At 34.3% G+C, this 72,089-nt stretch overlaps 2 protein-coding genes and 1 non-coding gene across 4 annotated transcripts; 2 read left to right on the forward strand and 1 right to left on the reverse strand.

Moving 5' to 3' along the window:
- The first annotated feature begins 20,403 nt into the window (after positions 1-20,403).
- LOC128281279 (small nucleolar RNA R71) lies at positions 20,404-20,510 on the forward strand. The gene has a single exon (XR_008271492.1). It is a non-coding gene; the product is annotated as a small nucleolar RNA R71 (small nucleolar RNA).
- Positions 20,511-45,055: 24,545 nt separating this feature from the next.
- Positions 45,056-48,049, forward strand: LOC108454389 (GRAS family protein RAM1-like). The gene is made up of 2 exons (XM_017752836.2): positions 45,056-46,123; positions 46,685-48,049. Exons 1-2 carry the CDS (start codon positions 45,287-45,289, stop codon positions 47,807-47,809), a joined length of 1,962 nt encoding a protein of 653 aa, XP_017608325.1. The 5' UTR covers positions 45,056-45,286; the 3' UTR covers positions 47,810-48,049.
- A 130-nt stretch (positions 48,050-48,179) lies between these two features.
- On the reverse strand, positions 48,180-50,750 carry LOC108454447 (membrane-anchored ubiquitin-fold protein 4-like). 2 transcript variants are annotated; one of them, XM_017752909.2, is made up of 3 exons: positions 49,982-50,750; positions 48,668-48,838; positions 48,180-48,505 (listed from the first exon to the last, which is right to left on the reverse strand). In XM_017752909.2, exons 1-3 carry the CDS (start codon positions 50,109-50,111, stop codon positions 48,450-48,452), a joined length of 357 nt encoding a protein of 118 aa, XP_017608398.1. In that variant the 5' UTR covers positions 50,112-50,750; the 3' UTR covers positions 48,180-48,449. The 2 variants fall into 2 exon arrangements, with proteins under 2 accessions (XP_017608398.1, XP_017608396.1); XM_017752907.2 differs by having other exon boundaries at positions 48,180-48,508; positions 49,982-50,749.
- Between the last annotated feature and the right edge of the window lie 21,339 nt (positions 50,751-72,089).

Consider the following 72,089-nt stretch of genomic DNA (forward strand, 5'->3'; position numbering starts at 1 on the left):
AATTATGTCGGTCGAAATGATGCAAATTTTATGGAATACGAAGATATTACCAGGGCATATGAGAATATTATTGATTCAAAAAATGCGCATGGTCTAGAAAGTGATGTTGATGATGACGACGATGATGATGGTGAATGAAACAATTCAAGTGGTTGTGAAATGGGATTAACAAGAGATGTTATAGCTTCTAGTTTAATGAATTCACTTTAAATTGTAAATGCTATTGTAAAATTTTTAGTATTTATATTTGGTATATAAATATTATCCTTTTTGAAACTTTAATCTAAATATATGTAATATTTTAATTTGTTAGGTTTATGTTTTCTATGTTATGTTAATATCTAATATGAGTTATATATTCAAATTACATTTTAAAATAAAATAATACAAATGTGTTAAAATTATTAATTAAAAATAAAAAATCATTTTAAAATAATACAATTGTGTCAATATCTAATTACAAATAATTAATGATTATATTTAAATATTTAAATATAATTTATATATTCTAATTAAATTTAATAAATAATTAATATTAATTACTTAGAATTATTTAAAATTAATATTATAGATTAAAATATTAACAATAAGTTATAATAAATTATTTTTATATTATTACTAAAATATCATAATATTAACTAATTTGAACATTATTTAAATACATATTTGTTACTTTATAATATCATATCTAAAATGAACATTTTATTTCTCAAAAGCACTTTTTAACAGCAATACTAAACACACAAATTTTAAACTAAACTTTCTAAAAGAATTTTTCCATAGTATTTGTAACACCCCTCGCCCGTATCCCTCGCCGGAACAGGGTTCGAGGTGTTGCCCGACTTAAACTCAGTCAATCAAACAAAAGTAGTGCCGAAAAATTTCAATCAATTTAAAACTTTTCTTTTCACATGCAATCTGTCCCATATATGGGCTTACGAGGCCCAAAACATCACTAGCCAACACCTTTGGCTAAATTATAATATCACATACTCAACATTAAAACCCTATACATGCTATAGACTCGAAATACTAGGATTTACTTACACCAATAGCGTGAGCTCGACAGTGTGATAATATCTCCGGCGAACTCCAACCCGAGCAGGTAACCGAAGTCAACAATCTATAAAACAGAGGAATGCAACAACGGAGTAAGCTTTCATAAGCTTAGTAAGTCTTAAGCAATGCAAACAAATAAACGCAATTATACTTCGATTATTCAATTTCTTAAGTGGTCATATTCTAGGTATATTGTCATCTGGCCGAATACACATAAACACATAATGCACGTTCAGCATTCTTATCACACTTAATCTGAATTCGTATAACATAATTAAATCGAATACTTTCACATACTTTCACACCCTGACCCGGTGTATCATGATCATAGATATAGTTATAACATTTATTCACGTATGTATCACATTACACACTTATGATTCACTTCAAATCAAACTCACATATGAGTACATAATGTGTACCTGGCCCACTTAACATATTGAATGTATTCATTTGTCAATCTAATACGAGGTACCTTAGTCTTAGATTTTTCTCAAATCACCGGCATTTCGCCTGCTAGGCTCGAGGCCTGATATCAGTTCACCGGCATTTCGCCTGCTAGGCTCGAGGCCTGATATCAGTTCACCGGCATTTCGCCTGCTAGGCTCGAGGCCCGATATCAGTTCACCGGCATTATAGCCTGCTAGGCTCAAAGGCTCGAATAATCAAATCAACAAGTTCCATATAACATATTCATATCAATTAAGTACTAACATCATTCGAACGTATATAATTATACATCTCAAACACTTTTCTTTCATCTCATTTTCACATTTAGCATTTGATAGCTTATGCATAACATTTCACTCACATTCATTTCAAACTAATCATTCGATTATAAAAGCACATTGCATATTTACCAACATGATTATACTTGCCATTAGGCCATATAAGCATGATACAATACACTATCATTTCATCTTTAACATTCGGCTAAACCCTTATCTTACAAGGAACACTGAATTTACATAACATATCATTTCACCGGCATTACGCCTGCTAGGCACGAAGGCCCGAATACACATCACCGGTACGAAGCCTGCTAGGCACGAAGGCCCGAATACACATCACCAGCACTAAGCCTGCTAGGCACGAAGGCTCGAATATAATACCAGCACTAGGCCTACGGATTTATCCCGGATATAATACCAGCACGAAGCCTGCGGGATTTAACCTGAATACACATCAAATATCATGCATGTTTAATCATATATTAATACATCTCATTCAACATATCACATTCGTAGTCATTTGCAACATTCGGGTATAAGCTCCATATGAACACCATTGTTTACATTTCGGTTCAAAAGTCATTCATAAATATCACATATCCATTTCACCATTCAAACTTAACCCATAGTGACCATTCGACTATAAGTCATATACATAAATTATTTATCGCACAACTTAATTCAAGTAGAACCAAAAGGTCACGATTCATCTAATATATACATATTGCTCATCGATTCACACACAACCTTTCAAATTAGCAATTATAAGATGGTTCCACATAGCCCATCCTTATCGATAATTTACGATGGTTTTACCCTTACTCACATATATGTCATAGGCATTTTTACCTATGCTTCGCAACTCACATTCATGATTCAATTCCAGTCGATTTAACATGCATAAGTACATATCACATACCTTAATAATTTACTTTACGGAACGAATCCACATATCGTATTAGCCCATAGTCTTATAGCACCACACTTTTAATAGTTTACCTCATCGAAGTTCACATTTAATCACTTTAGTGCCAAGCCATATTCGGCTACCACAAAGGACTAATAATAATAATTTTATACACATCATGGTTTCCTTTAGGTATTTAATAATCAAAAATCATGATATCTCCACCAGCACATATACGGCACAGTTTATTCATTGTAACACTCATTTAGTGCATCAAATTTCCAAGTCCAATTCAACTTAAGCATAATAGCCATAATCGGCTTATAGCCTTAAATCATTACATATTCGGCACATTAGCTAAATAAAATTTACATTCCCTTTTCCATATTAATTTAACTCTTGGGCATATAAAAAGGAATCAAGCTTAAACACTTAAGAACTTACCTTGAATGTTGCCGAACGATTACAACGGCTGTTCGATTACTTTCTCTTTTCCCTTATCCGAATTTTGCCCCTCTATGCTCTTGAGCTTAAATTCAAAGATTTTAAACTAGTCATTATTCGACTATTCGAGCATCACTTTTAAAATATAATATATACATATATATATATTCGACTTTCACACCTACTGATCATAGTAAGCTTATAAGAAATCAATAAGCAACTCATTAACAAATTTTGGTCAATGTTTACCACATAATCATAATTTCACTGCAAGCTGTCTTCCTGAGGAACAGTCATTAAATCATTTATAACTGGAGCTACGAAACTCCAAATCAAGTTCCGTTAATTTTCCCTGAAGATAGACTCATATATCTTTCATCCATAAAATTTTCAGAATTTTTGGTTTGGCCAATAAATACCAGATTTTTCTTAAAGTTTCCCCTGTTTCACTGTTTGACTAATCTGACCACTTCTCACTACGAATCAAATTTCTCATTGTACAGAATTCAAAATATGTTCTTGTTTATTTCATTTGAAACTAGACTCATTAAGGAGTCTAAGCATATAAATTTCATCTTATGAAAATTGTTTTACAATTTATAATGATTTTATAAAGACAGAACAGAGGATCTAGAAGTCATTCTGACCCTGTCCCACATCACTTCAAATATCTCATTATCGGAAATTCTTTTGCTTACACGGTTTGTTTTATAAGAAACTAGACTCATTAAGATTTAATTACTTAATTTATTCAGCTTCTAACTCATCTCCCACAATTTATGGTGATTTTCCAAAATTACGTTACTGCTGCTGTCTCAAACAGATTTATTACCAAATCACTCTTTCACACATACCTTGCATTCATATTATTTAAACATATATATCACCAATCAATCATCACATATCTATAATTTTACTTAAGCATAATCTTCATTTCATCATTTTAAAGCACAACATGTTAGCCGATTTTTCCCTTAGCATCTAAGGCACATGCATGCTCATTTGCTTGGCTCAACTTCACCTATCTTCCATTTTTCATCAAAAGGACATGAAACAACAACCATTTCCTTCATTTTAATTCATGACCGAATGCTCACAACACAACCAAAAATCAAAATATGCTTCATGAGTTAGGGTAGAATCAAGAAGAACTCATGAACATCAAGATAGAAGCAAACTACCATGAACTTACCTTGGATTTTTCTTCCCCAAGTGGCCGAACATTCAAGAGCTCTTTTCCTCTCCTTTCTCTTCTATTTTCAGCTTTTATGAACAAGAATGAACAAAAACCTTCCTTTTCTTCCTTTTTGTTATTCTATTACTAAACATTTTATGACACAAAATAACATATATTATTTGTGTCATACTTATGCCATAACATCAATAAAAAAATTTGCACATGTTGTCTACCATTAACACCATGGCCGGCCACTACACATAAAATGGAGAGTTTGACATGCAAATCCTCCTATTTTGCACTACTATTTATTAGGCCACTACATGTTAGCCTATAGCATTTTCAAAAATTTTCACATAAGTCCTATTTCATAATTTCACTCACAAATGACAGAATCAAAGCATGGGATTTTTACACATGCACTTTCACATGAAATAAACACATAATATAACATTTGATTATTTTTGGGACTCGGTTTTATGATCCCGAAACCACTTTCCAACTAGGGCAAAATTAAGATTGTTACAATATTTTTTCATAATACTTTTAAAAAATAATTTTAAAAAGTATTACTAAACTAACCCTAAATAGGCATCCAAAGGAAAATGGTAACTGTGTTCTCGTGCTAAGAACAAATGCCTTGAAGTTGAAATCTAATTTGAAGTTGGAATCTAATTCAACTTCTGGGCCTGCTAAGGAAATATTTGAATAATAATCTAGTTTTGATCCAAATCCCAAAAATTAACTTCAACAGGAATTCAACCCAATCCAATTTTAACATATAAAAGTTGGAAGGATAAAAGACATTGTTGGTCACCGTATATTTTCATTTTAATCATCTAGCTTTACAAGGCTATAATTACATCACCAACTATTTAAGATTGTTTAGTCGGTTGTTCTTTAATTGACATAATAATAAATTTAACCCTCCACCTTTATAAATTATGTCAAATTTGTCCTAATTCTAGAAATTTAAAAATACATAACATTTTTCTGAAAATAGTTCAAAAATAATAATAATAATAACAAATAAATTTATAAAATTAGTATGGTTATCAATCCATGCTTTGCAAATCGTGATTGTTTAATTTTTTGACTAAATTATAGAGTAAAAATTTGAAGGTAAATATATTCTCAAAGTTTCTATACTCTTTGTACAATTGGAATTTATTCCCCATATTTTTAATTTTAGAAATTTAATCCTATTATTTTTTATTTAAAATTCAGGTATAATTGTTAATATTGTTAAAATTCTCCTATTAAATTCGTTGGAGTGAAATATTGAAATTAAAAGAAAAGTAAAATGAAAAAAAACAAATTATACAATGGATAAAAGTTGAGGGTTAGATTTTTAAGAATTAAGACTAAATTAACAATATATATAGATATTGAGGGTTAAAGTTGCTATTATACCAATTCTAAAAGCAGCCAAGGTTAGCCAACCAGTGATTAAAGAAGACAAAATTGAATAACTAGGTGACCAATATATAGCTTTTCATAATTGGGTAACCAAAAAAGAAATTTACTAATAGTTAAGTAATTATTTTTTACTTTTCATAATTAAATGACAAAAAAAAATTATGTGGACTAATATAATTTACCCTTATTATTATTGGGATTGAGTTAGTTATACTTCTAATTGGTCAACGTCATATTGGATAACCATGCCCGTAAATACTCAGTTTTAAGAGAGAACAAATCAGTATGAAGATGAACTTCCAAACTCATGAACATGTTAGTGAAACAGATCAATATGACGGATATTAGTTTACCATTCTAACATCTTTTACCAACTTCATACAAATAAATAAATTATAACATTTTTCACATTTATCTATCTCAACTTTAAATTTATTACCATTTTTAGTACAGCTATTATTTTCGGTTAAAACAGATCTTTAAACCCATCAAATTGTTCCACATCACATTTTAATTTATTTTTAAATTTTAACTTTTTCTTTTTATTTATTTCTTTTTATTTCATTGAAGTTTGTCTTTTTAGTTTCTGGGTTTTGAAGACCCGTTTCTTGCTTCATCAAATAAACCCTGATAAAGCAATTATAAACTTGTTTGCCTTATATGAAGATAAGATCAGCATTGCTGCCACAGAAAGATCAATGAATTCTTCAGTTTGAAATTGAAGTTGTTGTAACAAAATTGGTATAATCCCAGATTTTACGATCCGAAATTTGTTTTTGAGAAAAAAGAAAATTAAAGAAGTGAGAAATTCCTTTGGATTCTACAAGACACAAACCTTTTACGGCCAAATGCAAGGCCAAGAAGGGCAAACAAAGAAGCTTCAACCGCTTCAAAATCTTATGATTGAACTTTGAAGCATTGAACTCTATGGTTTTCCACCACCAAATCCACCACTGACAAAAGAGAAGAAAAAATTTAGAAATTTAACTGATTATTCCGTGGTGTTCTTTGATTTTGCTCTTTGATGATATGGCGTTTTGCGTTGGCAATTTCTGTTTTGTCCTTTGATTTTGATCTTAGCTGATATATTGTTTAACTGAATATTAATTTTGTACTTGTACAAGTGCCTAAACTTGGTGTCTTCGGAAGCTTTTATTCTAATTAATTATCATTTTTTAAAGGAAAAGATTAAATAAATAAACTTATGTTAATCAAACGAATCATGTTTTACTTGAAGTATCGCAATAACTGATTAAAAGGATAAGTTATATCTGTAAGAAAAATGGTATAAACAAAAAAATTATACTCACAATCTACTTGGTTTTAGTTCGAAAACTAACTTAAGTTGTGGAATCAAGCTCGAGTAGCTTGAGGCATGAGATTAATGCTTCATTTGAGTTGTTCCTGAGTTTAATGAAGTATATTCATTTTTAATATATATTTAATGTTAATTGCTAATTCAGCTCACACTACTTAATAATCTAGAGCTCAAAGTTAGAAGTGCGTGCATCGTATATATGCCTGCAAAATCCAACCGTGTTGACTTTTTAAAGTGAATAATACATGTAACATATTGACTTCACATTGGCCCACCACCCTTTGGGGGCTGTTTCGAGGAATGCTCTTAATGGAGAAATTTAGAATGATGAGATTAATGGTTTTGGCGTGGGTCAGTACCCTCTCATGGCAAGGCAAGGCAAGGCGTAACAACTGGGCTCAAACGAAAAGAAAGGAAGACCTTTACCACCAAACAAATAAACTAGTTTAAATTGGATTACGTGATTAGCCTGGAAATCACAAACCTATACCAAAGCTTACAGAATTATAAGCTCCAAGATGGTCTCACTTGTTTGTTTCTCTACCCTTGTTCTTTCTTATGTTTATCTCATTCGCAAGAGTTAAAGCTTGATTCAAATCTTCTACAAGGGCCAATTCCTTGTACAATTGGATATCCAAAGAATTTATTTGAATTGAATCTAAGTAAAAATAAGCACAATGATTTGATCCCTTCATCACTATCTAATTTATTTGCATTCAACTATTTGTACCTTGAGTCAAATAATTTCCTCGTGAAATTGGAAACATAAAGTTTTTTATTGTGTTGGATCTGCATCCCATTCCAATTTCCTAGACTAATACTTTTTCACTCGACTCATTTTGGGGCAATAAGCATTTATGTGGAATTGTCCCTGGCTTCTCTCCTTGCCCTCCCATTGCAAATACAAAAACAGGCAGTGAAGTGATACACAAGGAGAAACCCACAAAAATCGTCCTTCCAATTGTCTGCTTTTAGCCTTTTTGACTTCAGGATTTTTACTCTGCCTTTGATGAAGATCAAAAAATAACATTCTTAATCCACAGTCTGGATCTGAAACAATCATTGAAGCGATAAAAGGCTTTGATATCCAATATTGCACTGGCATCAGCGGTTATGATAATGTTTATAGAGCACAATTATCAAGCGGAAAGATTGTTGCTTAAAGAAGCTTCACGGTAAAGAAGCAGAGGTCCCAGCTTTTGACCGGAGTTTCAAGAATGAGGAAAAAATGTTTTCAGAAGCACTGCACAATAACATTGTGAAGCTTCATGGATTTTGTCTCCGTAATCGTTGAATGTTTTAGATTTACCAATACACGGCTCAAGGGAGCTGAACGTTGTGCTGCTTGCGCAAAAAACAATGAAAATTTTTAACAATTTGAAGGTTTTTAAAGTGTCGAGTTATATAATATAGAAAATTTTCTAATGAAATACGAAAATCCGAAGATCAAAGCCAAGATTGTGAATTGGTAAATGTATTGGTCAAATTAATAGAGAATTAAGCAATTACTAATCTAATTGATTCAAGAATTATTAGTGCAACAAAATAAAAGGGATATTTGAGATAATTCTAAATTAATAAATTAAACAAACTAATCTAATTTTCTTCTTCTTGTTTTGAAAGATGCAAATGATAAGACGATGGTCAATTGATTAGTCAATTGCTAACTAAGCTAATAACCTATCTCAATTAAATCGCTCGTTACCCCTAACTAGAAATTCCTTTTGGTCTCATCCTAATTCGAATTACTAGCTAAGCTCTCCTTTCGGTCTCTCTTAGACAAATAGTTCTCCTCCTGGTCTCACTACCAGGTACAATTATATGAAACTATGCAGTAATAAACTCTCCTCTTAGTCTCGTTTACTAAAATTTTCCACTAGATGCATCAATTCTAGTGTATTAATTATTTCAATATAAAATAAGAAATAATTAGTCAAAGATATTCATTAACCCATTCTAACAACCTATTAATTAATTGACCAACAGACAATATTAGCATACATGATCAAACTCAATAATCAAACGAACATATCAAACACATGGCGTGCACAAATATAAAAGGAAAAATTTAAGAAGTGTTCATTACAATATGTCGACCACATGAAGTCCACAAGCTTGATCATCCCCATCTTCAAAGTTCTCGACGAAGGAGAAAAAAATTACAACAAAACTCTATTCTAAAGAAAATAAAAGAAAAAATCTACAACAAAAATCTATTCTAACGAAAATAAAAGAAAAAAAAAACCTAATCTAAAGAAAAAATGACAAGTGAAAAAAATGTTCTACCCGAAAATTCTACTCTCCCCAAAAGACACATGAAATTATATTTATAGTCTTTTCTATTTTAAGATATTAAAGACAAAAATGTTCTCACTTAAATTTTGACTTAAAAACTTGTTGGATTAAAGAATGCCATTTATAAAATTTTCCTTGTTAGAGTCAGTGTCACGACACCCGCATACTGGTGTCACAACATCAGCAACAGTCTACTCCAAGGGCCCCTTTTTGGTCTTCAGTGTCCCGACACCATTCCATTGTGTTGAATCTGGTACCCTAAGTGTAGTATATTCGTTTGTATACTTGTAATTTTTTTGAACATATTGGTTTAATAAAATTATTCATGAATTACATTAATACCCTTTGTATATTTCCCTCAATGATTTTTGCATGCAAAGCAAAATGAAAGAAAATATTAGCTCACTAGTTATCTAATGTTTAACTACTAAGCGGTGTTACATGGTCGGATTGTAATATAGAAAGATAACTTAAATTAGTAAATGAACCTAAACATGTCTTTAGTCTAATCGAAAATGAGAAAACCGATAGATAGACTAATAAGTCATCTATCATGTCCAATTGGGGAGATACTTTGTCTTGGGCATCGGAGCAGATGACTCCTAAAAGATAGAGACATAGATGTGACTGACTAGACTAATAAGACGCAATTAGAATAAATCGTAAATTTGTTTATAGATTTATTTACTTGTAACATTCATAGTGTGACATACCTTAATCCTGAGTGTATGATGGACTATGTATGTGACCACTTCCAAACGTGTGAACATTTTGAGTAACAATCGTGCAAATAAAATATCTATAATGAAATGCGGTATCTACAAGCAAACAGGGCAAATAGTAATATAGTTTGGTGTCATAACGGAACATCAGTAAGTATTCTGAAGATTGTACCCAAATGATTGCATATAGGAGATATTTTTTATTAAATTAATTACAAAAAAATAATTACTAATCTAACTGAGTCACGAATTAGTAATGTGAATCCAAATTAAAATATTTATTAAACTAATTAAACTATTTAACCTAATTTAACCTAATGGAATTTCCTATTCCTAATGTTAATGATGCGAGCTCTCGACCTATGATTGATTAACAGATAAAAGATCAACTTTTTCAGACCCTAGTTTGGCAAGCCAGTTCTATTCGAAAGGCTACGCCGATGAAGGCCGCCTAGGTTGCGAGACTTAGATTGATTAGGTTGGTCACTCCGTGGCGAAGTACTTCGTAGAACTTAGCCAATGTTGGGAGTACCATTTCGCAAAATGGTGAGTTCTTGATTGTGATGAGAACCTTATTAGGCGAACATTCTCGCCAATAAGACCGCCATCCATATTTTTGTGTCGCTACTAATGAAAGCTTAGTAGTTAGTAGGACACATTTTAGTCATCCAATGTCCTAGATGAGGTAACATGTCAGTCATTAGAACATTTGGAGTACCTCATAGGATGTGATTAATTAGGGGACGCATGTGAGAACAAGTAATGATTGAAGTGAATCCTAAGTGGGATTTAGATGTGAGTTATCTATAAATAGGATTGTAACACCCATAACCCGTTTTCATCACTAGATTAGGGTTGTGGAGTATTACCGTATAAAACGAAACATTTTATAGCCAATAGAAATTAATTTAATAAATACATAAAAAATTCAAAATGGAATAAATCACACATTTATGGGCCTTAAATCGAGCCTACATGACCTTAAAAATAGCTTTCGAGCAATCAGGGACTAAACCAAAATAAATCAAAATATTTTTGGAAAAACTAAAAATATTTCACCTACGGGGATCACATGCCCTTGTGTGACACACAACCTTGTGACAGCCCTTGGCCCAGACCGTGTGTGTCCAAAAATGACCAAAATCATGCTATTTCCTCACCCAATTGCATAGGTACCTAAACCAATTCATAATACATGTTCACAAGTCTATAAACACACATTTAAACAACCAAAACATGTCATTTTCAATCACCTAACACCATACCAAGTGTCATATACTAAAACACATTATAATGCTCATGTTACTCATTATCAAAACAATCATCTATAAGCCATAACATGCTCCAAATAACCCATTTCAAACACACCACACCAATTTAATATGACACTTACCATTTCATAGCCTCATACTCAAATTTAGTTAAGGTTTAACAACCATACTACAAAGAATATCATTCTATCATCAAGTACCAAACACCAAACATAGCTATGAAATATAGAATAATAACCATTTGCCCTATTACATGCCATATAAGCCAAATGTTTACAAAATCTACCAAATGAGTACTCGGGATAGTGTGATTCTATGAGTAGATTCGATCTCTTAACCACAAAATGTAATCTACAAAACAAGGACAAAGCACGAGTAAGCTTACTTGAAGCTTAGTAAGTTTGTTAAATAAAACGATAAATTTTACCAAATTTAACATAACAAATCGAATCATAAAATTAAATAACAATTCACAGCTCACTACAAATGAGTATTGTACAATACATTAATTCAAATCATATTTCAAAGTCATTATTTAGTAAGATCTCATTTCAGGTAGTTTCAGGGTATCACTCATTCACATTAATTTAAGAACTTTGACCAGCTCACAATGCTGCTCACACAAGCTGTAGAGAATCTGCAACAGATGTACGATCTCAAGCCATCGTTACAGTCTGTATCACCAGTATATGATACCTACTAAATAATCATCGGGTCACGATGCTGCTCACACAAGTTGTAGAGAATCTGCAACAGATGCAGGATCTTAGCCATTTTTATGGTTTATATCACGGGTATATAGTACCTACAAATAATCATCAGGTCACGATGCTGCTCACACAAGCTGTAGAGAATCTGCAACAGATGCAGGATCTCAGCCATTGCTACGGTCTGTATCATTGGCTCAGAGCCTGGTAGACAACACCAACACAAGGCCTGCTAGGCACAATGCCCGATAAACACACTAGCAAAAAGCTTGCTAGGCACAAAGCCCGATAAATACACTGATCACGTGATTTCGTGATAGGTTTTAAATATTTATAATTACTCGTTCTTGAACTAACTATTATCGCGATGTAAGCAAGTGTACCTATCGAACAGTAGTATAGTTTTAGCAAGACCGGATTGTCGAACCCAAAGGAACTAAAAGTACTAGTAATGATTGTCTTTTTATTATCTAGCCTAAGAATAAATAGGTTTTGTTTTAATTGACTAATTATCTAAACTAAGAACGCACAGAGAAAAGAATTGGGGAATTGCTTTTGGGAAAATCGATTGACTTGAGACAATACCTAAGGAAAAATCCACCTAGACTTTACTTGTTATTCTGGCTCTAAATCGGACGATTTATTCATTCAACTTGTTCCGTAGAGATCCCTAAGTTATGTTATTATCCCTATTCAAGACTAATAACGTCTAATCCCTAGATTGGATAATCGAGACTTTTCTTTAATTAACACTCTAGGGTTGCATTAACTCGATCTATGGATCCCCTTATTAGGTTTCGCCCTAATCCGGTAAAATCTTGTCACCCTATTTCTAGGCGCGCAATCAACTCTGCTTAATTATGACAAATGTACTCTTAGACAGGGTCTATTCCTCCTCTAAATAAGAGCATGTCTTGAATCAGTATTCTGGGATATTAAAACAAGAATTAAGAACACATAATTAAGAACAAGTTAAATATTTATCATACAATTCAGAAAATAATAACAAGATTCGTCTTAGGTTTCATCCCCCTTAGGTATTTAGGGGTTTAGTTCATAACTAAATAAGAAAACATCTTAGAAGAATAAAGAATACAAAATGTAAAGAAAACCCAAAACTCCTGAAGGGAAATTGAGGAGAGATCTTCAATCTTGATGATGAATCTGGCTTTTGAGATGGATCAATCGGCTTCCTTGGAGTAATTCCTTACCCTTCTTCTCTGTCTCCCTTTTTCTCCTCTTCTAGGGTGTATTTATAGGCTTCGGAATGCCTTGAAGCCCTCAAAAGTGGCCTTTTTCGAATTGGACTTAACTTGGGCTTGGCAGGGACACGCCCCCGTGTGACACGCCCGTGTGCGATTACTTCAGGCCGTGTTCAAGCTTGTTAGAATGACACGATCGTGTGATATGCCCATGTGAGTCGTGCTCCAATTCTGCCAGATTGACACGACCGTGTGGTCTGCCCATGTGAGGAGGTCCAGGCCGTTGATTTCGTATTTTGGCCCATTTTCATCGTTTTTGGCCCGTTTCTCGTTCCTTTCGCTCTCCTATGCTCTCCTAAGTGTAAAACATGAAATTAAAGCATTAGCAGCATCGAATTCACCAATTCTAATGGAAAATCATCCATAATATGCGTTAAATATGGAGGAAAAATATGTATAAATTACGGTTTATCAAATACCCCCAAACTTAAGCATTTGCTTGTCCTCAAGCAAACTTCTCAACTCATAATCAAAATAAATTCTTCTCAAATTATAATTTCTATCAATAATATCTCAAATTAATCCATAGGTAATCATACATTGAGATTTCAACTAAAAGAACATAAAAGTTTCAAACATTCCAAGTTGAGTATTTAATCATGCAAACATAGGTGTCTCTCCGTATCTAAGTAATTACCTTTGATTCAGAATATCACAAAGTTTTACATCCTCACTAAAGATTCACTCAAATCACTCGAGGTGTTTAAGTACAATAAATGAAGTACTCAATGTCAATAATGGAAAGTCATTACCATAGGCTTGCATGAAAATTAAATCTCCACCACTATAATTTAAGATGATACATCAATCAAAAGGTCTTTAGAGGGTTGTAATGAGGCTTGGTTAAGGGGTGTGGTCACAAACTGAAAGAAAGGGTTAAAATCGAGATTGAATTGAAAAATTTCCTAACTAGAAAAAGAGTTAATTTTCACTTGCGTAAAACAGATCTTCTTTTCAGAATATGGAATTACTAATAAATATACATAGTTTTTTTTTTAAGAACAAGTTAAATAACATAGACTAACTATTAAGAACAAAACATATCTAAGCAATCCATTCAATTCAAATCTCGACAAAAATAGGGATTAATTTAGGGGATTTCAACAAAAATGGGTTAAGGGTTAATATTAAGGGTAATACAAGAAATGGCTTGTTAGGCTCAAGGGGGTTTACTAGGGGTTAATCGTAGAGGTAGGCTTTTCATAACATGAGTAGGTTAATCCTAAGTGCCTTAATCATTTTGACATATCAAATCAAATGGTGTGGTCTCGACATGCATAATCAAGCAAGTTCTAGAATAACAGTTCAATACTGACGCGCTCAAAGCAATAATAAAAGTGAGCATGAAAGGATGAATAGATGCTCAAAAGGCTCAAAAATCTCACAAAAATTATGGTTGTTTGATGTTTAGACTCGTGAATTCCAATTCAAAGTAATACCTAGACTTAGGGAAACAACCTATAATTTTAAATTCTTAAAAATCAACTTATCATGCTTGATTCTCTAATGTCTTAAAGTTTAAACAATCAATGCATAAATCCTTATGTTTTAATTCAAGATATATCAATCAAAATCATAAACCAATCAAAAAAATTTATCCTAAATATGATATGAGATCTTTTCAAGAGAACAAGGCAATCATTAATAAATACCCCCCACACTTAAGATGTACATTACCCTCAATGTACAAAGATAGATATTAGAGTATAAAAATAAGATAGGGGGAGGAGTGAAACTTCCTGTATTAAGAACGGATGATATCCCTGGATTTGCGAGATCGAGTATTGGAGATAACTTTAGATGGCAAGCTTGACTCTGAAGGTAAGCCTCTTTTTTTTTTGAAAAGGAAAACAAATGAATCTTAAAAACGATTGAGTCTTAAAAACTTAATAAAAGAAAAATAAAATAAGATAATTATTCTTATTTTTTAAGTAGCACGGCCAGGACAAACGCCCGTGTGCATCGTGGCTCGGTCGTGTTTGTCGCGAGTTAAGATGTCGCCACACGGTCTTATCGCACGCCCGTGTGTCTAGGCCGTGTCGCTACGTGATCGTATCGCACGGCCGTGTTTGGCGTGATTCGCTTCTTCCACGATTGTGTAGGTTTTCGCACGCCCGTGTTATTTCGATAGCATTGTCCACGGGCGCTAGACACGGGCGTGTCTTACACCCGTGTTTATTCGGTAGATTCAACCACGGCCATGTCGCACGGTCGTGGCATTTTATCACAGCCCGTGTTTGGGGAAATCTTTTACCCTGTTATCGCACGGTCGTATCGCAAGGCCGTGTTTTCCTCCGCGTTGGTCACACGGCCTTAAGCATGGACATGTGATCGGCCATGTGGAGTTGGGAACCTGTGCTTTAAAAACCCTGTGAGTGACTGAAATGTTTAAAACTTGAATTTAAAATAAGTTAAAATCGTTAGTATTCGGGTTGCCTCCCGAGAAGCGCTTGTTTATAGTCTAAGCTCGACTATTACCTTGTTGGTATATTTAGGGCGGTTTGTGGAGTTGTAGCTCCTCTCCATCGACTTTAAAATTCTCACCATTATAAAGTTTGAGACGGTGTCCATTTACCTTGAAAGTACCATATGATGGGTGCCTTACCTCTATTGTGCCATATGGATGAACAAGTTGAATTACGAAGGGTCCTGACCATCGTGATTTTAGTTTCCCGGGAAGCAATTTGAGTCTTGAGTTGTATAATAAGACGAGATATCCAACTTCAAATTGTTTTCGTTGCTTTAAATGAACGTCATGGCGCCTCTTTGTTGCTTTCTTGTATAGGCGTGAATTTTTGTATGCATTGGCTCGCCATTCATCTAGCTCGTTCAGCTGCATCAACCTATTTTTTCCTGCAAGTTCGGGATCAAGGTTTAGAAATTTGATAGCCCAGAAAGCTTTATGCTCTAGTTCGAATGGTAGATGACAACTTTTTCCATAAACAAGTCTGTAAGGTGATGTCCCTATAAGAGTTTTAAAAGCAGTTCTGTAAGCCCATAAGGCATCGTCTACTTTTGTTGCCTAATCTTTTCTGTTTGATTCTACTATTTTTTCAAGGACCCGTTTAAGTTCTCGGTTTGCTACTTCAACTTGTCCATTAGTTTGAGGATGGTATGGGGTGGCTGTTCTATGATGAACTCCGTATTTCTTAAGGGTTTTTTCAAATTGGGTATTACAAAAATGAGTGCCCCTGTCACTGATAATTACTCTAGGTGTTCTGAATCTCGAGAAGAGTTTTTTAAGGAAACGTACTACCACTCTAGCGTCATTAGTAGCTAGAGCTTGGGCTTCTACCCATTTGGACATGTAGTCAACTGCTACTAAGATGTATTTATTTCCGAATGAACTGGGGAATGGGCCCATGAAATCGATACCCCAAACGTCAAATATTTCACAAGAAATCATATATTTTTGAGGCATTTCATTACGTTTAGATATGTTACATGTCCGTTGGCATTTATCACATAAAGTAACATACCTGATAGCGTCTTTGAATAATGAAGGCCAATAAAAACCTGATTCAAGTATTTTTTGTGCAGTCTTAGTGCCACTATAGTGTCCTCCGGTTGGCCTTGAGTGGCAATGTTCCAATATTTTTGATATTTCTGATCCTGTAATGCATCTTCTGATGACTTGGTCTGCAAATTTGCGAAACAAAAATGGATCGTCCCAAAAGTAGTTTTTCACATCATTAAAGAATGACTTCTTTTGCTGGTGTGTTAACCCTTTTGGGATAATGTTAACAACTAAAAAATTCGTGATGTCTGCAAACCAAGGTACCTCGGAGTTAGATATAGCGAAAAATTGTTCTTTAGGGAACGAATCATTTATTTCCACGTCATCTAGTTCTTTGGTATTGGATTTCTCGAGCCTGGACAGATGATCAGCCACGAGATTTTTAGCTCCTTTCTTATCCTGAATTTCCAAGTCGAATTCCTGCAATAGGAGAATCCATCGAATAAGTCGAGGTTTTGCTTCGGTTTTAGTTAAAAGGTACCGAAGGGCGGAATGGTCAGTGTAAACAACAATTTTAGACAATATGAGATATGATCGAAATTTATCAAATGCAAAAACCACAGCTAACAACTCGTTTTCCGTGGTAGTATAGTTTTCTTGTGCAGCCGTTAAGGTTTTGCTGGCGTAATAGATAGGTTGAAAATGCTTCTCTCTTCGTTTTCCCAATACTACACCTACTGTAAAATCACTCGCATCACACTTTAGTTCAAATGGCAAGTTCCAATCAGGTGCAATTATGATTGGAGCATTAATTAATTTATCCTTTAAAGTATTAAATACTTCTAAACATCCCTGATCGAAGTTAAAAGATATATCTTTTTCTAGCAATTTAGTCAAAGGCTTAGCTATTTTTGAAAAATCCTTAATAAATCTTTTATAAAAACTAGCATGTCCTAAAATGCTTCTAATAGCCTTAACTGAACTAGGGGGTAGTAATTTTTCGATTGTTTTCAATCCCTTTACTAGAAATTTTATGCCCTAATACAATACCTTTTTCAACCATGAAGTGACATTTCTCCCAGTTAAGCACAAGGTTTGTTTCCTCACATCTTATTAAAACTCATTTTAAATTTTTAAGGCAGAGATGGAAAGAGTTTCCGAATACCGAAAAATCATCCATGAAGACTTCCATGATATCTTCCATGAGTTCGTTGAATATGGCTATCATACAGCGCTGAAAAGTGTCAGGAGCATTACATAATCCAAAAGGCATTCTACGATAAGCGAACATACCATATGGGCATGTGAATGTTGTCTTTTCTTGATCTTCAAGAGCTATTGGGATTTGGAAGTAACCAGAGAGTCCGTCTAGAAAGCAGTAATACATGTGTCCGGATAATCTTTCTAACATTTGGTCAATGAATGGTAAGGGGAAGTGATCTTTTCTTGTGGCGTCATTCAGTTTCCTGTAGTCTATGCAAACTCTCCACCCTGTAACTATTCTTGTTGGGATTAATTCATTCTTCTCGTTGGTCACAACCGTCATGCCTCCTTTCTTGGGGACAACCTGCACTGGACTTACCCAAGAACTGTCAGAAATAGAATAAATAATTTCAGCATCTAGAAGTTTAATTACCTTGGCTTTTACAACTTCCTTCATGTTGGGGTTCAGACGTCTTTGAGCTTGCACACACGGTTTGTATTCATCTTCCATCAAAATTTTGTGGGTGCAAAAAGAAGGGCTGATTCGTTTAATGTCAGAAATTTTCCACGCAATGGCCTTTTTATGTTCTTTTAATACTTGGATTAATTCCTCTTTCACCTTGGGTTGCAAATTAGAAGCAATAATAACTGGTAATGTAGAATTATTTCCAAGGAATGCGTATTCTAAATGGTTTGGTAATTGTTTAAGTTCCAGTTTGGGAGGCTCCTCAATAGAGGGTTTTCACTTAAGTTCATCGTTTATCTTAATACCCTCATATTCTACTTGTCTTGACGAATGGTCATTAGGTTTCTCACCTGTCTCCTCGTCTTGAGCTGGATACGGTTCCGTCGTCTCCTCTTGTACAATTTCCTGAAAAGAGTCTTGAGTAATATAATCAATAGAGTCAATGAAATAACATGAATCATCTTGTTCCCTAGAGAATCTCATAGCATCGTAAATTTTAAAGGTCATCTCCTCGTCACCTACTCTAAGTACCAATTTACCGTCACCCACGTCAATCGCAGCTCTAGCAATGGCTAGGAATGGACGCCCTAAAATTAAGGTAACTTCTACATCTTCATCTATGTCAAGCACAACAAAATCAATAGGGAATATAAATTTATCTACTTTTACGAGTACGTCTTCTATAATACCCCTAGGATATTTAACAGATCTATCGGCTAATTGAATACTCATCCTAGTAGGTTTAGGTTCCTCAAGACCAAGTTGTTTGAACATTTTATATGGCATCAAATTAATTCTAGCGCCAAAATCAGCTAGTGCTTTTTCAACATTCAGATTACCAATTAAGTAAGGGATAGTAAAATTTTTTGGATCTTTTAGTTTGGTTGGCAGCTTGTTTTGGAGTATGGCGAAGCACTCCTCGTTGAGTTCTACTGTAGATAAGTCCTCGAACTTCCTTTTATTTGTTAGAAGCTCCTTCAAAAATTTTACGTAGGTAGGCATCTGCGAGATGGCTTCAAGAAAAGGTAAGTTGATATGTAATTACTTAAAAAGTTCAAGAAACTTACCAAATTGTGCATCAATGCGATCTTTTTTTAATTTTGCCGGATATGGAACTAGTGGTGTATATTCCTCTAGCACTGGTTTGTCACTATTTTCGGGTTTTTCTTCCCTCCTTTCGCTTTCCATGGCTTCTTGTGCTAACTTCTTTTCAGATTTCGCTAACACTTTCCTACTCCTTAGTGTAACTGCTTTGACATTCTCTCTTGATTTGGTATTACTAAGTGGTCTTTCCAAGATTAGTTTGGAAAGCTGGCTTACCTGAGTTTCGAGTCCTTGGATCAATACTTGTTGATTCTTAAGTGCTATCTCGGTGTTCTGAAAATGGGTTTCTAACACTGATAAGAACTTTGTGAGCATCTCTTCAAGATTTTGCTTCTTTTCCTGTTGGTAGGGTAGTTGTTGGTAGCCCGGAGCATGTTGTGGCTTTTGACTCCCTTGACCACCCCAGGAGAAATTTGGGTGGTTCCTCCAACCTGCATTATAAGTATTACTGTATGGGTTATTTTGAGATCTAAAGTTGTTGTTACCCATATAGTTGACTTGTTTCTCTTCGGTTGTAGGATTGAAGGATTAATATTCTATATGCACACCTCCTCCACTTGAGTCACACCTCATTACTGGATGTACCTACGTAGAACTAAGAAAACCATCAATCTTTTTATTGAGAATTTCTACCTGATTTGACAGCATAGTAACTGAGTCGACATTATAAACGCTGGCTGTTTTCGTTGGCTTTTTCCTCATAACTTTCCACTGATAGTTATTCAGTGGCATCTCCTCTATAAAATCATAGGCATCTTCCGGTGTTTTATTATTGATGGTTCCGCCAACAGTTGGTTAACCATTTACCGAGTCGAGGGATTCAGACCATTGTGGAATGTTTGTACTTGAAGCTAAAGCGGTAACCCATGGTGAGGGCACCTTCTCAGTAAGTCATTGTATCTCTCCCATGCATTGTAAAGTTTTTCTAAATCCATCTACACAAAAGAAGAGATATCATTACGTAATTTAGCCGTTTTAGCTGGCAAAAAATATTTTAGTAAAAATTTCTCGGACATTTGTTCCCAAGTAGTAATTGACCCTCGTGGTAACGAGTTCAACCACTATTTAGCTTTGTTCCTCAATGAAAAAGGAAATAACCGAAGATGAATGGCATCATCAGAAACACTATTGATTTTAAATGTATCGCAAAATTCCAGAAAGTTTGCTAAGTGAGCGTTGGGATCTTCATCCTGCAAACCATCAAACTGAACAAACTGTTGTATCATCTGAATAGTGTTAGGTTTTAATTCAAAAGTTTTTGCAGCTACAGCAGGTCTAAATATGCTAGATTCAGTTCCTGATAAAGAAGGTTTAGCATAATCATACATAGTGCATGGAACAGGATTTTGATTAGCCGCAATTGCAAGAGGTAGCTGATTGCCTTAGTTTTCAGCCATCTCTTCGGTTGGGGGTTGAGTATCGTCTTCTTGCTTGTTCTCCGTGTATCGTAAGCTACGCCTTATCTCTCTTTGATTTCTACGAACTATACGATTGATTTCTTCATCAAAAAGTAATAGTCCCGACAAGTTTCTTCTAGTCATAAACTAGGAAAACCTGCCAAGAGAAAGAAAAAGTAAATTAATTAGTAACAATTAAATTGCAAAAAAAAAAGGCTAAAGTAATAAAAATTGAGTGTTCCTAATATTTTAGTTCCCCGGCAACGGTGCCAAAAACTTGATCGCGTGATCTCATGATAGGTTTTAAATATTTATAATTACTCGTTCTTGAACTAACTATTATCGCGATGTAGGCAAGTGTACCTATCGAATAGTAGTATAGTTTTAGCAAGACCGGATTGTCGAACCCAAAGGAACTAAAAGTAATAGTAATAACCGTCTTTTTATTATCTAGCCTAAGAATAAAGAGGTTTTGTTTTAATTGACTAATTATCTAAACTAAAAACGCACAGAGAAAAGAATTGGGGAACTGCTTTTGAGAAAATCGATTGACTTGAGACAATACCTAATGAAAAATCCACCTAGACTTTACTTGTTATTCTGGCTCTGAATTGGACGATTTATTCATTCAACTTATTCCGTAGAGATCCCTAAGTTATGTTATTATCCCTATTCAAGACTAATAACGTCTAATCCCTAGATTGAATAAGCGAGACTTTTCTCTAATTAACATTCTAGGGTTGCATTAACTCGACCTATGGATCCCCTTATTTGGTTTCACCCTAATCCGACAAAATCTTGTCACCCTATTTCTAGGCACGCAATCAACTCCGCTTAATTATGACAAATGTACTCTTAGACAGGGTCTATTCCTCCTCTGAATAAGAGCGTGTCTTGAATCAGTATTCTGGGATATTAAAACAAGAATTAAGAACACATAATTAAGAACAAGTTAAATATTTATCATACGATTCAGAAAATAATAACAAGATTCATCTTAGGTTTCATCCTCTTTAGGTATTTAGGGGTTTAGTTCATAACTAAATAAGAAAACATCTCAGAAGAATAAAGAATACAAAACATAAAGAAAACCCAAAACTCCTGAAGGGAAATTGAGGAGAGATCTTAAGTCTTGATGATGAATCCGGCTCCTGAGATGGATCAATCAGCTTCTTTGCAGTAATTCCTGACCCCTCTTCTCTATCTCCCTTTTTCTCCTCTTCTAGGGTGCATTTATAAGCTTTGGAATGCCTAGAAGCCCTCAAAAGTGGCCTTTTCCGAATTGGACTTAACTCAGGCTCAGCAGGGACACGCCCGTGTGACACGCCCATGTGTGATTACTTCAGGCCGTGTTTGAGCTTGTTAGAATGACATGGCCGTGTGATATGCCCGTGTAAATCGTGCTCCAATTCTGCCAGATTGACACGACCGTGTGGTCTGCCCATGTGAGGAGGTCTAGGTCGTGTTGATTTCATACTTTGGCCCATTTTCTCCGTTTTTGGCCTATTTCTCGTTCCTATCACTCTCTTATGCTCTCCTAAGTGTAAAACATGAAATTAAAGCATTAGGAACATCGAATTCACCAATTCTAATGGAAAATCATCCATAATATGCGTTAAACATGGGGGAAAAATATGTATAAATTACGGTTTATCATACACCGACATAAAACCTGATATTCAAGTACATCACGTACTCACAATATTCACTTATTATTATTATCAAATTATTCAATAGTTAAGTATAACATTGGATCTAATTATAATAAAAATGTAATACGTAAGAATCCTTATAAGCATAAAATTATAGTACGAACTTACATGACTGATTTACAGTAACGGTTCAGAGTATCTCAATCAACTATCGACATTGTATCAATTCAATATTTCCATTTTCATTTACAATATCAATATAATCCAACATTATGTAATTAGATTCATATAATATATTTATAAATGCACTAAAATTAAACCGAACGAACTTACCTGACTAATTGCAACAATGACAAAGGTACAGGGACTATTCGATAGGTTTCTTTTTTCCTCAATTTTCCACTCGTTCTTGATTTCAAATAATAAATTTATTCAATTCACTAATTCCAACAGAAAAATTAATTCATTTTATGAAAACATTTTTATGAAATTACCCCAACATTTCACTTTTATTCAATTTAGCCCCTAAGTCAAAATCATGCGATTTAACCATTTTCTATTAAATCCAAGCTTAACAAATCTATTAACCCCTTCACTAAAGCCCATACTTGCTGTTATTTTACATCAAGTCCTTGTACTTTTACTATTTTCACATTTTAGTCATTGAACATTAAAATCAACAAAAACTACTTTACAAAATAGTCTTATTTAGCAACCGCGCTTAATGTTCTATCATAAAACTTCAAGAATATGATAAAATCATCAATGGCACAATCCAAAACATTTAACAGTATTACAAATTAGTTACTGAGTTAGCTAGATTAAGCTAATACGAGCTCAAAAACATAAAAATTTCTAAAAATGGGCAATGTTTACTCACCCAATTGAAGAATCCAATCTTGGCCGAAGCTTTCAATACCAAGCTATGGAGTTTCGGCTTGATTAACAAGAATAGGAAAAAAAAGTGATAATATTAACATTAACTTATTAATTTAATTTACCATTTACTTATTTACCAAATTAAAATTTATTTTAACGTATAAAATCATTAAAACATGCCTAAAAATGCCCATAATTTAAATATATGGTGCAATTACCAACCCAGAAAGGTTTAATTGTACAATTGGTCCTTCAATTATTTTAAATTTTAAGCAAACAAGCTTATTTTCAATTTAACACTAAACTAATTAAGACTCAATGATCAAATAGTCCAAAAGTTAGTGGATTTAATCATATCCACCATTACTTGGACTTTTTAACCATGGTTTAATTACTATTTTGGTCCCTTTACTATTTTAAATGAAAAGTAATTAACTTTTACCTTTTTACAGTTTAATCCTTTTATCGTAATTAAGCAATAAATCATCAAAATTACCACACCAAACTTCAATTCACATATAATACGAGTCCGTAAATACTTAATAAAAATAATTACGGCTTTAAATTATAGAAATGAGGTCCTTCTAATACCTCGTTTTCAATAACCATTTGACTTTTGAACCGAACCACTTATACTAACTTTTAATTCAATTGGTTAAAAATCCTCAAATCAAAATTCATTATAAAATTACTATTGACTTGTATAATTTAAATATTAATTCTGTGAGCTGACTCATCGAATTTGTGGTCCCGAAACCACTATTTTCGACACCACTGAAAAACGGGCTGTTACAACTCTCCCCCCAAGAGAATTTCCTCCTCGAAATTTTTACCTGATAATAGAATTGAGTATTGAGATCTTTTCCATCCCTCAGTTTCCCCATGTAGCTTACCAAATAATGAATATAAAAGATAATGATCCGTTGACGATATTGAATTACAAAATTTACTTTCAGTTTCAGTAATCAAATCTATCCCAAAGCCACATAAAGTTTTCCCCAAAATCTCAAGGTGAATCTCAGACCTTGATCAGAAATAATAAACAATGATATTATGATTAATCTAACGACCTCTAATACACATACTCAGCTAACTTTTCAAGTAAATACTCTATTTTGACCAAAATACAATGAGCTGACTTGATCAATTTATCAAGATTAACCCTGACTGAATCTTTCTTTCTCTGTGTCGCAAGTAACCCATATACAAATTTCTTTATAGCTTTAACCCATCTTCAAATCTAATACACATTTCCTCCTCATTTGATACGGTGTTACGAGCATACTTACTTAATTGCACATATTCATGTCCATACTCAGCCACAACCCGGTTTCCTTATTTTAACTCGAGAAACTCTTTGTTTTCCCGGTCAATGAACAACCGACTAACATACTTCTTCTTGAATTCATTCTGAAAGAAGTCCTAACTAACACGATCATCTGATGTCATAATGCTCAAAGTATCCCACCATAAATATGCCTTATCGTTTAGTAAATATACTGCACACCTCAAGCAATCTTCAGGGGTGCATAACAACCCGCAAAAACTCTCTTTGTGTTCAATAGTCAATACTTGGCTTTTGAAGGATCATCATCTACCGTACCTCTAAATTCTTTCACTTTACATTTTCAAATATTGCCTACAGATACTCGGATAACTGTGACAGTATAGGGTTTGGAGTATTTAGGGGTGTCGAAGGAGGCACAATAGGGGATGAAGGTGGCAGATTTGTAAGATTTACTTGCTTGAACTCGTTGAACCATTGGTTCATCATTCCAAGAAATACATTTTTCATCTCATCACCAACGGATTGTTAAATAAATGCACTATTAGTTGCTTCCGTATTTGAAGCTTAAACATTACTTTCAGCTTCATTAACTATAGCTTGGTTCGATTCTGATGACATCTTGAACCTATAAGAAAATACAATGTTAGAACGGATCAAAGGCATCACACTATCATAGGGTATATATGACATGTATATATTAAACTTTACTTTATTAAATTAGTCCTAGAATCTACTAAATCGTAGCTCTGATACCACTAAATGTACTACCCCTAACCCGTATCTGTCGTCGAAATAGGTTACAGAATATTACTGTATAATCGTAACATAAAAATATACATTTCATACATTAATATAAACATAGTATAAATCATTCATTTACATGATATTATCCCTAAATCGAGCCCTTGAGGCTCTAAAAATACGATAGAAATAATTCAGGACCAAATTGGAAACATTTGGAAAGTTTAAGGAAACGTTAGAAAATTTGAACTGCAAGGGCCACACGGCTGAAACACACACCCCTGTCTTAGGGCGTGTAACTTTCAAAATAGGGATGCACAGCCGTGTCCCAGCCCGTATCCATGCCTGTGTAACTCTCTGAGTTGGGTCATACGGCCAAGCCACACGTCCGTATGCTAGGCTATGTAACTCTTGAAATAGCTACACACGCCCGTGTACCAGGCCGTGTAACAGCCTAACTTGCATGCCTTAAAACCTACAAGGGGCACATAGTTGTGTCGCTTAGCCATGTATCACACACGGTTGAGTCACATGCCCATGTCTCAAGCTGTGTAGACATGAAATTAGCCAAAATCAAGCCATTTCCATCACCAAATCAAACATGTACTTAAAAAGCATTTGTACACATGATCAAGGCCTCATAACGTGACCAAAAATCAACATGAAATGACCAATTCACTAGTCTAAAACCATTCAACCAATGCCATATATGGCACCTAAAAAGACATACACTCTTACCTATATATATGCATTACCACATTTAAAACATTCACGTCTAATTCAATCTCATCTTAAATCATACCATAATTGAGACCATAAGTGACTTTAACATAAACATACCATTTTAATGTTCTAAAAACAATCAACCATTGTGCCCTTCATAGACACCGCAGTTAAATCCAACATCAACAATTAAAACATGTCAACACTGATCCATTCCTAGCATAGCAACTTAATTCAATCATAAACCAAAACAAACCACAAGTTTTCACTTTAATACCATTCTAATTATACATGTAACACCTCTAAGCCATATCCGTTGTTGAAACAGGGTTACGAAGCATTACCGAACAAACAAAACAGTAAACCATTCAATTTATACATCAATGCAATACATATTCTAATTTCATTCAAATCAATTCATAACGTCCCTTAATCAAGCCCTCGGGGCCTTAAAAATACAATAAAAATAGTCCGAGACTAAATTAGAAACATTTAGAAAGTTTAGGAAAAAGTTAGAAAAATTTATACTGTAGGGGCACACAACTAAGAAACACACCTGTGTCTCAGACTGTGTGGGCATTCAAAGTAGGGACACACCGTCGTGTCCCAACTTGTGTTTGTGCCCGTGTAACTTTCTGACTTGGTTCACACGGCCAAGCCATACGCCCGTGTGCTAGACCGTGTAACTTTTGAAATGCAATCTTTAAAAAAAAACCTACAGGGGACACAAGATCGTGTTGCGTGGCCATGTGTTACACACGACTGAGACACACGCCCGTGTCTTAGGCTATGTGGATGAAAAATAGGTCATTTTCAAGCCATTTTTCTCACCCAAATCTTATTCACTTACAAGCCAAATGTACCTATTTTCATTCAACCAAATTGCATCTAACACAAGCATATCCAAGCTAGATCAACATAATAAATAACCATACAACCAATATGCCTAAAAGGCACCTCATTTACAACAAACAAATTTGGTTAAACATTTTCTAGGTTTATCCATAAATCAATCAACCAATTGAACAAATTATATACTACATTTGCCATAATGTTCACATACCATGTTTATACTCACAAACCCCAATATGACCATTCACACCAATCGTCAATACTTAACAAGTTGACCATATTCCTACCACACCCAAACTACCAAACTAGCCATTTAACAACTCAATGCACTATCTAATTCCCTACAAATCAACAATTCATAGCATACATTATATTAATCATTTTAACTACCATCATTTAAGTACTTAGATGCCAAAATAACAACCATTTAAATACCATACATACATGATAAAAAAACAACTATTTCATTATCCAAAATACCACATTTATAATCTAAACATAATGGCTAATATCATCAAACAATGACACCTATACATGCCATTATGACCATTACCAAAGCATCAAAATGTACCGATAAAATCTCTGGATAGTGTGATAAATCTCCGACTAGCTTTCAAACTGATCGAGTTTCCAATAATCTGTAAAATAAGATAAAGAAAATCACATAAGCATTGAATGCTTAGTAAGCTTGTATAAACTTTAAAATGCAATAATCCATTTTAGTAAGAACTTTATAAGTTGTCAAAAACCATATACCAATACCTCAAGATTTATCAACTAGATAACTATCAATTCCCAAATGAATAGGTTCATTAACATTCTAAATACTTTTCGTTTATAGCATAATGTGGTCTCATAAGTTGAATTACATAATCATCAGTCTTTTGTTAAAATGATGAACCATTTCCTTTACTTACTTACAAATCCATTTACTTAGCATAAATTTAATTATTTTATTAACTCATGTATTAGTGTTTTTATTCATGACATAAGTAATTCACATATATCATGAGTAAATTTCCTTTTTTACGAATAGGTCCTTTAACTTGACAATTCTTTTATTTCATCACATTACATCTCAACTATGAACTTATCATTTCATTTTCTATTCTCACCCATTTCATTTGCATACATATAAGACATAAACAGAACATTAACTATAGCCACAAGTTAGTGCATTTAAACATAACCCTTTTAGAATCAACTTCATGATAAACCATTTCATAAATTACATACTTTGATTCTTACCACTTTTTCATGAGCATAAGCATCTTTCCATTTGGCCATTTACTATTTTAATGCATAACTTTAAAACTAACATAATGTAATTCAACTACTAGCTTGGCACAAACCTAAGCATCATTAACAACACAAGTTAGTGATTAAACAGACAACTTACCAATATCATCACAGGGCAAGATAAGGTACATGAACATAGCATCACATAAATCATACTTTTCATAATCATGAATATTCATACTTTGATCATTAACAATTCATACCTTTGCATAGGTTCTTAACTTAGCTTTCGATACACTTACCGTTCTTTCCCTTTTTATGCCCTTTCAATTAGTAACTTGACTCAGATAATTGGGTAACTACACCATACTAAGGGCATCATAGATGCATAATATGAGCACCAAAGTGCAATCAAGAACACGAATGTGTGATCAGGGGAACCAAAGTGCAAACAGGGGTACAGACGTGCATTCAGGGGTACCGGAGTACAACCAGGGGCACATAAGTGCAATCAGGGGTACCGAAGTACAAGCAGAGACATGTAAGTGCAATAATTCAATAATTAACTATGAACATTTGATTAAAGAACTATATTATAAAAATATAAGTAGAAATTTATTTATGTATTGAAACACTATGAGCTTACCTGGCTAAATTGTAGAAATGTCAAAGTATAAGGGCATTTTGGTAATTTTCTATTCTTCTTGATTTTTCACCCGATCTTGATCTAAACTAATAATTTCATTCAATATATTAATTTAGACAGCAAAACAATGTATTTTATGCAATTTTGTCATTTTTATAAAATTACCCCTACAGTTATACTTTTATTCAATTTAGTCCCTGAGACTTAAACATGCAAATTAACCATTTTTACCCAAAATTTTGCCTAGCAGAATACTTGTGGCATCCAATACAGCCCATTTATGCAATAATTTCAAAACAAGTCCTTGTATTTTTATTATTTAACAATTTAGTCCCTAATCGATAAATTAATCAAAAATAACTTAACAAAATACTTTTAAATACCAACTAATATTTCAAATTCATCATTTAACATTAAAAATCAAAAGACTCATCAATGGCAACATTCACAATCTTTAACAGTTTCAAAATCGAAGGTACGGGTTAGCTGGACCTAGTTGCAATGATCTCAAAAACATAAAAATGATTAGAAATAGATGAGAAATGGCTTATCATGCATCATTCAAAGATGAACCTAAGCTTGAAGCTTTTCCTATGGTGGTTTGGTGAAGAACAAATCAAATTGGGGAAGAAAACTATCATGTTTTCTTTATGTTATTAACCTTTTATTTATTTTATTAATAAAATAACATATAAAACATTATAATTAAAAGAAATTAAAGCATCCAACCGTCCCATTATCTTTAGGATGGCTAATTTACACAATAAGACAATCTAATTATAATTCTTTAATCAATTAACACATTTAAATTAAAAGCAATTGACTTTTTCAACTTTTATGATTTAGTCCTTTTTAATCAATTAACTATCAAAATGTTAAAAATTTTCAACGAAACTTTAATACCACCTTAGTGACACTACATAAATATTTATAAAAATATTTATGGCTCAGTTTATAGAAATGAGGTCCCAATACCTCATTTTCTAAAACCACTTGACCTCAGGGTCTTACCACTTGAACTTAATAAATCGCTTAAATAACATAAATTATCAAATTAAAAACTTTTTTAAAATCATATTTAACTCATAAATATTAAATAATAATATTTATGAATTTACTGGTCGGATTTGATGGCCAGAAAACCACGGTTTCTAACACTACTAAAAAACGGGTTGTTACAACTTTCCCCCTTACGAAAATTTCGTCCTTGAAATTACTCACCTAATAAAAGTCATCACATCAAATCTTTTTATCATCTTCTTAATGGTAATCCACAGATAAAATCATTTATAACTCATCTTGATTCAGAACTCGCATCAGAACTCATATTAAAACTTGATACTATATCGGAACTTAAGTGAATAGCTATAATGTTCTCCTATCATAACTTTATCATTAGTAGTTATAACTATTGAGAAATTCCCAGTGATCATCTGACGAAACATAACCAAGAAACTCGTATTATCAAACTCTGATTGATGCTTCTAACATGTTTGCATTTGTAACTTTCAACTGATATTTGTTACCCTTACATGGAAAGCGTCAAGCAATATCATTTAACACAAGCACGACAGCTTCAACTATTGAGACAACTTTAACCCATAATGACATTTCTCGATTATAACTGATCTGATAGATATATTTCTGTATCATGTCTTCTAGAATATGAATTCTTCATTCAGACAGTCTGTCTATTTACCAGTGAATCCGTAAATTTTTTTTCCAAATTGAGAAATAAGCTCGAATATAATCAACTTACCTAACTTTTCAAATGAATAACTCGTTTCTGAATAACCCAATCGAGTCGATCTATCAATAGAATAATAACATTTCAAAATAACCCTTTCTTCTTGTTATCGAGATAATCCAAATATACTGTCTATAATAATTCCCTTAGAATACCAATCAAAGATCTCTACAAACTGTATTAACTCAAATAAAACATAACATTCCATTTTAACTTGTTGACATAAATCAAGATTACTTGAGGGATGAGAACCAATATACATGTTTAAGTTCGATCTTCCAGCATCTACACTTTTGTCGATGTCTACCCCTCACGAAAGCTAGAAAGGGGATATATAATAAAGCTATCTCAATATTAACATCGAAGCTTTGAACCATACCGGAGCCACAACCATCAAATGAATTAAAACCTTAGTGCTTTAATAAGATCGATGTTACAACTATATAGATAGAACAATACCTTAACATCAGTAGTGTACTCTGAAATAAAAGAGAAAAACCAAATATAGTTCTAGTAACAACTAGTACAAGAACACAACCTCTAAAAACTTGAGATCTGTGTAACTGTGCTTCCATGATCGAACCAAGAATCATAGCCTTAATAGATATATTTATCTCAAGTCAATATATATCTTTTATAGATGAAACAAATCTGATAGAATAGACCATAAGAATGATAAGAAAGCCTAAATAATAAAATCCAAGATGTGGAGCTATATTGAATTTCAGAGAATACAACCCGTATTGAATGATAAAGAAATTTATGATACCTCAGAGAAAATCCAGAAGAATATCGCTCGTATGCACTAGAATCAATTGTGACAGAGACAACATCAATTGTATATATATAATTCAGAGCAACAACCAGTAGAAGTAGAAAGTAACATCATACGAGTCTTATCATCAAGTCTTCTATCAAACATAATGGATTAGAAAACCAAAGAAAGATAGAGCAATGTTGATCATAAATCAATTAGACTAAAAAAATTTGAATACGACTCATATATTACTCGATTCAAAGTTACCAAAGTGTAAACAGGGGCACATATGTGCAATTCAGGGGCACCGAAGTACAAACAGGGGCACGTATGTGCTATTCAGGGGTATCGAAGCACAAACAGGGCACGTATGTGCAATTCGTAGAATAATTAACTATAAGCATTTAATTACATAGCTATAATGTGGAAATACAAGTATAAATTCAATTACATATTAAAATACTATGAACTTACCTTAACGATTAAATCGTAGAAATATGATCAAGCTAATCCGTAATTTTTGCCTTTCCTCAATTTAGATCCGATTGAGATTTATTTTAATCTAAATAAATAATTATATTAAATTAAGTGTTTCAATCAATCTCAAACATTCAATTCAATCCATAATTCACATTTATGCATATTTACCCTTTGGCCCTAAACATTTTAACTTTTCACAATTTAGTCCTTAAGCTTATAAATTGAATTTTTATCATTTTAATCCTCATCCCATGCTAGCTGGATTCAATAGGGATGTAAATTCATAAAAAATGTCATTTCACAATTTCATCATGAACTTTTATCATTTTTTTCAAATAAGTCCCTAAATATTATTTTTATCAAAAATTACTTTATAAAACTTATTTATTTATTAACAATGACTCATAATATACCATCAAACATCAATAATAATGCAAGAGCATTCATGTAAAAACCTAAAACTTTAACAATTTTACAAATTGATCCCCGGACTAGCTAGGTTAAGCTACAACGATCCCCAAAACATAAAAATCATTACAAGCCAGCTTAAAAATCATATCATGAAAGCAATAATGTAACACCCCGAACCCGAGACCGTCGCCGGACTCGAACACGAGGTGTTAACAGACTTTAAACCACTTATTGAGAATTTTCCAGACAAGCTGCCAATCTGTGTACTAGTCACTTCAAAAATCATAACTTGAGTTTCACAACTCGAAAATCAGTTTCTTAATTTTTCCCTGAAACTAGACTCATATGTCCATCTACAGATTTTTTTCTAGAATTTTTTGCCAAGCCAATTAGTACAGTTTATTAGTTAAATTCTCCCATGTTACAGGGGTCGACTACACTGACCTTCGTGCGTTACAACCTGAGTAACTCCCTGTGCAGGGCTTCAATACTGATGCCGTTTGTTTCTATAGAAACTAGATTAAAATAGGAATTTATACATATATGGTATGACTCCTAATTATCTCAGGTTAATTTATAATGAATTTTCAAAGTCGGAACAGGGAATCCAGAAACTGTTCTGGCCCTGTTTCACAAAAACCCAAATATCTCTTAACATACAACTCATATGACTGTCTCGTTTCTTCCATATGAAAATAGATTCATCAAGGTTCATTTACATAATTTATTCACTATTTAATTCCATTCCTACTATTTTTAGTGATTTTTCACATCCACGTCACTGTTGCTGCCAGCATCTATTTCTAGGGTAGACTTTCTCTAACACATAGTTTCTATGATTCAACCACCCCTTTTTCATATATTGTCCAAAATATAATCATGATGACCCATTCTAATGGCTGGTCATTGCCAAACGTTTCCGTGCCTCTTAATGAGCATATACATGCCAAATGATTATAACATTATGCTCAAAACATTTATAAGCCATTTTCGCATGGCTATTCAAAATTTTACATACCAAGTTCAACCAAAACATAATAGCCTATACATGCCGAAATGTACTCCTAGACCAACTACGAAGAAAATACCAAAAGTTGTTGGCCGGTGTGATGACTTCGATGACGGTCCCGAATATGCAAAAGTTGAGTCCAAGAAACCTAAAATAGGTGACAAACAAACACCGAATGAGTATATAACTCAGTAAGTCATAAGCAATGCACTAACAACCATTAATAACATTATCGCAAGAGGAAACAAAATGGAACGAGGCTAATTACTCCATTCAAACCGAACTATACCATAGTTCCTTAGACCTTTCGATTCAATCACATACCAAGTTACACATTCACATTCCATATACTAATCAATAGGATATTTGAAGCATTTCTACACACCATTTTGTTTTCGTCACAATCATACATCTACATGACCTTTCACTCATTCCACGATAATTCTTATGCACGTGACTTCAATTTACATTGTCACATAGGTTCAAACTTACCAAGCTCAACCCCAAATATAAACATAGCGCCTATTAGCCATGAACTCAAGGCACTTACCCGATCCGCTGTCCGTGATCAACTCAATAGTGTCGCACACTCAGTGTTAATAGTGATTCAAAAGCATATAGTGAGTCCGCACACTTAGTGCTATATAATCAACTCGCACACTTAGTGCTATATGATCAAACTCGCACACTTAGTGCTGTACAAGTTTTAAACCCGCACACTTAGTGCCATTCTCATGATCACAAATGTTTATACCCGCACACTTAGTGCCAAATCAACAACTCAATACATCTCACCTCTTTTCCTTTCATTCAATACTTTCATCACCACATACATACATGTATATAAATTCATCATTCCTTTCGGCATAATTACATAGACATTATGTCTATTCAAATCAATACAAAATATATGCTTAGTGACTTACCTTGTGTTGGGTAAAATAGTCCAAGTCGGCTACTCGATGACCTTCGTCTTTCCCTTGCTTGATTCTCCTTCTTTAACTCCTTGAGCTTAATCAATAAATCAACTAGTTTAACCATCTTGCTAAACATTCATAATTCAATTACACATGCATATGTATGTTCGTATATTCGGCAACCATCCTCACTAATTACCCATTTAGTCAATCTCTAAGCCAAGATAAGGCATCAATATGGTTGCCTTTAACCGAATACATGCACACCAATCTACTTCATTTGGCCGAATATGCATGTCTATGTTGAGGCCAATTTTACACTTAATACCACACAAAAAAAAACAGTATACATTTTACTAACTAATGCATTACATATTGTAGCTCAATACACATCTCTCATTTACTTCATAACCGAAACATCATCACAAGCAAATATACACCTTGAAATAGTATATATGTCATACCAATGCATCATGTGCAAACCTATATTCATGTAGGTGCAAGGGCCGAATCTCAAGTTGTTTATATCCAAATATAAACACATATCCAAAGCTCATATCTTACCTACCATGCAACATGCATGAATCATACTTATGGATATACCATGGCCGAATACACTACAACACCATACCGTTTCAATTTGGTCATGGTTAAACAAAGAACTTAGTGTCTCACTCAAAATGCTAAAAGAAAATATTCAATAATCATCAATCCACCATCACATGCACCATTACAAAGCTTCACTTTTAGCATGCAAATGATATCAACACAACCTCACCTTAGCCGAATATCATCTCCATGACATAGTAAGGATTTGAACCATGGCTAGTTAGAACTCAAGCTAACTACTAAAATATACATGAATCTCATGGCAAAACATCAAACTTACCTTAATCTAGGTACAAGTATGGCCAAACCTCCTCCTAAACCTCTTCCAAACCAACATGAAACAAGAATTCCTTCCTTCTTCCTTAGAATTTTCAGCCCAAAGGAAATGAAAATGATGAACAAAATTCTTCTTTCTTTCTCCACACTCACGGCAATGGGCATGCATGAGACCATTTTTTTCTCTTTTTTTTGTTCCTTTCATTATTAAATTCCCATGCTCACTATTTTATTTTTTCTTACATACACCATTGTCCCAACATGTTTTATGACATGTTTTTACCCATAATCTCTTGTCATGGCCGGCCACTAGCTATTAGGGGGGGGAATTTGACATGCAAGTCCTCCCTTTGACTACATGCACTATTAGGTCCTTATAGATTAGCCTATCACTTTTCAAAAGTGTCACACAAGTCCTACTAACTGAATTCACATGCTATCGGCTAAATCGAAGCCTGAAATTTTCACACATTCATAATTACATATTCTAGACAATAAATATTACGTTCAAACATTTCGGTGACTCGGTTTAGCGGTCCCGAAACCACTTCCCGACTAGGGTCAATTTTGGGCTGTCACAAATAAGATGTAGCCGAATGCTCCAAAATCTAAAATGGTTTCTTTCCTCTTCAATTTCGGTGGTAGTGACGTTTGAAGAAGATGAATGCTTTTTGTTTTAATTAATTTTAACCCTTAATTACTTATTTACCTTTTTAACCTTTAAAAACATTCAAATTTTCAATTAAACCTTGCCATGAATATCCACTAATCACTCTAATGGTCTAATTACCATCTAATTCCACTCATATTTAAATTTCATAGCTATTTGACACCTTTAACTAATAGAACTCTATTTTTGCACATTTTACGATTCAGTCCTTTTTTACATAATTAAGCATGCAAACATCAAAATTTCTTAACAAAATTTAAGACGACCTTACTAATTTCCCTTAGACATTATAAAAATAATAAAATAATAATTTACTCGTCGAATTTGTGGTCCTAAAACCACTGTTCTAATTTTACTAAAAACAGGTTATTACATTTTCGGTACTGATTTGATCTGAGAAACTGAAGTAAAGGTTATAATTGAAAATGGTAAATTACATGGTTAGGAAATGGTGATGAACTAGTATATAAATGATTACATGATTTGGATAAGGTATGGCCCATTTGAACCTTGTGAGTGCTTAGGATATAAATTACATGTCATTAGGAGTTAGTATAGTCTCGGCTGCTGGTTTTGGATGTTCTACCGATGGCTGAGGTCCTAAATTTATTATGGATTCTCCACAGCTTGTGTGACTAGGCCCATTTCATAGCTCATGTGAGCATTTACAAATACAACTTGTGTGGGCATTTTCCCACATATCCAATGTTATATCATTGTGGCTCATCATGTATTAAATGATATATGAATGAGTTATATGAAATGGCTATATATAAATTGACTTATGAAAGGGACATTTATGAAATTGCTATATGGCATTAAGCATTGAATGGAATGTTTCATTTAATATAAACATAAGATGGATGATTGAATTACAATTGTTATTTATGAAAATTATATGATATTATATTGTTTAAGTTCTTATATATGTGACCTCACTAACTTGTGAGATTTGTGATGTGTATAGGGATTGAATGAACTCATGAGCTTATTAATGTAATTATGCATGAATTGTATAAATTGATCCTATTTGGTAAGTTTACGTTTATGTTTTATACGAGCTTACTAAATACTAGTTGCTTATGTTTGTTATTTTCTTTCTCTATAGATCATTAGAAATCTTGATCGGTTGGAAGTCCAAGTTAGAGTACACACACTATCCATTCTTCATTTCCGTAGAAGTTTTGGTCATTTTGGTGTTGGGTTGTAAACTGCATGTACTAGGAGTTTTAAAGTTCTTTTGGTTGTGACAATGTTGTTTAGCTTTATTTAAAGCATATTTATGGATATGTATATCTTTTTTTTAGCTTGTATATGTCCATATATATCTATCTTTGTTATTTGGTTTGTGCTTCTTAGAAGTGGTTGAAATATGGTAAAATTGTATGTGAATGAAATGGATGAATTGAGATATTTGGCTTGTAGATAAGGTAAAGGCTTGTGAACTTTGAATGTGAAATTAGTTTGGTGTATAAAATGTGGTGCCAATGAGGGCATATTGGTTAGGCACTTAGGTTGAATGTTTTGGTATTTTAAGCATGTTTGAATGTGTTTTGAAGGTGTGATAATGGTTGCTATTAGTTTGGCTTAGTACCTAAGAAATAAGTGATGATTTTCCTTGTTTTGAAAGCCATTTTAGACACATATGGCCTGGGACATGAGCTGCCAGGCCGTGTGCCACACACAGTCACTCTACACGGCCATGTGGCCTATTTAATTTTGGTACAGGTTTTTCCCACAAGGTCACAAGTTGTTACACGGCCTAGTGACACGGTTGTGTGACCCTATTTTTGAATTGTACATGATTTGCCACACAGCGATGTCCCTAAGCTACATGGCCTAGGCTCTATCACACAGCCATGTGACCCCTATTCTCAGTTTTTCTACATGTTTCTATTTTGTTTCAAATTAGTCCCTAATTGTTTCCAAATTTGATTTTTAGGTTCTGTATACTCTGTTTAAAGCTCATTTTATGTGAATGTCATGAATGATAATTGGTTATGAATAAATGGTATTTAAATTAGTATTTGATTGATTTTATGATGTGTTGAGATTCGTTATGTGCCGTAATACTCTAAAACCATAATCTAGTGATGGAGACGGGCTAGAGGTGTTACAATGTTAGTTGTTAACCATGGCAAAGAGCCCTGAACTCATGGGAACACGCATGTGTTCGAAATAACAATGATTGTGATATATGTTCTGATATGTGAATATGGGATCCGAGGTTTGCACAAGGAAGGTTAATAAAAAGGTAAGAAAATATGAATTTAGGATTTTTTTGCATGTTATGTATATTTGCAATTGAGAAAGAAACGCTGATTAGGAGCGCTCGATAATTTTGTATGTTAAGTGATAAATCTGCATCTAGTGGTTGTGTTGAGTATGTAACATATCCACTAAGTTGTTGTGTTTAGCATGTAGAATCCACCCTAGTAAATTAAGTTCGATTGGCGTGTAAGTACCAACCAACCAATATGTCTGAGATGTGAAGGGTAAGTGTAGTAAAGATTGTGTTTTGAAGGGAAAGTATATGTTCTGATAAGACAAGTCTTCCCTGCGAAAGTAGAGAAGAAAGGTATTTGCTCGGTATTAGAGTCCACCTAAGGATCCTATCCGTCAATGAGATGTATCCGTCACTGATCTATGTGAGGGTATACGCCCATATATATTTGCCACTGATCTGTGTGAAAGTGATAACTTAGTAAATTGTGTTTATGTATACATTTATATTATATTATCCCTGTATCTGTGTTTTTACAGGAAAGGATTAATTATGTCTAATTATGGAGCTCACTAAGTTCTTTCGGACTTACTCCGTTTCTTTCCCTTTTCTAGGTGGTGCTTTGGCTTAGGGCTTGTTTAAAGGACTCAGCCAGAAAGAGCGACCTCTACTATAAGCTTCGCCTATGTTTGTTTTGTAACATACATATATATATATATATTTTTGGGATAGCGTGTATTATTGTTTTGTAATTAAGTTCTGTAATACATTACTTCTTTATAAATCAATATTTTAAAAGCATGATACCCTTGGGGAAAATGGTTAAGATTTTATGAGGTTATCTTTTTACCATATGAGCCAGACTAATTTACACAATGTTTATTGCCAATATTATCTTTGAGATTTTTTGAAAGCAACCAACTTACCTTGTATTTATGACAATCTGTTAATTTTATTTTAAGGCTTCCGCCTAAAGTTCGTTATTAAAAGTGTTCATATCATATTGCTTATACTTGTTTTGTGGTTTTATCATCTAAATATTTTGGTTTAATGCCCCATCTTATTTAAAGTACATTAAAAGAAAAAATAAGAGTTCAACTGAATGCATGTCTACTTTCTGTGTAACACCTTAACCCAATGTTGGGAGATGGGGTATTACATGTGTCGGGTTAATATGGTTTATAGAACATGAACTGGTTATATGATAATTGAAATAAAATGTGAATGAATTTGCTATACTTTTTATATATATGGAATGTGGAAAATAACAACATATGAAAGATAATGTGAATCGATATATAAAAGACCTAAGGGCCAATATGGAGACAACGAATTAATAGATTCCAATAAAAATTGAGATAACAAAATGAGTAAGTGGCATATAACAAAATGATTGAATGGTATGTTATGAAATGTATTTGAATAAGAGAAGTTTATATTGAATGTCAAATGAGATAGTATATGCATTTGGTATATAAGACTAGGGGTGGATTTAGGGGGGCTGCTAGGGGCCCCGACCCCCCTAAAATGTAAAATTTTTATTTAGCCCTTAAATTTTTTTTAAAATTTTAAATTAGTAAAGGTAAAATTGCACTTTGCCCCCCTAAAATTATAAAAATTCGATTTAATCTTTTAAAAATTATATAGACTATAAAAAATTAAAATTTCATTCGCCCCCCTAAAAATTTGTTCTGGCTTCGTCCCTGTATAAGACCTAAGAAAGTGTGATGAAATAGTTTTGACTAGATCATATATTGAATTATATTACTTTGTATTAATGCTAATGTTATTGACTTGAATCATGGAAGTACTATTGAACTTTATCGCTTAACATTTATTAGACACATAATCGAGATAAATGCAACTTGATTGAAAATGTAACTTAAGATATTTTAATCCCTTTTATCTGAATTTCATTTGTTTTGTTGCATGAAACTATTCACTCAAGAACACAGAAGGATGAAATGGTGAAAGTTAAATACTCATAGACACGACTGTCTTTTGCATTTTGATTGAATCTGGAAACCAAGTGCAATGGTGTTTCTGGTCAGAGTAATACGCCCAACAATAGTTTCAAAGCAGTGCTTTTGACCAGGCCATGTGTTTCAGCTCACAGATAGTCCATGGAATAAACTTTGCCCTTTTGGCTTTAGCTTCCACTGTTTCATGTGGAACTTTGTTTGCTACATAATCCAATGGCTTTGTTTGAGCATGTCAAAACGAGCGATAAAACAAAGTTTTATTTGTCATTTCTTTGCAGACAAGGCTCATTTACACCTTCATCTCTCCCTACTCTTTTTTCCCATTGCTGTAATATCAACAAAATTAACATTTCATTCCATTAATGAATTAAAGACTAGGTCATCAAACAATAATAATCAATGCTTATTGACAAAATGAAAAAATCTTTTATCATTTGGCCCATCATTGGGATCGAAGCTAAGTTTAACTCAAGTTTTTTTTAGCATCCCATAGGGTTAAATTAATGCTTGTTTTAGGCATATACTTGCATGGTAGCTAAATGATAAACAGTATCTTTTAGTTGCTTAAGAGCCCCTCCTCTTTTTTAAATATGAATTCTTGTACTATAGAGATCTCCAACATATCGATCTAGGACATTGTTAATATACTATTTAGACAATAATTAAACGATGGTTTTAAAGATTTAAGGTAAAGAAATAAATGAAAAGGTACACAAGTATCATTCCCAGATGACAAAAGGAAAAAAAAAAAGTTTTAGATGATTCTGATTGGACAGACATACCCAATATTAATTTATCTTCCTAAATGCAAAAAATGTTTCCATGTCAGAGGCAAGATTTAGGATAATTACAATTAAATACGTTGGTTTAGATCCTGTAAAAAGTTGACATGTAAAGAGTGGTATATAATATAGTATTTGTTTGATATGAAAATGATATGAGAGAGAGAGAGAGATGCCGCCTAAGATAGAAAAGGGTTTCGGACAAACGCTTCATTCCTTTGGCAACTCCAAGGAGTAGGCGGCGCCTACGACGCCATACCCGACGACCTTGCCTATGTCTCCTTTCTTGTCATTTTCTCCATCAAAGTCAGCATAACTTTTTCCGTGAATTATAGATTGTAATAAAAGATTTCTCTTTTTAATATTACTTAGGTAAGTGTATTTACCACGTCCTTATATTATTTAAACTAATTGAAAAAATTATTGTTAATTACATTATTAAATTAATATTAGAATAATAATTTATTAATATTATTACATGATAATAATAAAAATAATATTAATTAAATATTGTATTATAATAATATAAAATTAGTTACTTTGGTTTTATCTTTTAAAAGTTCTACTAAAAATAATATAATATGTTATTAATGTGTAAATTTATAAAATCATTGAATATAATTAGATAATTTAAAGATAATAAAATAAAATTTTTAATTAAATAAATATAATTATTATATGTAAATATAATTTTATTTTAAATATGATAATAATTAATAATATTAAAATTAATTTTTATAATTAATAAAATTTAAATGTGTGAGATTAATAATATATATAAAGATAATATCAATATACTAGTAATTTAATATATAATGTATATATTTATTTATTTATTGTTAATTTATATGGAAAAAACTCAAACGAAAATTTATAATTTAATTAAATATTAATTGCATCTAATCAAATTGATTAGATTCAAGACAAATCCTTACTCAAGAAATAGTACGAGTCATATCAATTTAAAAGTTAAGATAAAAACGATCAATTAAGAATTAGTATTTTTCATTGTCTACATTTTCAAATTTAAATATATAATATAATATAGTTATAGTTATAATTATAATTATAATTATTTTATTAATAATGTTTTTATCGTTGATGTAATAGTTATTGTCACTTAATTAGATTTTAGATTCATATTAAATTACTATTATTTTAGATTAATTATCACTTAATTAGAGTTATAATCATATACCAATTAAAACTAATATTTAGCACTTTAAATATATGCATTAGCAGGACATTTTCATTCAAAATAATATGTAAAGAATTGTTGGAAAAATCATATTCTAGCATTACTTAATAGGTTTGGATTCCATCACCAAAATGTATAATTATCGTTATTATTTGAGATGTTTTGTTATTATTATTTGATACTCAATAGTTTTACTATTATTTTATTTTAATAATATTTACATAATTGGGAATGTTATTTACCATTGTGTTGTGAAATATTATGTCAAAAACAATAAAGTATTAAAATAATGGTTCTTTTTAAAGTAAAATTTTGACTCATATAAGAATGACAAGTTATTTTATCTAGTTACTTAATATTTTGCTATTGATTGTTTCCCATTTTTTAATTTTTATTACTTTTAAAATGTTATTTTATTCTCTCAATTATTTTTCAAAATTACTAAAATTTTATGATATATTAAAGAATTCTCATTTAATTAGTAAATATATTTTTAAAAATTTTGAAAAATATATTATTTAATAAATTTTAAAATAAACACATAAAATCATATGCAACACACATGACATGAGAACTAATATATATAAAATCATGAGTTTGAATTTTTTTTTGAATTGATTAGAATATATTTTATTGTTAATTATATTACTAAGTTTACATTAAAATAATAATTTATTAGCACTACTACGTGATAATAATAAAAATAATATTAATTAAATACTAATTAATAGAATATAAAATTAATTAATTTGGTCTTACCTTTTAAAAGTTCTACTTAAAATTATAATATAATATGTTATTAATTAATAAAATTTTAAATTTTAAAAAGCATTCAATATAATCCGATATATTAAAATAATAAAATCCACGTTTTTTCAATTAAATAGATATATACAATTTCTTTATAGAAATATGATTTTATTTTAAATATGATAACAATTAATAATGTTAAAATTAAATTTTATAATTAGTAAATATTAAATGTACGATATTAACCTTGTTTATTTAATATTGATAATCTAATCTATAATTTATAAATTTATTTATTTATTCTTAATTTATAAGTCATATGTCAAAACTCAAAAAATATATATATATTTATAATTAAATTAAGTATTATTATTTTTATAAATACTAATTGTAAATAATTAAATTGGTCTGATTTAACACAAATCTTTAACTCAAGAAATAATATTACTCATATCTATATGTGAAATTAGTATAAAAAAGCGACCAATTAAGAATTAGTATATTGTATTATCTATGTTTCTTATATTTTTAAATATACAATACAATACAATAATTATAATTATTTTATTAATAATGTTTTTATTATCAATGTAATAGATATTATCACTTAATTAGACTCCATATTAAATTACACTTATGATTTTGATTGATTATCACTTAATTATTGTTATAGTTATATACAATTAAAACTAATAATTGGCACTATAAAGATATACATTAGCAAGACATTTTCAATTCAAAATAATATCTAAAGATTTACTAAAAGATTATATTTTAACATAATTTTATAAGTTTTGTTTCCATCACAAAAAAAAAATGTATGATTATTGTTATTATTATTATTTAATATTCGATAGTTTTACTATTATTTTATTTTCATAATATTTACAGAATTGTGAATGTTACTTACCATTGTATTGTGAAATATTATGTTAAAGATAATCAAATATTACAATAATGGTTTTTGTAAGTGAAATTTTAAAATTTTATTTTATTTTATTAATTATTTTTAAAATTAATTGATTTTGATTATAAATTATACCAATTTTATTTAATTAGTAAATATATATTTTTAAAATTATAAAAATATATTATTTAAAAAAGTAAAAATAAATATTACATCTTAGAACATACTAAATTTATATTTTTTTAAAATGAAGAAAACGCAAAAGATTTTTTTTTTTGTAACAATTGAAAAGAAATGGTAACTTTATAAGATGGAAATGACATTTTTAAATGATGTAGTGTGTTTATTAGATCCATTGTAGTTGAATGTGAATCATTGCATTTGGTGAAATCAAATCAGATTAAATGCAACAATGGAGATTGAATTAAAATGGATGTGGTGAACATGCATATCATTTAAAAACATCATGTAATCATTTCATTAAGTCCACCTCATAAAATTATTGTTTTTTCTTTTTACAATTGTTACAAAAATAATTATTCACTGGTTTTTGAATGTATAGAATGTTTTTTACTTAGTTTACAAACAAAAACCTTATAAATACAAAAATGAAGAAGAATTTTACCATATTACCTACAATGTCACTAAATACTTTTGTTTTATGCTAAATCCTTTTTCGTTTCATAAACTATTTAATTACGCTTATTATCCTAATTCTAATTCAATTAGATTATTATCAAATATCTCATAATTTTACAAAATATAAATATACTGAATGATAGATACATAAAATCTATATAAAACGATATGATTAATGTCATATTATCATCTTTACTTTTTTTCTTATTTACTTTGGATGAATATGAGATTGTAACTTTCTGTTTGACATAAAAAAAAAAAAATCAATACTATTACAATAGATGAAAACAGCTAAGGCAACCCTCGATAGTGTTAAAGTAACATTTTTTGCTCATAATAAAGCTCTGATAGAGGAGCAATAATAGTGGTGCATCAACGTTAGTGTAAAAGTTAAAAAGAATTCTATGCATCCCTTTGTCGCTATGCAAATGTTGCAGTCCCTTTCACAAGATTGTGCATTGTTTCAAGTCTTTTTCAGAGGAAAAAAAAATTTAAACGTTGTCATGGTTCAAGGGTTGTTACCAATTCCATTTTTATGCATCAACAAAGGGTCTAATTTTTCTTTAATAGGTTCAATGAGATGGGCCGGCCCAAGAAAAAATGGGTCCCATAAATGCCAACTCAGAGTTGTCTTGTAGTATTTAAGTAATCCCAAATGACAAAAAATTAAGCTCGGTAGGGTAGATTACTAATAAATAAAAAACCTCCAATCACATTAATTCAGCTTAGCAATCTGTCTTTACTCCAATGAGACAAATTCCCTTTATGAAATAAGAAGATAGGAAGCTGTGTTTCTAAGCTCTTTCTCATAACATTGACATCACTCTAACAAAGCTATAGTTTTAGTTAAACCATGTATTGAGAGAGCAATTTTGCAAACAAAAAAGAGCTTGATTCTTAAAAGAAACATACACACATACACCCTTTGTTTTTTTTGGGTACTTTTTGTATTGGTGATCCAAGTGAAAAATGAGCATGATTAATTCTCTTTGTGGTAGCATGGGCTCCATTAAGAGTGAAAACTCATGTGAGTCACTTGTTGAGCCTAAGAAAATTGCTCCTCCATCTTGTGATATGGAGCAAAACAGCTTAACCCCTCCAAGCCTCAACTTCCCACCAGTGAAATTTGAGTTGGATGGTGATGTTGAGGTTCAATCCCCAGACAGTTCTATTTGGGAAACTTTCTTCTCTGATCATTTTGATGCTGATTTCATGGTCTCATCTCCAGTGAGGAACTTACCATCTCCACAAATATCAAGCTATAACTTCAACAATGTTATGTCAATGCAAGGGCAGAGTATCTTAGGGTGTTCTCCACCTCGGTTTTCGCCTCAGCTCGGATCCTATAGCAGCAGCAGCGGCAACAAGGGGAAAGGGCAGAGCCCACTTCATAGAGTGTTTAACTCACCTAACGATCAGTTCATGCAGGTTGAGAGTCTTTCACTGCCTGCTATAGAAGAATTCTTGGATGATGGTTATGAAGATCAGTACCAAACAACAAAGATTTCAGGTATTGGAACTACAAATAACATGTTTGAGATGCCAACTACAGGTCCATCAATGTTGGATTGCATTTCAATGCCAAACTCTTCAACGTTTTGCGGTTCTGCGAGTGAAACCACATCGTCTCAGTTGGACCAGGAGCAACACTATCAGTTAAACTCTGTCTCAAGAGCACCATTATCCCAACAATTGCAACAAGAGAAGCAACAAGAAAAGCAAATATCAGCAGCAGCAGCTGAACAACAGCAGCACCAGAACCTTGGCCATACCTTAATGGTTCCTATTCCTATTGGCCCTGAGCAGGTACTTGAGATCTCTTGCTATTTTTCTTCCTTTTTTCCAATCATTGATTATTCGGTCTAATTTGGTTTTAGTCCCTCTACTATGCTGAAATGTGAGATTTAATCCACCAACATTAATTTGGAATAATCTAGCCCATCTACTTTTATAGTGTTACTAGTTCCTTGAGTTAAAGTGATAACAACTTAGCTGACTTGTTAATTTATTATTGGTTGAACACGGTGAATTGAATTTTCACATGGACCCTGACTACATGCTTCAACACTTTAAGGATAGCAACTAAGGCTATTATCAATTTTAGCCTACTAGAGGGATCAAATTATGTCAAAATAAACAAGGGACTAAATCCAAATTTCAACATAGTAGAGGGACTAGAACTATAATTAGACCATGATTATTCAAGAGGATACTTTCTGCACTTGAAAGAGGAAAGTTAAAAAAGATGATGATGCATGGATATTTTCACATATATATATATATATATATATATATATATATAAAGTTAAAAACGAATCTCTTTAGTTTAGTTAAAACTATTAAGTCTAATCTAAATTTGGGTGACAGGAGCAAGATAGTGGACTTCAATTGGTCCACCTCCTCCTAGCATGTGCTGAAGCAGTGGCCAAAGAGGATTACCTGTCAGCAAGAAAATATATACATCACCTAAATCGAGTGGTAACTCCCCTTGGGGACTCCATGCAAAGGGTTGCCTCATGCTTCACTGAAGCCCTAAGTGCAAGGCTTGCCGCCACCATGACCACCAGTCCCAGCACTTCCTCTTCACCAAAACCATACTCTCCTTTCCCATCAAACTCCTTGGAAGTCCTCAAGATTTACCAAATTGTTTACCAAGCATGTCCCTACATAAAATTTGCACATTTCACTGCTAATCAAGCCATCTTTGAGGCCTTCGAAACTGAAGAACGTGTTCATGTGATTGACTTAGATATCCTCCAAGGCTATCAATGGCCAGCTTTCATGCAAGCTCTAGCTGCCCGACCCAGTGGAGCTCCATTTTTGAGGATAACAGGGGTTGGACCTTCCATTGAAGCCATTAAAGAGACAGGGAGATGTTTGACTGAGCTAGCTCACTCCCTTCACATTCCATTTGAGTTCCACCCAATTGGGGAGAAACTTGAAAATATAAAGGCCCACATGTTCAACAGGAGAGTTGGTGAGGCTCTAGCCGTTAATGCCGTCAACACGCTCCACCGAGTCCCTGGGAACTGCCTTGGGAACCTATTGGCAATGATCCGTAACCAAGCGCCTAACATCGTGACCCTTGTTGAACAAGAAGCAAGCCATAATGGACCTTACTTCTTAGGCCGTTTCCTCGAGGCATTGCACTATTATTCAGCCATATTTGACTCATTGGATGCCACTTTTCCTCCGGATTCCGCTCAAAGAGCCAAAGTAGAGCAGTACATATTTGCACCAGAGATCAGAAACATAGTGGCGTGTGAAGGCAGTGAGAGGATTGAAAGGCACGAGAGGCTGGAGAAATGGAGGAAATTAATGGAAGGAAAAGGATTCAAAGGGGTGCCCTTAAGTGCCAATGCAGTCACTCAATCAAAGATCCTGCTGGGTTTATATTCTTGTGATGGTTATCGATTGACTGAAGATAAAGGTTGCCTGCTTTTGGGGTGGCAAGATAGAGCCATTCTTGCTGCTTCTGCATGGCGACGTTGAATCATCTTCATCATCCCTTTGTGGTGTTTACATCCGATGAATGTTCCTTTTTCATCTTGCCAGGTTTTTTTTTAAATTTGTTGTTATTGGTAAATTACAATCTTTTCTTATAGAGTTCATCAGATTTGGTGAAAATGGTGAGGAACCATTTGCCAGACGACGCTCTGATCAGCTTCTAGGTTCGACATGGATTAAAATTATTGATTTATATGATAATTAAACTTGTTAATTTCTCATTAAGTTAATCAAATTCTAGGCTCCATTTTCCCTTCCCCATAACTGTTTCCCTGTTCAATCTTGTTGACTTTAATCATACATACACACATCCATTGTTGACATAAGAAGACAGCATCAAGATCACGGCTCTGTGTAAGTCAATGAATCCATTGGCTTTCCATTAAACAAATAAGGAAGACAAAACAAAAAAAAATAAAAATAAAAAATAAGGGTAGCTAGCAAATACATGAAACACCCATTTTAATATCATTCTTTCTGAAAAATGCCCTGACAAACAATGAGGAATGACACTGTTTTACTAATTATCTTTTTCTTTTTTTTTTTTTCCGGCAAACCACGGTCCATAGCACAGCAGATCCAAGGAACTGGGGAGACCATCCCTCTGAATCGAGACCAAACAATTTTACATTATGGAACATGAACATAAGTTATTCCTGGGAGGCTCATCCACCTTCTTTTCTGCTATATACAGAAAATAATCACATTTTAACAAAAACATTTAGCAGATGCAGGAAAGAAAGCATATATAACATGCATATACAAGATAAAAACCATCCATTCCAATTCAAACCTCTTTGGAGTCTCAAATAAAATCACTTGCATGCGGACAAATCGTAGTACCTGTTTTAACTTTTGTTACAGACGGCTGCACAACAACATGCATGGTGATGACTGCTTCAGGAAGATCACCAAAATGTACTCTACACTGGCCAACAATCTTGTTGTTCTCCAAAATTTTCCCAGCATTTATCAGTTTGATGTCATTTGCTCCCTTAGGCGCAATTTTTTTATCTAAGATATTTGAAAACAATATTAGATCCAACATTATAGAGCACAAACATAACATCTCAAAGTTTAGACATCTCGATAATAGGTATACTGAAAATGCTAACTAATTTATACTTTTTGGCACTAATGAAGTCGAAAAATTAAAGAGAGTACAACAAAACTTTAAAGGAAATAGTCCAACCTCTTTTCCACAAATTCTTTCCTGTAATCCATAGTCGGATTCATCCTAAATTATCGACCAAAAAGGATTTTCGGCAAATGTCTTTGTAGACGGTGGCAAATATAAAGACATGCAAAGTATTGCCAAGAGTATGACGACTACTTGATAGCATAGATATATCATCTAACACAACTATGAAGAACGATAAGATCAAATAAGGAGACAACCAAAACATAGATAGTCAGCAATGCGAGCAGGTTGCCAAATGAAATAGCAACAATTAAGTAATAGCAACCCAAGAAATTTGAATGCTGAAAAACAGGATGAATAAACAAGGCATCCTTCGTACAAGAAGGATAGAACAGATATTTTATGCCAAACCTTATCCGAAAGAGTTTTCATCCACACATGAAAATGAATATACATTAGACATCCATCCGATCATTAACAGTACATGTTCCATATGTAACAAAAGTTGAGTTATAGCATCCATAAACAGGTGTAGCTGTTAACATCTAGAGATCTTTCCAAAGAGAACTCCATATTGGTTGCAATCTATTTGAAGACTAGTAAGCTACTAATTACCCAATTATAAGTTAAAGCTTGCCATCAATCTATGCCTATTTAACAGAGAAGTTTGTATTTGCTGCAAACAAGTGTTGGATTGAGTTTAACAGAGAGGGCAACCTACTATTTCTGAAAATTGCAAACTATAATAAATTCCATATAAGAACCCTTTTAAACAAGTAAACTATAATAAATGCCATATGTTGAAAATAACTTCAAAACGCCACCACATTATCTTGAAGCATCAATCAGTGAAACCCTAACTGAAAAACACAAATGTAAGGGGAACCAAGAAACCAATGAATGCATCCCAAGGACCCAACATTAAAAACAAAACACCCTTGAGTCATATGAAATAGAAATTAGGCTTTGGGGTAAACAGACACATAACTTTTGAAAGAGAAAATGGAAGAACAAACCTTTAGGCCATTCAGCAACAATTCTTTCCTTGAGCATAGCAATGGTTGAAGCAGGCGAGTATCGAAATGGACCCATATCTGATCCATCATACAACCGAAACTTAATCTCTACCACCTCCTCCTCCGGCATTTCAATTTCCAAAATTATCCACCAAAATCAAAACCCTTGCCTTCTTTTCCAAAAAAAAAAAAAAACCTCTCAAGTTCACCACTACATACAATTTATTTTTATTCTCTGTTTGGGTTTCCCTAGAAAATGAAAGAAAAAGTAACAGATTCCAAAATCACACCTCACTCCACCCTAACTCTTGGGGTATTTTTCGTTGTAATTACACACATGAAACGATAAAAAGAGATTGAAATTTTAGAAAGAAAAAAAAAACCTAAACCGACAACTAAAACTACAACAAGACTTTAAATATATATACCTTTAGAAAAAAAGTTGTTACAAAAAAGAAAAAAGATGAAATGAATTGCGGAGCTCTTTTCTCTTCTCTTGAGGGTGATATATATATACACGAGGGAGACTACAAAAGATTCAAAGAATTGGTTAAACTTTCAAGAGAACCCAGATTAGACCCGATCTTCACGCTTTCTCTTTTTTAATCTTTGAGTTGTTTATTTTTATGTTTCCATTTGCAAATGCAGAGAGGAGAGACACGGAGGTATCGTAAATAGTGAGTTAGGAGGGATGGATATTAGAGAGGGCGTGGCGTATTTTGGTTGGTGAATGGAAAAGAAAAAAGCTGAAAAAACATGGTAAATACAAGGACTAGGAAAGTCCCTTTGACCATAATTTAAGCTTCGAACATAAACGCGTGTCCCTAAGTCAAAAAAGAGCGGAAGTAATTGCTAAACACACCGTTGCCTTTTTCTTTTAATTAATAAAACTAAATTTGACTCTGCCGCCTACTAACATAATAATTGAGTTCCCTTTTTATTATAACTAGACCAGCAAACGAGAGAAAGGGAGTCTCGAAGCAATCGTGAGAGAGATGGGTCACAGAAAACCTTATGAACGCTAAGTTATTAGTGCTCGTGAAGACTGGAAAAGTTTAAAGTCAAATGTTGTGGAAGCAATCCAGAGCCTTGAGTGCGGAGGTTGGTCGTCATTAGAGCTTTCAAGGATGAGCACGATGTGAAGCCGCAAGTGTTAAGGCTGGGTGTCGTGTCATAAGGCAAAGATCAATTGGGCAGCATGAGAGAATGTGAAAGCAAGTAGATTTGAAAAGAAGTCCAACCCCTCATATACAAAAGTGCAATGGAAAGAGTGCAGAGAGCGCCAACATCATGGAGGCAAAAGAACTGAGAGTGATGGTTTCTCCAAGTGCAGTAACGGTCAAGAAAAATTGAGCATAGAAGACTTGGCCTGAAGGCCTGAGGAGTCACTCACATAGAAGGTGTCGATCGAGGGACCAAGTGCGGCATTCCCCTAGCAACAAGCGCACCATTAGATTGAGTAGGGGAGAATGTCAAGGGCACCCCCAAGTGCTACAGCAAGTCTAGAATGGTGCACACTCGATAAAAATAAGTTCACTCATAATGATTTTGCCATTAACCACGCTTTTATTTCACTTGTTTTACTTTTATTCACTCAATTTTTTAATATATTTAACAAGAGTCTATATACATCATATCAAACAATCTATTCTCTTTTCTCTCAAGAATAATTTGAAACAATCAAACTCTTTCTACTTAACCCTCAACATCCATGACCCAACATCCATTTCATAGTGCATTTTAAGATCAAGGACAAAGATGTTATAGTATTCCCAAAGCCAATCATGAGATGGTTGTAATTACATACTTATTTTACCTTGTTTATTAATATAAGGCATTGTCATTATCATTTCAATTTTTTTTTATGTATATAAATAAATTTAATTGTAATAAATTCCTAAGAAAATATGATTATTGTTAAAGGGTATTTTGTCAAGTATTATTGTGGGTTTGGAAAACAATAATGCATTGAGACTAATGTGTAGTTGATTGATGACAAACTGTTGTCATTGATATAGGAATGTCAAAATCAATACAGAACAACATATTGGATTGACCTACTATGAGTATGTTTCTTGGATTATTTTTGTAACCCCTTAAACTCGACTCAGATGTTATGGCTGAATCTTGAGAATCACATTGACCAAGTCATTGGCAAAGAAAACTCTTTTTCATATTTTCTTAAAAATCATTGTATTTAAAATGTCCTTTTATTTCGCTTGAAGAAAAAGAATCAAAATATCAATCTTTACATCCCTTCTTTAAGAGTAATTTGTCGAAAATAATCTATTGTTAGAAAAGTTTGAGTATCATGATTTTGATTATAAAAAATCATATTTAAAAAGAATGACGCAGCAGAAAATCTCTTTAACTAAAATTTGTTCATCATTTTGTAAAACGTAGATTAAATATATATATTTAAACCTTCAGTTTCTTGGAGCACGTCATTTTGAGTTTTAAAAATAGAGTATTGAGTTTAACAAAATCACTATCTTTGAGTGGTTTTGTAACAGCTCATTTTTAGTGAAATCGGAACAGTGGTTTAGGGACCACAAATCTGAGCCGGAAAGAAAATTTTTTAAATATTATTGCACGGTCTGCATTATGATAGAAATGTCATATGAAAATTCTGATAAGAAAATTTTACCGATTATGTGTTTAATTAACGAAAGGACCAAATTGCATAGAATGCAAAAGTTGAGTTCTAGTAGCTAGAAGGATTAAATAGCTATGGAATTAAAAATTTGAGGTCCTTATATGACAATTAGACCATTAAAGAAAAGTTAGTAGATATTTTTGGTGATTCATCCATGGAAAAATTAGAAAAGACTAAGGACTAAATTAGAAATCAAAATAATTAAAGATGATAAATAATTAAATAGAAATATCATCTTATTTTATTATCATCTTCATCCCCAAATTTCATGAAAGCCCTAGCAGAGAGAGAAGAAACTAATCAAGCTTAATTGGGTAAGTATTTCTGTCCCGTTTTTAGTAATTTTTATAATTTTGAGATCGGGATAGTTTAATCTATCTATTTTGAGGACTAATTTAAAAAGTTATCAAAGTAAAGATGGATGAATATGTTGAAAATTTGAAATTTATGGTAGAAAATGAAAAGTTACTGGTAGATAAACAACTTTTACGAAGAGAATTTTTATGAAATCATGATTTAGAGACTACATTGAAAAGTGGAAAAATCCATGGAAAAATTCTGAGTTTTGTGAAATATAAGTACTATAAATGTTATATGAAAATTTGGTTAGGCTTGAAATAAGGATTAAATTTCATGAATTTCATTTTTCGAGCTTAGGGACGAAAATTGGAATTTATGGAAAGTTTGAGGGCAAAATGTTAATATTTCCTAGGGTGTAAATTGAATTCAATTGAATATGAAATGAATTAAATTGATGATTAAATTCATTTATATAGATCCAGACAACTCAAATTCGAAGCTAGATCGAGGAAAAGAAAAAGTTTCGGATTAGAAGAATTTCTTGTACGGACGATTATTAAGGTAAGTTAGTGTAACTGTAACACCCCGTACCCGAGACCGTTGCCGGAGTCGGACACGAGGGGTTAACAGACTTAATTCCCTTATTTTTACAGTCCATTTTAAAAATTTCCAGACAGCTGGCTAACTGCGTCACTGTCACCTTAAAAATCATATCTTGAGTTCCAAAACTCAAAAATCAGTTTCGTAATTTTTCCCTAAAACTAGACTCATATATCCATCCACAAATTTTTTTCTAGAATTTTTGGTCAAACCAATTAGTACAGTTTATTAGTTAAATTCTCCCCTGTTACAGGGTTTGACTACACTGACCTTCCTGCATTGCGATTTAGATAACTCCTTAAACAGGGCTTCAATACTTATGCCGTTTGTTTCTAATGAAACTAGATTCAAAAAGCAATCTATAAATATATGGAATGACTTCTAATTATCTCTGGTTAATTTATAATGAATTTCCAAAGTCAGATCAGGGGATCCAGAAATCGCTCTGGCCCTATCCCATGCAAACTTAAATATCTCTTAAAATACGACTCATATGACCATTTCGTTTCTTCCATATGAAATTAGATTCATCAAGGTTCGATTACATAATTTATTCACTGTTTAATTCCATTTCTACTATTTTTAGTGATTTTTCAAATTCACACCACTGCTGCTGTCAGCATCTGCCTTTAAGGTAGACTTTACCTATTACATAGTTTCCATGATTCAACCAACCCTTTAGCAAATATAGCACAAAAGATCAACTTAGCCAAAGGTCGGAAGCTCATTAATTGACGGAGCGAATAATATTTCAAGGGAATTTACTACTCCAATGCATATACGAAACGTACCTCATCGTTGGGATTTATGAGCGTATCAATTTAAATTATTACAGCAAGATCGCTCATTCCCAAACCAAGTACCTTCGGAGTTTAGCCGGATATAGCTACTAGCTCAAATGCCTTTGGGACTTAGCCCGGTTATAGTAACTCGCACAAATGCCTTCGGGACTTAGCCCGGTTATAGTAACTCGCACAAATGCCTTCGGGCTTAGCCCGGAATTAGTCACTAGCACAAATGCCTTCGGGACTTAGCCCGGGTATCAATCCGAATATCCATGCACATATCAATAAATCATGACACATCAATATTTCATTTTCATAACTAGAATTCAAACACAATTCAATTATTAAGCATTACATTTTCGGCTCAATAGCCGTATACGAACAGCATGATTCGGCTTGCTTCATGACATGATTTCTATGCACATACGGCTACCCATCATACGTATAGACTAATTAACTCACATATGATTCAAGTAGAATCATTATATCACCGTATATTGTTATAATTATACGTCATGACTTAATCAAATCGTAAACCAAGTTTCATTACTCGAAAACTTACCTCGGATGTTGTCGAACGATTTCGATGGCTATTCGACCACTTTTTCCTTCCCTTTATCGGATTTAGTTCCCCTTTGCTCTTGAGCTTAATTTAACAAATAAATTGATTTAATCATTTGAGCATCGAAAAGAGGAACTCAAGGTACTTAGCCCATATATATATACATTAGACATTAAAGTCACATACATATGAAATCATGAATCAACTCAACATATTAACCCACACTTCCTTTTAGCCGATTGTCTAAGCCAAGATAAAAGCATCAATATGCTTGCCTCTAACCGAATACATGCAACACTAATCTTCTTCCTATGGCGAATATGCATGTCTATGTTGAGGCCGATTATATGCTTAACACTTCCTACAAGTATGGTTACTTGTATTGATTATATATCATCTTATTTCAAGTTCAAAACTCAAGCTAATACGCATATATACACTAGTAATCAAATACTAACATTTTGCACTTCACCTTACTACCATTTCACATCTACTTTCTACCATGGCCGAATGCATCAAGACACCATACCATTCAATTTTGGTCATGGGTTACACAAAGAATTTAATGTCTAACTCAAAATGCCAAAAGAAAATCCAAGAGTCATCAATCGCCATCACATGTATCATTACAAAGCTTCACACTTAGCATGCAAATGACATCAACACAAATCCACCTTAGCCGAAACTTAACTCATCTTCATGCATCGTCACCACAACATCAAACATCAACCAAGAAGACAACACCCATGGCCGAATATCATCTCCATCTTATAGCAAAGATTTAAACCATGGGCTAGGTAGAACTCAAACTAACAACTAAAAACATGCATGAATCTCATTGTGACATCCCCAAAACGACCCTAGTCGGAATGTGGTTTCGGGACCACAAAACCGAGGCATAAAAATAATTAATTGTTATATTTTATGCTTACTATGTGTGTGCATGAATATGTGGAAGTTTCATTCTCTAATTTTACCAAATGTATGAGAAATTATTAAATAGGGATCAAGGTGAAACATGGTAAAAAAATGATAGGCTAATTTGTAATGGCTTATTTGTGCATGTTGACACAAAGGTGGACTTGCATGTCAAAATTGCCCAAATTATTCTATAGTGGCCGCCAAGATGGGTGTGATGGGCAAAGGAAAACATGTTTCCAACATGTTGGGTTAGTGAGGCATTTGGGAGCAATTAAATAATGTGTTAGCATTAAAGAAAAGGTTGACAAAAAAATGGATGGATGCCCCTTGTTGCCGTGAGTAGAGGAAAAGAAAGGAGAAAATTTGTTCATCCATTCTCAATTCTTTGGCTGAAAATACTAAGGGAAAAAGGGAGGATTTTTCTCCATTTTTGGTTTAGAAGAGATCTAGAAGGAGATTTGGCTATACTTGCATCAAGATTAAGGTATGTATGAGGTTGTGTCATGAGATTCATGCATGTTTTAGTTGCTAACTTGATCTTCATGTTAGCCATGGTTCAAATCCTTGTTATGCCATGGAAATGGTATTTGGCCAAGGTTGATATTGTGTTAAAGCCATTGCATGCTAAATATGAAGCTTGTTGATGATGCATGTAATGATGGATTGACTACTCTTGAATTTTCTCTTAGCATTCTTGAGTAAGACATGGAGTTCTATGTTTAACCATGACCGAAAATTGAAAGGGATGGTGTGTGATGTATTCGCCATGGTATGCTCATAAGTGCGATTTTTGCTTGTTGCATGATAGGTAAAATTTGTGTTTTGATATATGTTTATATGTGATGATGTTTCGGTTTTGAAGTATAAAATTGGCTAACATGGACATGCATATTCGCCACAATAGGGGAATTGTTGTGCATGCATTCGGTTAGAGGCAAGCATAATGATGCCTATTCTTGAATTAGGTAATCGGCTACCTTGATGTGAGCTAAGGCTGAATGTAAAAGCGAAATTAAAGAAAATTGACTAAAGTGCTTAGTTATGTGATGTTGGGTCAATGATATGTGTATTCGCCAAGGCTAGCAAGTGAGACTTTAATAAGTTGAAAATGTTTGAATTAGCTCAAGAGCTTAGAGGGCCACAATTGGATAAAGGAAAGGAAAAAGTGATCGAATAGCCGTTGAAGCCGTTCGACAACATCCGAGGTAAGTCTTCGAGTAATGACCCTACTTGAATTATGTGAAATGAAATATGGATGTGTAATGATTATTGATATATGTGTGTATGAGTATTTGAATGGTACCGGGCTAAGTCCGAAGGCAATTATGCTAGTGATATGTTTGTGTTTGAGCCTTAGTAACGAAAATGAAATATGGATGTGTAATGATTATTGATATATGTGTGTATGAGTATTTGAATGGTACCCGGGCTAAGTCCCGAAGGCAATTATGCTAGTGATATGTTTGTGTTTGAGCCTTAGTAACGAAAATGAAATATGGATGTGTAATGATTATTGATATATGTGTGTATGAGTATTTGAATGGTACCCTGCTAAGTCCCAAGGCAATTATGCTAGTGATATGTTTGTGTTTGAGCCTTAGTAACTTGAAAATGAAATATGGATGTGTAATGATTATTGATATATGTGTGTATGAGTATTTGAATGGTACCGGGCTAAGTCCCAAGGCAATTATGCTAGTGATATGTTTGTGTTTGAGCCTTAGTAACTGAAAATGAAATATGGATGTGTAATGATTATTGATATATGTGTGTATGAGTATTTGAATGGTACCCGGGCTAAGTCCCGAAGGCAATTATGCTAGTGATATGTTTGTGTTCGAGCCTTAGTAACGAAAATGAAATATGGATGTGTAATGATTATTGATTTATGTGTGCATGAGCAATTGAATGATACCCGGCTAAGTCCGAAGACATTTATGCTAGTAATTATATCCGGTTAAGACCAAGGCAATTGTGCTAGTGACTATATCCGGCTAATACCCAAGGCATTTGTGCAAGTTGTTATATCTGGGCTAATACCGAAGGCATTTGTGCAAGTTGTTATATCCGGATAATACCAAAGGCATTTGTGCAAGTCGTTATATCCGGCTAAGACCCGAGGTCATTCGATGCGTGTGATTATATCCGGTTGTATTCAAGAAGCTTGGGTTGAAGGTGAGCGTTGGTTGCTGTAATAAATCCAATTAGTACGCTCGAAAAGCCCAAAGGATAAGGTATGTTTACATGTGCAATGGAAAAGTCGATACGTTTGAAATAATATTCGCTCAATCGACTAACGAATTTTCAGCTCTTGAAATGGGTTGATATCTTGTGAATGTATATATTGATGAAGTGTGAAGTAGGTACGATTATGTGAATGTGTATTAATAAAGTGATTCATTTGGCTATGTGAATGTAATGCTTTAGTCAAAGCCGATTTCATTACTTGAGACTTACTAAGCATAAAAATGCTTACCCGTTGCTTTGGCTCTCTGCTTTATAGATTTTGCTCGTTAGCGATCGGATTCGGGATCATCGAAGTCGAAGTCAACCACACTATCAAAGCCCTTTTGGTACTCCTTTAGTTGAATTTTGGATATGGCATGTATAGGACTACCCTTGGTTGTTTTCAAGTATCTTTGTGATGTATATGTGTACGGCCATGCGAAAATGGCTCGTAAAGGTGGAGTATGGCATTAGACCATTCAATTTGTGGTTTGTATTTATATATGGTTTCATGATGTGATTATGGATTGGAATGGGAGTGTTAGTCACATGATCAGCCATTGGAATGGCTAAATATGATCATAAGTGGACCTATGTATGACAAGACTATAGTTGGTCCATAGAGACTACAATTTAGGTAAGGCCTACCTTAAAAACAGATGCTGCCAGCTGCAGTGACGTGAATGTGAAAAATCACTAAAAATAGTAGGAATGGTATTAAATAGTGAATAAATTATGTAAATGAACCTTGATGGATCTATTTTCATATGAAAGTAACGAAACGATCATATGATTAGTTTACTAAGAGATATTAAAGTTCTCGTGAGACAGGGCCAGAACGGTTTCTGGATCTCCTGTCTTGACTTTGAAAATTTACCACAAATTATCCAGAAGGAATTAGAAGTCATGCCTTATATGTACAGATTCATTTTTGAGTCTAGTTTCATTAGAAACAAACGGCATCAGCATTGAAGCCTTGTAAAGGGAGATATTCCAGTTGTAACACGCAAAGGTCAGTGTAGTCGACCCCTGTAACATGGGTGACTTTAACTAATAAACTGTACCAATTGGCCCAACCAAAAATTCTAGAAATAAATTCAGAGATGTATATATGAGTCTAAATTCAGGGAAAATTTACGGAATCAGTTTCTGAGTTTTGTAACTCGAGATATGCTTTTTAAGGCGACAGTGACGCAGTTTTCCAGCTTGCCTGGAAATGTCAAATTGGTTTGCTATAAGTGGGTTTGGCTTGTTAACCCTCGTGTCCGACAACACCGCAATAGGCTCGGGTTCGGGTGTTACAATTTTATTGGTATCGAGCACGGTTTAGTCGATTCTAGGACTACCGTGATACGTTTGGGTCTAGCTATACATGCCATATAGTGATAAATTGATAGTGTGGTGATTTCGATATTTTGAATTTGTGTTTAATTATTTGTAATGGATCCCGATCCCAACCGAGCAATAGCTGGTGATGTGGAGAGTGTGGCGCTGCTCAAGACAAGGGACAAGGTCGGCGGACTCTCAACCTATTGCTAGCAATCCGAATGATGAGTCTAAGCAAGCCTTTTATAGCGTGATGAATGATTGGTTCAACCAATACATTCGAACTAACACGGTTGTTCCACAACCTCCATTCTCGACTAATGCAACCCCGCACCTATAATACCTCCCAGAACCGACCAAGTAAGGCCAAGTAAGCCCCAATGACGAATTCAAATCATGGGGCTACTGAATTTAAAGTTACGGATGGCGACGATGCCGAGCAAGCTGAATTTTGGTTGGACAACACTATCCGGTGCTCGATGAGCTATCTTGTACACCGATGAATGCTTAAAGTGTACTATCTCCTTGCTACGCGATTCCGCCTCTTGGTGGAGTACTCGACTTCTGTTGTGCCTAGAGAGCAAGTAACTTGGGAGTTCTTTCTAACCGAGTTCAAAAAAGTATATCGATCGAGATTTATGGATCAAAATGGAAGGAATTTCTTGAACTTAAACAAGGTTCCATGTCGGTTACCGACTACGAACAAAAATTTGTGAGGCTTAGCCAGACGCTGCGCTGATGCATTTCTTCGTGTGTGATGTGTAAACGCTCAAGATGGACTGAATGATGATATAAAGTCGTATGTTGGCATTTTGGAAATCCGAGAGTTTGTGGCTCTTGTCGAGCGAGCGTGCAAAGCCGAGGAGCTCAAGATGGAGAAAAAAAAGCTGAAGTGGGAGCAAGGAGTTTCAGTAAGAGGTCTTGAAGCCCTTCCCACGTCATCAAAGAAATTTAGAGATGGCTTAGGCCGGTCTAGAGACACTTCGGGCTTTTCTAGACGAGACCGCGATCGACCCCCTTATGGGCACGCTGAGTCACTTGATTGCCGTGTTGGCAATGATCGTCGAGACGAACGAGTGCCAATATTGTGGCAAATGGCATTCGAAGTTGTAGATTCCGTGACCGCTCTCGTTACAAGTGCGGATCACCGATCATTTCATTAAAGATTGCCCGAGCTTATCCGAACAAAACGTAAATCAAAGTGGGAACCCGGCGCTACCACAATTCGAGGTAGGCCGTTTAGAAACACGGGCAATGCTAGTGGCGGTCGAGAGGATCTAGAGATGCCACCATCGATCCGAGGCTCGTGCTCTGCTAGGACTTATGCCATACGCGCGCGTGAGGATGCTTGCCTCACGGATGTTATTACCAGTACTTTCACTCTCTTTGATACTAATGTGATTGCTTTGATTGACCCTGGTTCTACTCACTCTTATATATGCGAAACCTTAACATCCAGTAAGACTTTGCCTATTGAGTCTACTGAGTTCGTAATTCGGGTGTCAAACCCCTTGGGTCATTACGTGCTTGTCAACAAAGTGTGTAAGAAAAGTCCCCTAGTATTCCGAGGTTCTTATTTTCCGGCGGACTTGATGCTTTTGCCATTCGACGAATTCGACGTTATTCTTGGTTGGGATTGGTTGACCATGCACGATGCGGTTGTAAATTGCAAAAAGCAAGACTATTGATCTAAGGTGTGTGAATACCGAGATAATTCGGGTTGAGTCTACGGACTTAAAGGGGTTGCCAGCTGTAATATCAGCAATGTTGGCCCAGAAATATGTAAAAAAGGGGTGCGAAGCATACCTTGCATATGTGCTCGATGACAAGGAGTCAGAAAAGAAACCCGAATCTGTGCCAGTGGTTTGTGAATACCCGGATGTTTTCCACAAAGAATTGCCGGGTTTACCACTGTCACGGAAATAGAGTTGGCATCGAATTGGTACCGTACCACTCAACTTCAATAGCTCCGCATCGTATGGCACCAACGGAATTAAAGGAGTTGAAAGCTCGATTGCAAGAATTGGTGGATAGAGGTTTTGCTCGTCCAGAGTTTTTCACCTTGGGGTGCATCGGTGTTGTTTGTGAAAAGAAGGACGGAACCATGAGGTCGTGCATCGACTATCGTCGCCTTAATAAAGTGACAATAAAGAACAAATATCCGCTACAGCGTATCGATGAATTGTTCGATCAATCAAGGAAGCCTCAGAAATATTACGAGGTTCGGGCTTTTTGGGACTTGCCGGTTATTACCGACGATATGTAAAAGGTTCCTCGACGATAGCCACACCAATGACGGCTTACTCCAAAAGGATGCTAAGTTCGAATGGACGGAGAAATGTCGAAAAGCTTCGATCAATCGAAAACTTATTTGATCAAGCTCCAATTCTAGTGCAACACGAATCGTGCAAAGAGTTTGTCATTTATAGTGACGCATCCCTACTTGGGTTAGGTTGCGTATTGATGCAAGAGGGCGAGTTGTGGCTTACGCGTCGAGACAATTAAAGCCACATGAGAAAAATTATCCGACCCATGATCTCGAATTGGTCGCCATCGTAATCGCCTTAAAGATATGGCGACATTACTTATTTGGTGAGAAGTGCCATGTGTATTCGGATCACAAAAGTCTCAAATATTTGATGACTCAAAGAGACTTAAATCTGCGACAAAGGCGCTGGCTCGAGTTGTTAAAAGATTAGGAGCTTGTCATTGATTATCATCCGGGAAAGGCTAATGTGGTTGCGGACGCCTTAAGCCGAAGATCACTGTTTGCTTTACGGGCTATGAATGTACACTTGTCTATTCTACCCGACAATGTGTTAATAGCCGAAATAAAGGCCAAACCATTATTGACTCATCAAATTCGTGAAGCTCAGAAAGATGATGATGAGTTGGTTGCAAAACGGGCTGAGTGTGTTCCGAACAAGGAATCGGAGTTCCAAATCGATGATGACGATTGTTTGAGGTTCAGAAGTCTTCTGTGTGTTCCAAAGAATTCGGAACTTATTTCGATAATTCTGAACGAATCCCATTGTAGCCGAATAGCAATCTACCCGGGGAGTACGAAGATCTACAACGACTTGAAACGTCGGTTTTGGTGGCATGGTATGAAACGAGACATCTCTGACTTTGTTTCGAGATGTTTAATATGTCAACAAGTGAAAGCGGAACATCAAGTGCCTTGAGATTACTTCACCGATCACGATACCCGAGTGGAAATGGGATCGAGTCACAATGGACTTTGTATCCGGACCGCCGTTGTCGTGAGTAAGAAGGATACGATTTGGGTCGTGGTAGATAGATTGACTAAGTCGGCTCACTTTGTCCCCGTACGTACGGATTTTTCAATGGACAAACAAGCCGAATTGTACGTTTCTCAGATTGTGAGATTACACGGGGTACCTATTTCCATCGTGTCGGATAGAGATCCGAGATTTACCTCGCGATTTTGGAAGAAGTTGCAAGAAGCTTTGGGTACCAAGTTGCATTTCAGGACCGCCTTTCACCCCCAAACCGATGGTCAATCCGAGCGGATAATTCAAATACTTGAGGATATGTTGAGATGTTGCATCCTCGAGTTCAGTGGTTCATGGGAGCGGTATTTGCCTTTGATTGAATTCGCTACAGCAATAGTTTTCAATCAAGTATTAAGATGGCACCTTACGAGGCCTTGTACGGGCGTAAATGCCGTACACCATTGTTTTGGACCGAGCTCGGTGAAAGCAAAATTTTCGGTGGATTTGATTAAAGATGTTTGAAAAGAAAGTGAAAGTCCAAGATAGCCTCCGATCGTCGAAAGTCGACGCGGATCTCAAACGAAAAGACATCGAGTATCGGTGGGAGATAAAGTGTTTCTTAAGGTTTCGCCTTGGAAAAAGATACTCAGATTTGGCCGTAAAGGCAAATTAAGTCCGAGGTTCATTGGGCAGTACGAAATCTCCGAACGAGTTGGCCCAGTGGCGTATCGATTGATTTTGCCCCCTAAACTCGAAAAGATTCACGACGTCTTTCATGTTTCGATGCTTCGACGATATAGATCTGATCCGTTACACGTGATTAGTCCATCAGAGGTTGAAATTCAAGCCAATATGAGTTATGAGGAAGAACCGATTCGTATCCTAGCACGTGAAGTGAAAGAGTTGCGAAACAAGCGGGTTCCGCTAGTGAAAGTGTTCGCTCAAACACGGATAGAAAAAGCTACTTGGGAAACCGAGAACTCTATGAAAGAGCGATACCCAACCCTATTTACCGGTAAGATTTTCGGGGACGAAAATTTCTTAAGTGGGGGAGAGTTGTGACAGCCCCAAAACGACCCTAGTCGGAATGTGGTTTCGGGACCACAAAACCGAGGCATAAAATAATTAATTGTTATATTTTATGCTTACTATGTGTGTGCATGAATATGTGGAAGTTTCATTCTCTAATTTTACCAAATGTATGAGAAATTATTAAATAGGGATCAAGGTGAAACATGGTAAAAAAATGATAGGCTAATTTGTAATGGCTTATTTGTGCATGTTGACACAAAGGTGGACTTGCATGTCAAAATTGCCCAAATTATTCTATAGTGGCCGGCCAAGATGGGTGTGATGGGCAAAGGAAAACATGTTTCCAACATGTTGGGTTAGTGAGGCATGTTGGGAGCAATTAAATAATGTGTTAGCATTAAAGAAAAGGTTGACAAAAAAAATGGATGGATGCCCCCTTGTTGCCGTGAGTAGAGGAAAAAGAAAGGAGAAAAATTTGTTCATCCATTCTCAATTCTTTGGCTGAAAATACTAAGGGAAAAAGGGAGGATTTTTCTCCATTTTGGTTTAGAAGAGATCTAGAAGGAGATTTGGCTATACTTGCATCAAGATTAAGGTATGTATGAGGTTGTGTCATGAGATTCATGCATGTTTTAGTTGCTAACTTGATCTTCATGTTAGCCATGGTTCAAATCCTTGTTATGCCATGGAAATGGTATTTGGCCAAGGTTGATATTGTGTTAAAGCCATTGCATGCTAAATATGAAGCTTGTTGATGATGCATGTAATGATGGATTGACAACTCTTGAATTTTCTCTTAGCATTCTTGAGTAAGACATGGAGTTCTATGTTTAACCATGACCGAAAATTGAAAGGGGATGGTGTGTGATGTATTCGCCATGGTATGCTCATAAGTGCGATTTTTCTTGTTGCATGATAGGTAAAAATTTGTGTTTTGATATATGTTTATATGTGATGATGTTTCGGTTTTGAAGTATAAAATTGGCCCCAACATGGACATGCATATTCGGCCACAATAGGGGAATTGTTGTGCATGCATTCGGTTAGAGGCAAGCATAATGATGCCTATTCTTGAATTAGGTAATCGGCTACCTTGATGTGAGCTAAGGCCGAATGTGTGCGAAATTAAAGAAAATTGACTAAAGTGCTTAGTTATGTGATGTTGGGTCAATGATATGTGTATTCGGCCAAGGCTAGCAAGTGAGACTTTAATAAGTTGAAATTGTTTGAATTAGCTCAAGAGCTTAGAGGGCCACAATTGGATAAAGGAAAGGAAAAAGTGATCGAATAGCCGTTGAAGCCGTTCGACAACATCCGAGGTAAGTCTTCGAGTAATGACCCTACTTGAATTATGTGAAATGAAATATGGATGTGTAATGATTATTGATATATGTGTGTATGAGTATTTGAATGGTACCCGCTAAGTCCCAAGGCAATTATGCTAGTGATATGTTTGTGTTTGAGCCTTAGTACCGAAAATGAAATATGGATGTGTAATGATTATTGATATATGTGTGTATGAGTATTTGAATGGTACCGGCTAAGTCCCAAGGCAATTATGCTAGTGATATGTTTGTGTTTGAGCCTTAGTAACGAAAATGAAATATGGATGTGTAATGATTATTGATATATGTGTGTATGAGTATTTGAATGGTACCGGGCTAAGTCCCAAGGCAATTATGCTAGTGATATGTTTGTGTTTGAGCCTTAGTAACGAAAATGAAATATGGATGTGTAATGATTATTGATATATGTGTGTATGAGTATTTGAATGGTACCGGGCTAAGTCCAGAAGGCAATTATGCTAGTGATATGTTTGTGTTTGAGCCTTAGTAACTAAAAATGAAATATGGATGTGTAATGATTATTGATATATGTGTGTATGAGTATTTGAATGGTACCGGGCTAAGTCCGAAGGCAATTATGCTAGTGATATGTTTGTGTTCGAGCCTTAGTAACGAAAATGAAATATGGATGTGTAATGATTATTGATTTATGTGTGCATGAGCAATTGAATGATACCGAGCTAAGTCCCAAGACATTTATGCTAGTAATTATATCCGGTTAAGACCAAGGCAATTGTGCTAGTGACTATATCCGGCTAATACCGAAGGCATTTGTGCAAGTTGTTATATCTGGCTAATACCGAAGGCATTTGTGCAAGTTGTTATATCCGGATAATACCAAGGCATTTGTGCAAGTCGTTATATCCGGGCTAAGACCCGAGGTCATTCGTGCGTGTGATTATATCCGGTTGTATTCCGAAGAAGCTTGGGTTGAAGGTGAGCGTTGGTTGCTGTAATAAATCCAATTAGTACGCTCGAAAAGCCCAAAGGATAAGGTATGTTTACATGTGCAATGGAAAAGTCGATACGTTTGAAATAATATTCGTTCAATCGACTAACGAATTTTCAGCTCTTGAAATGGGTTGATATCTTGTGAATGTATATATTGATGAAGTGTGAAGTAGGTACGATTATGTGAATGTGTATTAATAAAGTGATTCATTTGGCTATGTGAATGTAATGCTTTAGTCAAAGCCGATTTCATTACTTGAGACTTACTAAGCATAAAAATGCTTACCCGTTGCTTTGGCTCTCTGTTTTATAGATTTTGCTCGTTAGCGATCGGATTCGGGATCATCGAAGTCGAAGTCAACCACACTATCAAAGCCCTTTTGGTACTCCTTTAGTTGAATTTTGGATATGGCATGTATAGGACTACCCTTGGTTGTTTTCAAGTATCTTTGTGATGTATATGTGTACGGCCATGCGAAAATGGCTCGTAAAGGTGGAGTATGGCATTAGACCATTCGAATTTGTGGTTTGTATTTATATATGGTTTCATGATGTGATTATGGATTGGAATGGGAGTGTTAGTCACATGATCAGCCATTGGAATGGCTAAATATGATCATAAGTGGACCTATGTATGACAAGACTATAGTTGGTCCATAGAGACTACAATTTAGGTAAGGCCTACCTTAAAAACAGATGCTGCCAGCTGCAGTGACGTGAATGTGAAAAATCACTAAAAATAGTAGGAATGGTATTAAATAGTGAATAAATTATGTAAATGAACCTTGATGGATCTATTTTCATATGAAAGTAACGAAACGATCATATGATTAGTTTACTAAGAGATATTAAAGTTCTCGTGAGACAGGGCCAGAACGGTTTCTGGATCTCCTGTCTTGACTTTGAAAATTTACCACAAATTATCCAGAAGGAATTAGAAGTCATGCCTTATATGTACAGATTCATTTTTGAGTCTAGTTTCATTAGAAACAAACGGCATCAGCATTGAAGCCTTGTACAGGGAGATATTCCAGTTGTAACACGCAAAGGTCAGTGTAGTCGACCCCTGTAACATGGGTGACTTTAACTAATAAACTGTACCAATTGGCCCAACCAAAAATTCTAGAAATAAATTCAGGGATGTATATATGAGTCTAAATTCAGGGAAAATTTACGGAATCAGTTTCTGAGTTTTGTAACTCGAGATATGCTTTTTAAGGCGACAGTGACGCAGTTTTCCAGCTTGCCTGGAAATGTCAAATTGGTCGGTGCTATAAGTGGGTTTGGCTTGTTAACCCCTCGTGTCCGACACCGGCAATAGGCTCGGGTTCGGGGTGTTACAATTTTATTGGTATCAGAGCACGGTTTAGTCGATTCTAGGACTACCGTGATACGTTTGGGTCTAGCTATACATGCCATATAGTGATAAATTGATAGTGTGGTGATTTCTGATATTTTGAATTTGTGTTTAATTATTTGTAATGGATCCCGATCCCAACCGAGCAATAGCTGGTGATGTGGAGAGTGTGGCGCCTGCTCCCGCACAAGGGACAGTGCCGGCGGACTCTCAACCTATTGCTAGCAATCCGAATGATGAGGCTAAGCAAGCCTTTTATAGCGTGATGAATGATTGGTTCAACCAATACATTCGAACTAACACGGCTGTTCCACAACCTCCATTCCCGACTAATGCAACCCCCGCACCTATAATACCTCCGGTAACCGACCAAGTAAGGCCAAGTAAGCCCCAGTCGACAGAATTCGAAATCATGGGGCTACTGAATTTAAAGTTACGGATGGCGACGATGCCGAGCAAGCTGAATTTTGGTTGGACAACACTATCCGGGTGCTCGATGAGCTATCTTGTACACCCGATGAATGCTTAAAGTGTACTATCTCCTTGCTACGCGATTCCGCCTACTGGTGGAGTACTCTGACTTCTGTTGTGCCTAGAGAGCAAGTAACTTGGGAGTTCTTTCTAACCGAGTTCCGAAAAAAGTATATCAGTCAGAGATTAATGATTATTGATATATGTGTGTATGAGTATTTGAATGGTACCCGGGCTAAGTCCCGAAGGCAATTATGCTAGTGATATGTTTGTGTTTGAGCCTTAGTAACGAAAATGAAATATGGATGTGTAATGATTATTGATATATGTGTGTATGAGTATTTGAATGGTACCGGGCTAAGTCCCAAGGCAATTATGCTAGTTATATGTTTGTGTTTGAGCCTTAGTAACGAAAATGAAATATGGATGTGTAATGATTATTGATATATGTGTGTATGAGTATTTGAATGGTACCGGGCTAAGTCCCAAGGCAATTATGCTAGTGATATGTTTGTGTTCGAGCCTTAGTAACGAAAATGAAATATGGATGTGTAATGATTATTGATATATGTGTGTATGAGTATTGAATGGTACCTGCTAAGTCCCAAGGCAATTATGCTAGTGATATGTTTGTGTTTGAGCCTTAGTAACTAAAATGAAATATGGATGTGTAATGATTATTGATATATGTGTGTATGAGTATTTGAATGGTACCGGGCTAAGTCCCAAGGCAATTATGCTAGTGATATGTTTGTGTTCGAGCCTTAGTAACGAAAATGAAATATGGATGTGTAATGATTATTGATTTATGTGTGCATGAGCAATTGAATGATACCCGGGCTAAGTCCCAAGACATTTATGCTAGTAATTATATCCGGTTAAGACCAAAGGCAATTGTGCTAGTGACTATATCCGGCTAATACCAAGGCATTTGTGCAAGTTGTTATATCCGGGCTAATACCCGAAGGCATTTGTGCATGTTGTTATATCCGGGCTAATACCCGAAGGCATTTGTGCAAGTCGTTATATCCGGGCTAAGACCCGAGGGCATTCGTGCGTGTGATTATATCCGGTTGTATTCCGAAGAAGCTTGGGTTTAAGGTGAGCGTTGGTTGCTGTAATAAATCCAATTAGTACGCTCGAAAAGCCCAAAGGATAAGGTATGTTTACATGTGCAATGGAAAAGTCGATACGTTTGAAATAATATTCGTTCAATCGACTAAATAATTTTCAGCTCTTGAAATGGGTTGATATCTTGTGAATGTATATATTGATGAAGTGTGAAGTAGGTACGATTATGTGAATGTGTATTAATAAAGTGATTCATTTGGCTATGTGAATGTAATGCTTTAGTCAAAGCCGATTTCATTACTTGAGACTTACTAAGCATAAAAATGCTTACCCGTTGCTTTGGCTCTCTGTTTTATAGATTTTGCTCGTTAGCGATCGGATTCGGGATCATCGAAGTCAAGTCAACCACACTATCAAAGCCCTTTTGGTACTCCTTTAGTTGAATTTTGGATATGGCATGTATAGGACTACCCTTGGTTGTTTTCAAGTATCTTTGTGATGTATATGTGTACGGCCATGCGAAAATGGCTCGTAAAGGTGGAGTATGGCATTAGACCATTCGAATTTGTGGTTTGTATTTATATATGGTTTCATGATGTGATTATGGATTGGAATGGGAGTGTTAGTCACATGATCAGCCATTGGAATGGCTAAATATGATCATAAGTGGACCTATGTATGACAAGACTATAGTTGGTCCATAGAGACTACAATTTAGGTAAGGCCTACCTTAAAAACAGATGCTGCCAGCTGCAGTGACGTGAATTTGAAAAATCACTAAAAATAGTAGGAATGGTATTAAATAGTGAATAAATTATGTAAACGAACCTTGATGGATCTATTTTCATATGAAAGTAACGAAATGATCATATGATCAGTTTACTAAGAGATATTAAAGTTCTCGTGAGACAGGGCCAGAACGGTTTCTGGATCTCCTGTCTTGACTTTGAAAATTTACCACAAATTAGCCAGAAGGAATTAGAAGTCATGCCTTATATTTACAGATTCATTTTTGAGTCTAGTTTCATTAGAAACAAACGGCATCAGCATTTAAGCATTGTACAGGGAGATATTCCAGTTGTAACGCGTGAAGGTCAGTGTAGTCGACCCCTGTAACATGGGTGACTTTAACTAATAAACTGTACCAATTGGCCCAACCAAAAATTCTAGAAATAAATTCAGGGATGTATATATGAGTCTAAATTCAGGGAAAATTTACGGAATCAGTTTCCGAGTTTTGTAACTCGAGATATGCCTTTTAAGGCGACAGTGATGCAGTTTTCCAGCTTGCCTGGAAATGTCAAATTGGTCGGTGCTATAAGTGGGTTTGGCTTGTTAACCCCTCGTGTCCGACACCGGCAACGGGCTCGGGTTCGGGGTGTTACACTCATGGACAACATCAAACATACCTTAGTCTAGCAAACCACCATAGCCGATTTTCTCCAAGCTCTTTCCCTTCCTTTCTTTCCTCTATTCGGTCAAAGATGTTCAAGAATGAACACTTTTTTTTGTTTTCTTTCTTCAATTCACGGCAATGGGGGAACATGGATGAGACAATTTTTTTCATCACTCCTCCTTTGCATTATTATTTTATTACCCATACTCCTTATTTTATTTTTCCTAACATAAATCACTAACATAACATGTTTATGACATGTTTTGCCCATAACATTTGTCCTCCTTCCTTGTCATGGCGGCCACTACTAAATTAAGGGGAAATTGACATGCAAGTCCACCCTTTATTACATGCACTAATAGATCCTTATAGATTAACCTATCACATTTCAAAAGTGTCACACATAAGTCCTATTAGCTGAATTCACATGCAATCTACTAAATCGAAGCTTAAAACTTTCACACATTCATATTCACATATTTTAGACAATAAATATCATATTCAAATAATTTGGTGACTCGGTTTAGCGGTCCCGAAACCGCTTTCCAACTAGGGTCACTTTAAGGCTGTCACAGTAACCGAATTGTGTATATTTATATGCTTGTATTGAATGTGTTACATGATTGTATGAATTATAAATGTTTAAAGTATAAAATAAATTATATGCTTCATATAGCTTGAATAAATGTTAAGTTCCGTTTGAATAATGAAATTCGATAGATATATGTAATTTCCTAATTTGAATGTGATCCTGCATATGTTGTAGGTAGGATTTAGCTTAGACGAGTAATCCTAATAAAGCCCTCTCGAGCATCCTGATAAATAGTTCTTGCGAGCATCTTCATCGGTAGTGATTTTGCATGTGTTGCACACTACCGCAACTCTGTGTGAGCATCCTGTTACATGATTCGATCGGTTGTGATCCAGCATATAATGCGGACACAAACGCAGCTCTAAATGAGTGTCCTGATATAAGCTCTTATGGGCTTCCTATCATGGCTCGTTCGAACTCCCTGTTACCTTATCTAGTGCTCCCTAATATTAACTCTTCGGAGTTATCTGTTAAGCTTTACGAGCTCCCTGAGTAAAACTCTTATGAGTTTCCTATTTAGCCCGGATAAGTTTCCTATTACATGGCTCATCTGAGCATCTTGATATGTGCTCGAGAGTGTGTTCCTTGATTATGTGCCCTAATGGGTACCCCCAAACATGAATTGACGAATTAGTGAATTGTACACTTTGTGTGTACTACTTGAGTATCCATCAAAATTTCAATAATTCAACGGAAAAATTCCCAAAATAAGAAATTATGAGATTAAATGAATTATATCTCGAATGTGCCTAAAATACTTGAAAGTGTGTAACATGATGAGCTCATTTATGCTTATTTGGTGTAAATGTGAATTATGTGACTAAAATACTTGTTTGAGTGTATGTGATTAGGCAAACTTGTCAATTTGTTGGAGATCAAGTTATTGTATGCTTATTATAATGAATGCAAATGGTAAGTTTAATTCTTATTATACAAACTTACTAAGCATTAAATGCTTACTAGGTTTTATTTTTCCTTTGTTTTATAGTGCTCGAAAGCTTAAAAAGGGTTGCAAATCAGTCAGAGTATCATCACACTATCCTTCAACCCGTTTTGGTATAAACAGCAAACTTTTTATGGTATAATGGTATGTATAAGCTAGTTAGGCAAAATGATGATATATTTTGGTTGTAACTAGCCATTAGAATGGTTATTGTAAAGTATATTTTGATGTAATTATATATATGGCCTAGTCACGTTTGATGAATGAATGGTTTTAAATTGGTATATATGATAATATAAATCTATAGTTATAATTATGTCATTAGTAAGTTTAATCA

The sequence above is a fragment of the Gossypium arboreum genome, chromosome 9 (assembly GCF_025698485.1).
Source record: "Gossypium arboreum isolate Shixiya-1 chromosome 9, ASM2569848v2, whole genome shotgun sequence".
NCBI classification, from domain to species: Eukaryota; Viridiplantae; Streptophyta; class Magnoliopsida; order Malvales; family Malvaceae; genus Gossypium; species Gossypium arboreum.

Bases quoted from the DNA above. Each gene is read 5' to 3' on its own strand.
- LOC108454389 (XM_017752836.2), top strand. From the start codon at position 45,287: ATGAGCATGATTAATTCTCTTTGTGGTAGCATGGGCTCCATTAAGAGT. The intron at 46,124-46,684 runs GTACTTGAGATC...TTTGGGTGACAG, and splicing joins TTCCTATTGGCCCTGAGCAG to GAGCAAGATAGTGGACTTCA.
- LOC108454447 (XM_017752907.2), bottom strand. From the start codon at position 50,111: ATGCCGGAGGAGGAGGTGGTAGAGATTAAGTTTCGGTTGTATGATGGA. The intron at 48,839-49,981 runs GTTTGTTCTTCC...CAAATATCTTAG, and splicing joins TGTTGCTGAATGGCCTAAAG to ATAAAAAAATTGCGCCTAAG. The intron at 48,509-48,667 runs GTACTACGATTT...TTCTGTATATAG, and splicing joins TGTAACAAAAGTTAAAACAG to CAGAAAAGAAGGTGGATGAG.